At 34.6% G+C, this 65,777-nt stretch overlaps 1 protein-coding gene across 2 annotated transcripts; it reads left to right on the forward strand.

The window, feature by feature from the left end:
• The first annotated feature begins 19,606 nt into the window (after positions 1-19,606).
• On the forward strand, positions 19,607-57,297 carry SLC6A15 (solute carrier family 6 (neutral amino acid transporter), member 15). Of its 2 annotated transcripts, none has more exons than XM_004675842.2 (12): positions 19,607-19,889; positions 31,269-31,728; positions 36,109-36,266; positions 37,308-37,434; positions 38,470-38,651; positions 41,755-41,865; positions 44,817-45,058; positions 45,160-45,352; positions 46,216-46,408; positions 49,440-49,599; positions 54,672-54,834; positions 55,976-57,297. In XM_004675842.2, exons 2-12 carry the CDS (start codon positions 31,440-31,442, stop codon positions 56,345-56,347), a joined length of 2,190 nt encoding a protein of 729 aa, XP_004675899.1. In that variant the 5' UTR covers positions 19,607-19,889; positions 31,269-31,439; the 3' UTR covers positions 56,348-57,297. The 2 variants fall into 2 exon arrangements, with proteins under 2 accessions (XP_004675899.1, XP_012576045.1); XM_012720591.1 differs by having other exon boundaries at positions 36,151-36,266; positions 55,976-57,240.
• The last annotated feature ends 8,480 nt before the right edge of the window (positions 57,298-65,777 follow it).

Raw genomic sequence — 65,777 nt, forward strand, 5'->3', positions numbered from 1 at the left:
GCACTATTGCTGTATATGTCCTTTTAGAGAGTTAATGTAATGGTCTCTTATGCTATTATGTACTGATAAAAATTATTCTATAATGAAAGACAAACTTACTTAAATATTTTAATTCATCTTCCTTGAAATGAAAGTATCATTGCAATTAATTAAAAAAGCAATAGTTAACCTATGCATGCTAACATTTAGCCATGAGATTTAACAACAGGCCAGTCAGGGTACAGAACCATAAGCCTTAACTAAATTTGGGAAACTGTTTATCATAAGCACTGCAAGCAGAATAATACATTAAAATCTTTAGTGTATATTATGTCAAGCTGGGAAATACTATCTTGTACTGTAAAACCAAAACTTGTTAATAAAAAGTATTATTACTACTTCCATTTATTGAAAGGCTTCCATATTTCAAGTACTTGTACCAATACCTCAAAGCATTTTTGTCTGTCTTATTTAACTTTATAGCACTCCTGCAAGTTCACTATGTCACAGCTGGAAAAAAAGTGTGCTAAAAGAAGCAAAACAACTTATATACTGAAAAAGGAATAGTTGAAATGAAGCAAATATAAAATTTAAATCTGAGCTCAATTTCAAATAAAGAAAATACAGCTTTAAAAGTAATCAATTTGAAATGTAAACATCAGTTCCTTTTTAATTTATAGGTACTTCCTAAAGGAAAGACTTATTATACAAAAGGATGTTTTGTTGACTGTGAAAGTAAATCATCATTTTAGTCACAGCATAGTGTTGAGGCAGTATAATGTATTACAGTGGTTAGATGTACGTACTGGAGTCTGACAGGCTAAATTAAATCCTTAGCCTTATTGTTTACAGCTGTGTAACCTTGGGTACATGGCTGGTCTGCAGATGTTTCAGTTTCAATGTGAGATAGACATATTAAGAATAACAGTCCTCAGAGATACGGAGGAATAAGTGAGCTCTTGCATGTCAAGTCCAGGACCTATGGATAGTAGGTGGGGTAATCATGCGTATAGAGCAGTCACTTTCACAGAAGTGCAGAGTTGAGTGGAGGTTGCCAGAACTGGAGATGAAGTTGGGGCAGCAGTGAAACTGGGAGCTACAGTTTAAAGAGCATGAATATTCAGTTATACACCAATAAATTCTAAAGATGTGGTCTACAATGCTGTTTCACATAATCATACTGTATTGTGCAATGAAAATTTTAAGGATGTTGTTTAAATTCTACACTGAATGACTGAAATGATCATTGCAGAATTTTTATTTTACTGTTTTTATGTAATTTAGACAATTTAAATAATTGGGATAATTGATGTGGAAGCTTTCAAAAAAATTCTGCCTCAAACAGAAGTGAAAATTATGAAATGAATATTTTAAAAGTAGAGTTGATCACAGAAAAAATACTGTTAGTCAAAGCCCAATATCAAATTGAAAAGACAACATAAAGCATATTGAACAGAAATAATTTTGAAAATCTCAAATCTTAAAACCAGTCTCCATTTATATTTAAGAATGATGAAATTAGCATTTTGATTATATGTCAACAGTGGTTTCTAGTTATACAATGCAAATAATTTTATAGTTCATAATATAAAAATAAAACAACAGAAGATTTCACTGTTCTTGAAAAAGTCTTATTTTAAAGAATAGGTTTAATTTCAGGCTATGTGAAATTAAAATTTTTAGCGTAAGGTAAAATTGTCCTTTTTAAAAATTAGAACTTTACACTGTGTGCACCTGTGTGCATGAATCCTGTTTATTTATTTATGTTATCCCTCTGCCCTGGATCTACAAATGTTGAAAACAAAATGTCTCCCTATTTAGTTTTGTACTCACAACTTCCATCTGATAATCATTTAAGCCATATGAAAAATCAGAAGCAGCACACTTTTTAATAAAGTCCGAGACCACTATTTTCAAGATACATATCATACAGCACCAAAGCAGAGTCAGAACATAAAATATTTATGAAATGCATTATGCTAGTCTCAAAGAAAGCTATGTCTTGTAAAAAGCAACTAATTTGTTGTCTTATCTATATTTGTATAGATATATTTTAAGATTTATTTCTATATCCATACAGAAATGGGGTACAAGTCAGAGGTGCAGGAGCAGTGAGAGGATTCACCAGAGACAGAGCAAGGAGCAGAACAGGCAGATCGACGAAGTACACTGCTGAGGGGAGCAGCAGGAGGGACAGGAGAGGTCTGCAGCACCATGTGGGTCACCTCCAGGCAGGGGATCGAACTTTCACTGAAGCGGCTGTGACTAGCTGGCAGTGCTGCGTCCTTACCCTTTGCACCACCAGGGAGGGCCCTATTTATATAGATATAGATATAGATATTTTTTAAAGATTTATTTATTTATTCATACAGAACTGGGGTATAGGCCAGAGATGCAGAGGGTGAGAGGATTCATCAGAGACAGAGTGGGGTACAGAACAGGCAGATCTATGAAGTACACTGCTGAGGGGAGCAGCGGGCGGGTCAGGAGAGGTCTGCCGCGCCATGTGGATCTCCTCCGGGGAGGAGCTTCTTTGTGCTGTGCTTTAACCTCTGCACCACCAGAGAGGGCCCCTATTTTTATATTAATAGAATTAGGCTAATTTATAATATTTGGACTCTTGACATATCACAAGATTTAAAACCACCTCTCCACTTGTATCTGTACCACCTTTAGGCATTACCATCCTCTGTCATCTACAACTATAGTTATAACTGTAATTCTTAGCATTCTACTCATTACTGAAGAAAAGGGCCTAATTCTAGGATTCATTTGATTGTCACATAGTATATATTATGGCTCTTTGCACATTTTGTCTTCATCCCAGGCAGCTCCTCTCAGCTAACCAAAGCACTAACATCCATGAAGCTGACATTTCTCAAACAGGAAGAAGAAAAGAAGAGAGTGAGGGAGAGGGATATTTTTTTTCTCCCAGCATCAATATTAAACCTTATAAAGAACGTAGTTAACCCTGGTTGTATCATGGGCCCAGTCATGAACTAATTACTCATTTTGTAGAGGAGTGAAACTCTTTTTAGTTGTCCTTAGGCTGAATCATATGCTTACTCTTGTGGTCGGGAGGTAGGACTCCATAATGGTCAGCTCTACCAGAATCACATGGTGTAAGAAAGGGAATTTTCTAAAAGGAGCTGACTAGAGAAAAAAGATCATACAACCGAAATATAATATTCCTTAAAAACAATTCAATGAAAGGCATAAAGAAGGCAATGAGTAAATATGACCTTAATAGATGAATAAAGGAATTCATTTTCTTTATTATAAATGATTGCTTTGTAAGATCAAGCATACACTAAGCTGAAAACAAAGGCATGTGTTAGAATAAAGTAAACCATACCATGAGAATGTTTGAACTCTTTATTCCATTTAGAAATTTTAATTTTGTTTAACATAAGTGCCTTATAATAGGATATGGATATTAAACTCATTTTACCCAACTATGACTTTCTTAATCCTTTTTAACATTTGATTGAACTTTGTGAACTTGCACAAATTTGTCTGGAAGGCAGATTTATATTTTAAAAGAAATGTGTACCTGATTTGCTGGGTTGGGTTATAGCTTAATTAAATTTGAAAAGAAACTTATAAAATGAAAAATAAAGTATCAGCACAATCTGTTAAAACAAGTATTATGACATATTAAGTCTATATTATACTTACTAAGTGATAATTTTCTCTTCCCAATTGGCAATCCTCTCAAATGTTAGGTTATATAAATGGTATAAACATGTAAAATCACTATATATATTGAATTGCCTCATTTAATTTTCTATGAGCACATTTGATAAGTTTGCATTATCTGATTAGACAAATTATTTTAGAGGCATTAATTTCCTTAGCAATGGAGGTTAAAGTGAAAAGCAATGGAGGTTAAAGAGTGGCCTAATTTTCTAAATAAAAATGTAACTATATTTGTTAACCTTTGGAGATTATATCAAAAAAGATATTATACTTCACGGTATTTCCAAAGGCCTCCAGATACTTCCAATATCTGTATATTGACACAGCACATTTGGCTACTAAAAATGGACACTAGGTGAAGCCACCAACTGTGGGTCATTTAAAATAAGTCTACGGATCTTAGCTATAAGTGACTGGGGCACAAACAAATCAACACACACACATATGCACACAAACACTAGGTAGTACTGTTAATAAATGCATCCTTTTTAGGGATATTGGACTTGGAAACAAATTTGTAGCAATATTTCAACTGTATCTCTTGCCTCTGACCAGTGATCAATCACATAATATTTTTTTTTTTTATTTATTCGTACAGAACTGGGGTACAGGCCAGAGATGCAGAAGGTGAGAGGATTCACCAGAGACAGAGCGGGGAGCAGAACAGGCAGATCCACGAAGTACACTGCTGAGGGGAGCAGCGGGCGGGTCAGGAGAGGTCTGCCACGCCATGTGGTCACCTCCGGGGCAGGCGGGAATCGAACTCATGCAGAAGTGGCTTAAGCTTCTTTGTGCTGTGCTTTAACCCGCTGTGCCACCAGGGAGGGCCCACATAATATTTTTTTAAAGATTTATTTTATTTATGTATGCATGTCACATAATACTTTTTTAAAGATTTATGTAAGAATGGGGTGCAGCCAGGTGTGCTGGGGTGAAGATTCACCAGAGACAGAATGAGGAGCAGAGCAAGCAGATGGACTGAAAGACACTGCTGAGTATTTTTTTTTGGAGGGGGGGTAAGGGTGGGGGTACAAATCCCAAAGGCCTTTTTAAAAACCACTAAGATCTAGGTTGTGGCGGGGCAGGGGAAAGGACAGACTAGCAGGCCCCAGCCACAAAGTCGAAGTCCGATAAGGCCATTAGTTGGAAGGCTGTCAGGGGCCATGCATCCCGAGCTGGGTCAGCATTGCTTGTATTACTATTAGCTTACTATTTAGGAAAATTTCCCCCCAATTTTAAAATATGGGGGCTTAAGGAATTTTTTAAAAAACTTACTCTGGTAAGACCCACCCCAAGTCACTGAAATGACAACTCCAAACAAATCACTGTAATGACTGTCTAGAAATAAACTTTCAGTTTAACTATACATACACACACACACACACACACACACACATCTCTCTCTCTATATATATATATATATATGTAGATTTTATTTATTTATGCATACAGAACCAGGGTACAGGCTAGAGGTGCAGGGGCGGTGAGAGGATTCACCAGAGACAGAGTGGGGAGCAGAACAGGCTGACTGACGAAGTACATTGCTGAGGGGAGCAGCGGGCAGGTCAGGAGGTCAGGAGAGGTCTGCCACGCCCTGTGGGTCACCCCCTGGCTGAGGATCTAACTCATGCTGAAGTGGCAGCGGCCAGCTTCCCCCTAGTGCTGTGCTTTAACCTGTTGCGCCACCAGGGAGGGCCCATATTTTGCTAGTATGCTCTGATGAGTATAAAGACATTATGAAATACTTCTAATATTTTTTTAAATCAATATAGGATAACTTCTCAAGAGGTCAAGACATGTAAACCTGGACCAATATGTTAATTCAGTGAGATAACAAAAATGTGGTACCCAAACTAAATCAGCACACAGAGAGCTCTGGCATCAACTTTACTATAAAACTGACTGAGTTCTTTCTATCTAAAATAATAAGAATCTAGGCAATCCATGTACAACTGTTACTTTCTCATGAACTGAAAGATTATTCCTTATAAAGTGAGAGATTTTCTTTGCCAGATTGAATACTCCAGTATTCTATATATAAATTTGAATACTCCAGTATTTTATACACACACACACACACACACACACACACACACATATATACATATATATGTGTGTGTGTGTGTGTGTGTGTGTGTGTGTGTGTGTGTTTCATGTAGGAGTTATTTCACCTGGAAACCAAGATACATAGTATCTTATTTGGAATTGTGAAGGAAAGTTAGAGAAATACTAATTGTTTCAAAAATGTGGTTCCAAGGCCTCCTTGGTGGTGCAAGAGGTTAAGTCAGAGCACCGTGAAGCTGGCCCCAGCCACTGCGCTTGAGTTCTATTCCAGTCCAGTATGCTGACCCACATGGTGCAGCAGAAGTTTCCTGTCTAGCCACTGCTCCCTTCAACAGGGTATTTCAGTACATCTGCCTGCTCTGCTCTCCACTCTGTCTGGTGAATCCTCTCACCTGCCACACTCTGGCCTGTACCCCAGTTCTTCTATACATAAATAATAAATCTAAAAAAAAAAACTCACAGTTCCAGCTGACGATGTAATAAAAGAGATATAGCTATTTATAATACATTGCAATTTTATATGGGTGAAAAGTAAAATACACTGAGATCACATTCTCTAAGGTTTATTATATGTTTTAAAGAGTAACCTTAATCTATTTTTTTAAAGATTTATTTATTTATGAATACAGAACTGGGTTACAGGCCAGAGGTGCAGGAGGGTGAGAGGATTCACCAGAGACAGAGTAGGGAGCAGAACAAGCCGATCAACCAAAGCACACCGCTGAGGGGAGCACTGGAAAGACCAGAGGAGTTGCACCATGCCATGTGGGTCACCCCCCTGGCTGGGGATCGAACTTGTGCTGCAGTGGCTACAGATAGCTTCATAGTGCTGTTTTTTAACCTGCTGCACCACCAGAGAGAGCCCATAACCTTAATCTATTAAAGTATTTTTTTTTATGAGATTACTATAAAATCATTAATCTTTTTAGACTAAGAAAGTCTGGCAAACTATTTCTTAGTGAGAGGCAAGTGATAAACATAGATACTTAACACATTTCTATCAACAAAATACAGTGGCAAAACTAACTCAAAATGGTCAAATTAGAAGCATTTTGTTTAATTACCACTTATTTGTCTCTACTATATACCAATAGCATGAGAGATAATGAGAAAACAGATGAATGCTATGTCTCATTTTGAAGGCATCCTAGCCAGTTAGAAACAGAGAATAAGCAAACATTTAAAATACGATGTGATTAATGCAAAAGGAAAACTAGTAAATGCAAAGTCAGGGTATAAGTGGCTGTGAATGATTCTCTAGCCTCAGGGAAGCCTGACTATACACAGATATAAGGAAGAGAAAGAGAAAGAGAAAGCAGGCTACACTAGTGAAAAATGTATTCTAGTCATGGAAACAGTGTAAATAAGGATTCAGAACCATGAAAGAGCATGGTCCTTATATAATTTTAAGACAAGGATGTTATACAATCAAAATAAAATATTCAAAATATGGAACAGATTGGGATAAATTTTGGTGAACATTGACTCTAGTTTCAGACAAGTTAATTTTTCACTATAGTTCATCTATGAAATATTTACTTCAATTTGGCTCCTGGGGAATTTATATGTTGTACTTTAATTTTGTTTTTATCTCTCTCTTCCCTACTAGCTGATTATTTTAAAGACAATATATTGTCTTATTATTAAGATTCAATAATTATTGACCAAATGAATGAATAGATGAACAAATCAAAGTTCTAGTCAGATATTCTGAAAAACATGCTCAGAGTTTGGTCTAGCAGTGGTTCTTTACTCTTAGTCAAACTCTGCTTTTCCATCTGTTCTATATCACCACCTTGCATTTATAGGTAGGTAAAGAACCAATGTTTACAATTTTTAAACATTTTTATAAAAACAAATGAGATTATGTATATCAAATAATTACCTTACTAGATTTTGATATGCTTTTATATATGAAAAAGGAAAGAAGTAAAACTTTAGTTAATGTAGGGAGAATTGGCACAGAATTCAGTTTATCCTTAAGCATATATATGCAGTAGGTTTTCTGACAGGAAAAAAAAAAAATAGTGCCAGCACCAATGAAGGCAATGGGAAAAACTCAGTGAATGCAGGGGTCTGTTTTATGCATAGGGAAAAGCTAGTCTTATTCTTTCCATGTGCTCCCTGAACAAGGTAAATCCTCTGATGAGACACTATAGTGAGTGACAAAATGTAAATAAAAAGAAGTAAAAGATTAGTTTAAATCCAAATCCTCCCTAGGAAGGAAATAGCCATTGCTCTTGGTAACTGGACATAATATTCTTGAATAAAGTTCTGTTCATGAAAAACAGTGCAATAAATATAAGTATCTTTGTTTTTTTTTTTTTACAATGTTTGAAGTTTATGTTTAATTTACCTTTAGTGCAAAATGAACAGAGGTGTCTAACACCTGCCATAATTTTAGTTACATTGTAAGACAAATCAAACAATAGAGCTCTCAGATCTGACCAAAAGTAAGTACCCAGTTTTATGCTATAGAGGACAAAATTTTAGACTTGAACAGGAAATGTTCTAAAGCAAAAATTTTTTCAACACAATTTGAATTTTTACAATTCATTGACTTATTTAAGCCTAATTTTACTTTTTTGGTGTAAACTTGAAAATATTAATGGGTAAATAGTATAAGAAATTGAAAGGAATCAGATTTATTCAGGGAGCATTATGACATAATGTGTCTAGTGAACAGACAAGTGATGAATATATAAAAAGAGTAATGGTATAATTATACTTTGCATTTATAAATTCAACCTATTTGTTCCTTTAAAGTAATATTTAAATTTCAACGTGATAGAAACAGATTTTTTCTAATCAAAAGAGCATAGCATCTGTAAATATAAATGATTGATTGGAAATATTTTGGGCAGAGGACAAAATGATCCATGATAAATTTTTGTAGAACGTCATGTAATACAAGTAGTTCAGTTTAAAAATACTTTTGAAGCATCTGCTCTTTCAAAATATGAGTTCACTGGATAATATTGTAATTTTTTTTCTAGAAAATCACTTTTCATCTTTGACTATTTTACAAACTAGCAGACAATAATTCAGGTGGAGCTATTTTAAAATTCTTAACTCCCTAAGTAATAAGAGGCAAAGGAAAAACTGAAAAATATGTTGATTCCAAGTACTTAATGTGCTTAATATGAAAAGTACTTAATATATCTTTACAACTTGTAGTAAGCTAATTCATTAAACATAGATCTTGCATCCCTGTCTATAATAATACTTTTACTTGAGTATAGGTCAACTTTGTTGCAGGTAATGTTTCCTTATAACATCCCATTTTTACAGAGAATGAAAATGATCCACAGAGAAATCCCCAGGAACTTGGGTCTGTACTTCTCAATTTGCATAGAACATCTTTCATGCCTGCAGATATTTTTACATCTGAGACAGCCTGTGGTTCTGCTTGCCAACATGAAACTTGTTTCACAAATTTTTCAGCAGCTGGTATGATAATAAGCCAGTTTTTATGTAAATTAGTGATCTTCCTAATCAATTTTTAACTATATAATTAAAATTAAAATTTTTGAGTAAATTATTTTTAAATGGCAAAATGCTATATCAAATCTATTCATGTATCCTGCTTCCATTACATAAGTCTTTAATTAAAAAATATTTCTATAGAGTAGGAAAGGTTTTCTAATACAAGTATAAATTTTGCTTTTTTATCTAATATTATAACAAGTGCATTTTTACAATTTAAAAATATTGAGGTAGGCATATATTTGTAGAACCACTTTCAAAACAGTTTATTTACATCAATCACTTCTTTTGAAAGACAAAAAAACTATAAAATAAAAATGTTATATTTGATGCTACAGCTAATTATTGCTTTTAAATACCAGAATCAAGCTTTTTTCAAACCGTAAGCTAAGCCCCTTTTAAATGTATCCAGTTATTCACAGAGTGCAAGGTCTTGATTATTATTATCTGAAATGACCATTGTTTTGAGAATAATGTTGAATATTTATTAATCTTACTATCAAATTACTCTATCTACATGTATGTGGATTTCCTTTCCCAACTTTTTGCCCTAAAGAGTAGTTGTATTCTCAAAGATGAGAAGTTGTGTTCGATATTAGAAGGAAGAAGCTGATGTTATATTTTATGAAATTGTATGCATCTTTCTCTAAAACACAATTGGTTGTATCTATGAATTCAGTTATTTCCAAGGTAAACAGAGATAACATATGAGTTTAAGAATTCAAAGATAACGCAATAGTTTTCTAAGACTCAGTAATACAAATATTTCCAATATTCAGTGAACATATTGTGAAATGCCAATAATCTAACAATGTGTTTAACAACTAAATAAGTCCTTAATATTCAAGAATGAGGTTTCAAAAGAGATCATGGAGTTGACTAATATTTTCGCAGGTGTTGTTTTAAGAATCTGCACTTAAGACTTTGTAGACTTTTATATAGCTAGCTATATAGTCCAGCTGTGTTTGAGGTAAAGCCAATTTTTTTTTTTTAAGATTTATTTATTTATTCATACAGAACTGGGGTACAGGCCAGAGGCTCAGGGGCGGTGAGAGGCTTCACCAGAGACAGAGTGGGGAGCAGAACAGGCAGATCGACGAAGTACACCGCTGAGGGAAGCAGCGGGCGGGCCAGGAGAGGTCTGGCTCGCCATGTGGTCTCCTCCGGAGCAGGCAGCAGGCGGGAATCGAACTCATGAGGAAGTGGCTTCAGATTTTCAGTGCTGTGCTTTAGCCCGCTGCGCCACCAGGGAGGGCCCGCCAATTATTTTATTGACACTAATATTTATTTTTCCTTTTTCCCAAACTTTTTTTTATCAGTTCTATGAAATTTATAAGGTTAAAGAATGGCACACATAAGATTCTCAATACATTTTTCTATATATTTAAATTGAGGTAATATTATTTACAACATTCTATAGGTTCCAAGATCACACTTCCTCACCATGCTCACCACCAAATAGCTGATCACCATCCAATTAGTCCCTTCTACCCTTCAATTTCCTCTATTGTCAGCCTAATGGTTTATATGTATATGTGTGTGTGAGTGTGTGTGTATACATACATACATACATACATACATACATACACATTACATACATATACATGCATACATACATACATACACTGGAGGCAGTGAGGCCAGGTAAAAACAGAAGACAATAAATGAATATTTAAAATATGATGTGATCCTTTGTTTCTTTCCTTTCCTTCTGACTTATAACACTTAGCATATTCCCTTAAGATCTATTCATGTTGTCAGAAATAAAAGATTTCACCTTTTATGACTAAGTAGTATTCCATTGTGTGTATGCTTACACACACACACACACATACAATTAGACTTGCTATTTATTTCTGTTATTCTATGATTTCAAACTGTCACTACTATTTTAACTTTTATAATCAGACATTGACAAAACTGCACAAGTAGGTGGAGAAAGACCACTAAATGCTGGCTCACCGTAGAGAAAATAGAGGCTCAGAATATAATCTAAGTGATAAAAGAAAAAGCAAAATTTAATTTAATATAAGGATCTGCTTAACTGGATGGAAAATATAATATTCAAATAATATTCACCAGAGAAGCATGTGCAAATAACCAGAAGGCTGCAATATGAAAATCAGATGCCCAGTAAGGGTATGTATGTGGAGAATAATGGATGAAGAGAAAAACTGCTAGCAGAGCTTTTACAGGAGTACCTATTTCCTTTTGCCTCACTGAATTCCATGTTTTACACAGACCCCCTATCCTTTATAGGCCCAATGTTCAAGGAATTTATTAAATATAACTGCACACTGTTTTTCCTTGAAAGACATGATATTATAGCTCCCTCTGCCTTTAAATTCTGCAGTTAGTTTGACTTCAGTCCAAAAAATCATCACTATATGCATTATTAAATTTTAAAAGACCCGATCAGTTTTTGAATCCCTGAAAGCTGTAATTTCCAATTGAAATATGATCTTCTTGGTTTTATTTCCTACAACAAATACAACTATTCTAAGAAATTACTTGACAGATTCTTACAAATGTAACTAGACTATGGTGTACCAGCTTGGGATTAAAATAACCCTATGTTTTTTGCAGAGTAGTTTATACATATGTTTATGCATGTGTTTATGTATAAATTTAGGACAACCAAATTCTATTACATTTAGAATTTATTTTTACTGATATATAATTGACTTATACTAATTTGAGGTGTACTACATAGTGATTTGATATCGAAAATGCATCATCACAGTAAGTCTAGTTAATGGTAACTGCTCAATTACAAATGATTTCAAGTGATGAAAGCTTCTAGTATAAACAAGTAACAACTCTCATATATAAAATACAGTATTATTAACTATAATTATATACTGCAACACATACTATATATAACTAGAAGCTTGTAACTTTATATAACGAGAAGTTTGTAACTTTCAACTAGCTCTAGATAGCTTAGACCTAAGTTCTTTTGCTGCAAGCATTTTGATAATGCACATTTTACTACTTAATAACTTGCTAGAGTAGTTTTGCCATTAAATGATACAATAACTGTTTGACAGTTGGGTTTCAACTGACATAGTACCATATACATTCTTTATATAATATATACACAAAACACACATATATCTGAGCCTTCTTTGTGTTCTATGCAATGACAATAGGTGTAGTAATCTTAAATTAGTAGATAACAACTATATATAATGAATTGGCAGAAAATACAGCAGAGAAACTTATTGGAAGCATGAAATGTGAGATTGTAAACGCAGATTGAATACTATACTAAAAAATGATAACATATTAGCTTGCAAATTCTTCATGAGCACAGTCATCCCACCCACCTGCCAAAAATCAAGTTTGTTAAGCTTAGGAAAATATAAAAGTGGCAGCTAGTAACTTACAGTGGGCTTTGAGAGTATTAATTATCATTTTTAAGCTAATTTAGTCACAACAGCTTGTTCTCCAATTCCTCTTTCCCAAATTTATCACATAATATTGAAAGTTGAAGACAAAAGAAGAATCTGGTTCTATCTGCCACAGCCCTCCACACAATGAAATGCTTATGCGATTCCTGGTGAGTTTAAGTTTCTTAAAAAATGGTAAAAAGACTCATTTGAGAGTAGAAAATATATTTTCATTTTATTTAACTTAATTAATATTACTCTTATTTTTAGTAGAAAGATGAGATTATTAAAAAAGATGTGGTATATAAACTTTATTCATCCATAAAAATAGGACTTTTTGCCACTTTTGACAATATGAATAGAACTTGAGGGGATAATGCTAAGTGAAAAAAGCCTTAAGTAAAAAGACAAATACTGTGTGCTTTCACTTACATGTGGAATATAAAGAGCTAAAACAAAGGGTCAATAAAAATTAAATCAAAGCAAATTCTAGAAATCTGAGTTATGGCATCTACAGGAGTGGGTGGGGGTGGGGAGCAAAGTGGGAAAGAGACAGAATGGACTATGGTAGAGGACTATGGGTAACTTGGTAGTGGATATAATATGGTAACATACACCTGAAGATGTGTGAACCTATTCCTCTGAATCATATACAGTGTCATAAGCCAGTATTATTTCAGTTAAAAAACAAAATTCCAAAGAATCAAACAAACTAATAACAATGTTGTCTTATCTAGTCATCCATTGGTGAGTATATAGTTTCAATGTCGTGGCTTGTAGTGAAATATAGTGGGTATATATGTCTTTTTCAATTTAGAGCTTTTGATTTCTTTAGGTAAATATCCAGAATTGGAATTACCTGATTATATAATAGTCTTAGTTTAGATTTTGATTTAAGTCCAGTTTTGGATAAAATCTATTTAAGTCAATTTTATTTTTGAGTAATCTTCATACTGTTTTCCAAAGTGACTGAACCAATTTACATTCCTCCCAACAAAATGGCTCCCTCTTTCCCAAACTGTTGCCAACATCTATTGTTCCTTGTCCTTTTGATAAAAGCTATTCTAACAGGTATAAGATGATATCATGTTATGGCTTGATTTGGATTTCCCTGATGATTAACAACGCTGAGCACCTTTTAATTGATCTTGATTAAACTGGAGGCATCCAGTTACCTGATTTTTAAATATATCATAAAACAACAGTAACTGAAAAGCATAGCATTGAAATAAACATAGACACAGGGTTCAACTGGGAGACCAGAATAAATTATTACATATATTGACAATTTTTTTAAAGATTTATTTATTTATTCGTACAGAACTGGGGTACAGGCCAGAGATGCGGAGGGTGAGAGGATTCACCAGAGACAGAGTGGGGCACAGAACAGGCAGATGGATGAAGTACACTGCTGAGAGGAGCAGTGGGCGGGTCAGGAGAGGTCTGCCTCACCATTTGGATCTCCTCCCGTGCAGATGGGAATTGAATTCATACGGAAGTGGCTTTAGCTTCTTGGTGCTGTGCTTTAACCCGCTGCACCACCAGGGAGGGCCATATATTGACAACTTAATGACAAAGAAGCCAACACCATTCAAAGGAGAAAGGGAAATATTTTCAAAAATGCTGTTAGGGAAATTGAACAGCCAAATGTAAAGGAATGCAACTAGATTGCTCTCTAACTCCATACACAAAAATAAACTAAAAATGGATTGACTTCACTACGAGTTTGATCCCTGGCCAGTGATGTGACCCACACGGCACAGCTGACCTCTCTTGTATCCCCCGCTGCTCTTCTCAGAAGTATACTTCCTCAAAATGCTTGCACTGTTCCCCACTCTACCTCTGGTGAATCCTCTCACTGTCCCTGCACCTCTGGCCTGCATCCCAGTTCTGTATGCATCAATAAATAAATCTTTAAAAAAAATGGATTAAAGATCGGGATGCAACTCTCCTACCATAAAATAGATGGAAGAAACTCTAGGTGTGACATATACAATAGAGATGTCTTTGGGGACTCAACACAAAGACATTTCATCTGCAAGGGAAATTAAAATATAATAAATAATTAGGAATACATCAAAGAAAAAAATTCACATAGCAAAAGAAAATCAGCAGAATAAAAAAAAAAAAGTACTGAATGGGAGAAGATATTTCCAAATTAGATAAACAGTTAATAGCCAAGGTATGTAAAGATTTTTTTAAATTTATAAACAACAAAAAACAATCCAAGTAAAAAAAAACATATTTTTTTAATAAAACGATTAAACAGAGGCCCAACAGACATGAAAAAATGTTCATTCACATTTCTTATTAAGAAAATACAAATCAAAAGCACCATGAGATACCATCTCATCCCTATCAGACTGGTTTATATCAAAAAGACTGCTAGAAAGTGTTAAAAATATGAAAATGTGGAGAAAGAGGGCACTTAGGCACTATTGGTGGGGATGTAAATTGGTACAATGATTTTGAAAAGCAATATGGACCTTCTCAAACAATTGAAAGAAGAATTACAGCATGATCTAAAAATCCTACCTCTAGATATCTATCTGAAGGATATGAAACCATCAACTCAAGGATATATGTACCACGATGTCTATTGCAGTATTATTTACAATAGCTAAGATATGGAATGAACCTAAGTGAACACCAATACATGATTGGATAAACGCACACACACAAAGGAATTTTACTCAGTTATAAGGAAAATGAATATTGCCATTTGCAGCAAAATGGAAGGAACTCAAGGGGATGATGCAGAATTTGAATAAATTAGAAAGCTAAAAATACATATTGGATATTTCCATGTACGTGTGAAATATAAGAAACCAAAGTGTATGAAAAGACAAAACAAAACAAAAAAAAAATTGAGCTAGTGTACATTGATAACTGATCTGAGATTACCAGAAGTGAAGAGGATAGGGTGTCACAGCAAAGGTACAAGGTGGTGTTGGGTGGGGGCTTTGGTCTTTTCTTTGAGGACATCTGAAAAACGCATATCATGAAGTTAACAACTAGGTTGATGACTACTAGGTTGAGTAACAAACAGAAAGGCAGAGAACAGGAATACAGTCTAAGATTTCATCTTGTACATATTCCTTGACATTTACTATGCAGATATCACTTTTTCTGTCATTTTTACACTAGATCATGGAGCCTATAGACTGAGTAAATAAGTAAAGTGATTGCAAAGATATTCCAAGAAAAAGCAGGTCATGGAAGATGTGGCATGCAAAACAAATACCATGAGAGCATTTGTCATTAGATCTTTAAGTAGCTGGAGTCCTATGTTAATGCTGGCCATTCTACATATATATTTTAGAACTATAATCTGTTTCATAAAAATAAACTTATAATTAAAAGGTAACAAAAGTTTGATTATTATCTATTTATAGAATCAGGTGGTACATTTCCTGTGCCAACAAAGTTTGGTATTTTTTAATCTGTCATAGTCATTCTGACCTTTTTTTTTTTTTTTTTTACAAAATGGCAGCAATATTAGCAGAATTCAATCATGAATTACTGTCATGAATGCTTCACTAACTTAGACAATTGTTTAAAACCTTGATTTGATTGCTTTGACATTTCTCAACCCACTTACCCTATCCTCTACCTATAGAGAGTGCAGCTAACCTAGTTACTTGCTTTGCTTCTTTCTACTGTCAATCTTTCATCAGTCATGAAACTGTGGGAAGAAGAGTATTCACTAGATACTTTCAGATTTTACAGACTGGTTTCAAAGGATTTTGAGACTATATATCAAGTAACATTTAGTATGAAGGGTTAGTTTATTAAACTTTTTATAAGAATACAAAAACATAGCACATTATGCTGCATCTATAGCAATATAGAAAAAAAAATTAATATAATATGAAATAATTTAAATATTTCCTACTAGTATTGTGGTTTAAACTTTGGGAAAGGGTAAATCTTTAAATCACTTTTTAAAAATTTTCTTCAGGCCCTCCCTGGTGGCGCAGCGGGTTAAAGCACAGCACTGAGAATCTAAAGCCGCTTCCGCATGAGTTCGATTCCCGCCTGCCCCGGAGGTGACCACATGGTGTGGCAGACCTCTCCTGACCCGCCCGCTGCACCCCTCAGCAGTGTACTTCGTCGATCTGCCTGTTCTGTTCCCCACTCTGTCTCTGGTGAAGCCTCTCACCGTCCCTGAGCCTCTGGCCTATACCCCAGTTCTATATGAACAAATAAATAAATCTTTAAAAAAATTTTTTTCTTCAACTCCATTTGTGTTGGAGTTTTGTCATTACATTGTCATTTTGAGCAGCTGGTTTAAGAATTACTAGGGTAGAAAGGCAAGCCATGTCAGATTCCTCCTTCTCAATACCCCCTTGTTGAGAATATTCACTTCTCTCCATCAAGCTTTTCATCAAATATTTTTTTCAAATGAGAAGTATAATATGAATTGCTTAAAACTAAGTATCAATTTCAGAAACTGATTTAGATAAGGACAAGCATTTATTGTATCTAGAAGATGTTTCTGACTGTGAACTTGAACAGATTTTTCTCTGCTAGGTCTGCTTAATAAGTGTGCCTTGGTATAAAGATAATGAAAAATAAGGGATATAAATTACTCTGGACATTGCAGTCACATCCTTCACGCAGAATCAATGGCTAATACTACAAGACAAACGAACAAACAAAAAGACTAATCTCCTTTGATTTTTGGTGAAATCTTCCAGATTTTGCTCTCCCCATTCTGTGTTCAGCTTCCTATTCCCACGCCATCAACACTATATGGCCCTCTTTCCCAAGTGTGACAGAGAAAGTACTGAATACTCTTTAATTTAAAGATTTTTGTATTAAACCTTTGATCTTTGAGGGGTCTTTATTATTGAAATTTCCTAAAGACTATTCTATATCTCTGGAGTTTTGAGACTTTCATTTGGAATCTTTCCATTCTCCATTTCACTTATTTTGAAAGAACTCAGTCCAATGTGTTAACATATACCTTTTACTTGTCTTAAAGTCTATACTTTTACTAAAGACTTACAGTATTTAAAACAGCACACATTTGAGCCAGCCAGATCTAAACTTAAATCTAAACTTAAATCTGTCACCGAAAGAGTTTTTTGTGTCTTTTTTTTTTTTTTTTTGCCATTTCCCCCCCTGAGTTTCACTTATCTCTAAGCTCTAAATAAGGAGGGAGAAGAAGAAAAAAAAAACCTCATTAATTAATAAGAAATTAAATAAGTCATGTTAAAACCCCATATTCTTAGTAGGGAACACAGTATCTGTTTTCTCTTCTCTTCATAGGCATGGAAATAAATTAGCATCAATTATTATTGAGGAAATGGCTCCATAAATATTTTTTTGACTTGTAGCACTGTATGTGTATTTGAAACAGCAGTCAAATATCAATGAAAAAGTGTGAGGGCAAGTAGTAGACCTTCTCAGTATTACTGTAAATCATTCTTGCAAGCATACATAAGCTTAGTTTCCCATTATTTGATAAACTGAATACTAATTATGGAGGCTATTATAGCTCTACCCATTTTCTTAAATTATTTTCTGTTGTTATTGGTAATATTTTCTTTCCAAATCTATCTATTTATGTCTTTATATATACTTATGTATATAAGTATGTAAACATATACATACATAGAGATATACATATATGCATACATATTTACATATTGCTTGTCACCAATATGTGGAGCAAGAAGCAAGTTATGCAAGATGTTCTCTAAGAGGCTTATACTGTATTGCTTTTATTTTTTCCTGCAGGGCATCTGTGAGAGTATTTATTTACCCATGCTGGTAAAGGGAATCCAGGAGATCAAGCCTAATTTAATTTTTTTAAACAAATTTAAAGGTGGTATTGGAAGAGAGGCTAAGGAAAAGCTTTCTTGGCTGAGTTAAAAGCTACGGATTAGTAGCAATGTTCTGACCTGAAATTTAGGTCTTGTGATTTCTTTCCAGGAGATTTTTCACTGCATGAAAAACCCCAAGCAATGCCTTATTATTTAATTCAATCTTAATTGGATACAAACTGTCAAAGTCTAAAGGATTGTTGGAAGGCCTAGAAGTACAAAAAGGTATTTTTTAAAGGGTACTATTAATCATTTGGAAGAGAAAAATTTCCTTTATCTTACATTATAATATTTTAAAAATTTCTTTTGCATTTCTTCAAATCTCCAAATTTCAAGGACATAAAATTTTATCCCTAGAGTATACATTCTGTTTAGGGGAAGACTCAGCCGTTTTCAAAAGGTTAAGCTATGTGTACATAGATGTGTATTTTAGGAATATCTCATATGGTTAAATTATGACTACATCCTGATTGTCACAAGCAGTGAGTCTCAGTGTTACAGTGAGCCCTCTTGGAGAAGTCTCAGATGCTTAAGGGCCAACATAAGGTGAGGACCAGCTGCCTGAAAACAGTCTTTCATAACCTGGCCAGAATCACTGAGCTCTAGCTGACCATCCTTTGACAGCGAAGTAGATGCCCAGAGAGCTTGTCTTGTGTAAGAAATGTAAATGGCCGGCTTGGAGAGGAAGCTAAAGAAAAGGTTCTGAGAGATACCCACTCCCTCCAGTCCGGTTATCCACTCTTCAAGAATGTTGAGAGGGTGCAAGGAAGGACTACTTCCATTGTTATCCTCGAAGAGAAAAAGGGGGAGGGTGGACGGTGGGGTGAAATTGGGGGACCGGTGGGTGGGCAGGGGAGACTAGGGCCCATCCTTGACAGGATCGCAAGGGGTGATTTGTTTTGCTTTGCTTTGCAACGGGATTCCCCCTTCCGAGTCTATTCTGCCAGCGCCCAGCCGGGAGCTCAGAGACCTTGCGGGCAGCCGCAGCGGCCTCTGCGTCAAGGGACAGAGGGGCAGGGAGGTGCGGCGTCCAGCCTGGAGACCTGGCTCCCTGCCCCCTTCCACCCCCCGCCACCCGCAGCCTCCCTTTCTCCACGCAGCCTGTCGGCGGCCGCGACACGGGCGGGCCCGGCACGTGGGCGCCTCCGTCACACCCTCACTCTTACACACACTCACACACCCGCGCGCACGCACCCGCGCGCTGCATCTCGTGCTCCTTCCCTGGCCGACACCCAGGCGCTCGCGAGTCTCTCCCTGCCAACCCGCAGGGCAGCGACCCTCCCAAACCAGTCCCAGGACCCGCCCTTCTCTAGCAGCTGCTTGGTCCAGACTGCTCCGTCGCGGCCTCTGTCGCCGCCAGCTGGACCCGACTCTGGTGCCTGCAAATTCTGTCGGGACTTGGAAGCGGTGAGAAGCGTCGGGTCAAGACACACTAACGGTAAAGACAATCTGCAGAGCGCTGGGCACGGGTTGGGATAGGGTGGGGATCGTCGTTAGCTACCCGGGATCCCGGGAGCTGGGGACGCGAGCGGCTCTGATGGATGGACGCTGGCAAGGCGAGGGGAGGATGGCTTCACGGACAAGGGAGGGAGAAGCTGGGCTCTGCACGCGACTCTCGGGTTCTGCATCCTGTACTTGTAGGCACAACCGGGGGAAGAGGCGGCGTGCAGGAGAAGCACATGGGTCGAAACGTGCCGCCATCCTTCCTTCTTGTCTTGGAAATTGCCCGCAGCATCCCCGAAAGACTAGTCATTTCCTAGTCAAGTAGGGGTTGCTGAAGGGTGGGGCCCAGACTGGGGCAAGTCCGAGAGGAAAGTTGGAAGGGTCCGGGCGGCCAGGGGCGCCACGGAAATTCTAGATGAGCTGGGCACAGATCCTTCTGCTGGTGGGCGACCGGGAGGGGAGAGATGCCAGCCTCATTCTTCCGTTGCTTCTGGAGGCTTTGCAACTCCCGGAGGCGACTGCCGTAGTCAGAGTGTTTGCACGTGACCCCAGTTCCTTTTTGCTCGAGGTACCTGTGATAAAAGGTCCTAAGTGGGCCTGTGGCCGCGCACTAGGCACGTGGCTACGGAAGAAAGCCCAGCGAGTATAATTCTGCGCATCCAGGAATCTGAGTGTGTGGCAGGGAGGGTGGTGGTGCAGGGACTTTAAGTAGAGACTGGAGGCATCGGAAACCCAGGCCGTTTCTATGTTTCATCCACTTGGCTTGGCCTGGGCAGAGGACAGTTTTGCATATTGCAAGAGTCTGAGTCCAACAGGCAGGCAAAACAGCCCTAAAAATATGAATGACTGCAAACACCCCGGACTCCTGGAGATAGATGTGACCACTGGATCGTAGAATTCGCAGGGACGGGAAATCTTTTTCATTGGGATAGAGAGTGGCGCTTGCGGCGCGCTTGCGGCGCGATCGCGGACGGCGAAGCCCCCAGCCTCGCGTTCCCCGCAGCCTGGCTTCCCGGTTCCCATTACATCTTCCTCGCTCGCTGGCTGGCTAACGCTGGAGTAAGACCGGGCGGGGTCCGCACTCGAGCGCGGTGACGTCAGCAGTGTTTGGGTGCTTATGCAAATGAGACTGCGACCGTTTCTCTGTGTCCGACCGGATCCCTTCGAGGTCTTAAAGGTAGAACGAGTCTTACTCAGCATCCTTCGTGTGGTTCACTATCCAGAAACACGAGAGGAAGGAAGGGCTTGTTTTAGGTATTGCATTGAGGCTCCATGGCTCAATTTTAAAAGCTGTTTTATGCCTGTCAATGCCTGGGTATTTTCCCGAAGACCAGGAACAATTTGTTTTAGAAAATATATTCTGCAGAAGCAACCCCATGGAGCTCTTGACCCTATCTGGCCTCATTTCTGCAAGAATGGTGCTAAGATAATAGACTTGCTTTTGTCTTTGGCGCCTAGTATTGGGCTTACCTTGTAGTCACTCCTTAAATGTTTGATGGATTGAATTTTTCTTGAAGAATGTATTTCATTAAATTCGATGTATTTGACCATAGAGTTGTGCGAGTGCTTTTTCTGTCCACACGATCAGATATCCTTGTGTATGTTGGACTATAATATATTATCCCACCAAATTTAAAATTGAATTCATTTGACCATTTCTTCCAAGGGAAACTTTTTTCAAGAAGACAGGAATTCACACTATTTTGAAAGGAAGATAATCTCCTACTGTTTGTTGACATTACTCTTCTGTTGCATGGTTTTATACTGATTCAATTACTTTATACTTCCAAAATGTATGACTCAAGATACATTATTTTAATAGCATTAACAATGATATTGATACATGTATTTTTTTTAAGGAAATAAGTGCTGTTGGCCCAATAAATAAGAAATAGTGTCTTAAAGGGTTCAGGCTGCTATAACAAAACATCATACTGGGTGGCTTATAAATAACAAATTTATTTCTCACAGTCTGGAGACTGGGACTTTAAAGACGTCTTGGCAGAGGTGTCTGGTGAGAACCAGCTTCCTTGTACATAAGTTGGTGTTTTCTGACTGTGCCCTCACATGGTAAAAGGGGCTAGCTTTCTGTGGTCTCTTTTTATTACCCATCACCAAAAGCTCTACCTTGTAATATATCACCATCTTAGGAATAGTGTTTCAATATATAAATCTGGAGGTGAGTGGGACACAAACTTTGCTGACATAGTAAATAATGAAGTTTTAAATTTGGACAATAGCTATTTGGAATACAAATAATGAGATGCTATTTTACTTGTCAATGATTGAAATTTCAAAATAAGAATAAATGCTAGGCACAAGGGATTAAAGCACAGCACTATGAAGCTGTGCATAGCCACTGCAGAACGAGTTCGATTCTCTGCCAGGAAGGTGACCCACATGGTTTGGCAGACCTCTCCTATCTCACCCAATGCTCCCTTCAGCTGTGTATTTTTTACTGTTCTCCCCACTCTGTCTCCAGTGAATTCTCTTACCTCCTGCACCTCTGGCTTGTACCCCAGTTCTTGTATGTATACATAAATAAACCTTTAAAAAAAAAAAGCTAAAACCTAATTACTAATCCTTATAGCCAATGATCACATTTCAAATTTTACTATATGAAGCTTAGAAAATATGCCCATTCTAGGATAAAATAAATTTTGAGTGTGAGCAAGTAAGAAATTCACATTTTTAAGCTATAAGGTTCTTATCCAAGTAACTAAAAAAAATCAGATTTAGGATGATAGAACTAAAGGAGATCTTAGTGGTTATAAAGGGCTTCAAAAACCTTCACTTTCTGATTTACTTCTCATTTTCTTTTGGCAAGTATGTTAATTCTTTATTACTCTATACAATGCATGATTGAACGTGTTAACACATTCCTAAACAAAGTAGATTTTAAAAGTTTTTGAGCTGATGGCATTATTAACAAAAACTCACAGACATATGAATAAAAACATTAAAGATTACATGGCAAGAATCTTCAAATTTGTTTCCAGTTTGTCTTATAACTTAAAATGAAGTCCTGACTATTCTTCTCAAAATAATTGGTAAATAAATTTTGATAAATTTATCTGTTTAAATCTTAATTTTAACCATAATCACTCACTCTCTCTCTCTTTTTTGCAAATGACAAGTCCTTGGAGTTTAATGCTGTTTTAAATGTGTAGTATCAACTCTTATAGTGTATTAGTCCTGTATTTTATATGCTAGGGTGCTTTCACATCAGCTTAATTGCTTGTTGTCTATGAAAAAATTGCTTACCCTGGGATCTTCTTTATCTATCAGATAATTATACTGATGAAAACAGAAACAGTCTCATGCATTGCTTGTGGTAGTACATGTTGACACAACTTTTATAAAAGGTTATCTGGCAATATTTATAAAAATTATAAAAGCACATGACCTTTGATCAAGCAGTTCTACTTCAAGGAGTTTAGAGGTGTGCAAATGCCAGATATATACAGAAATGACCTAAATCTACAATAAGCTCATTCATACATTATAATATTTAAAAACAACAGAACACATTGAACTGGCAGCAAAAGTTTTTTAAGTGAGAAAATAAGATACAGAATTATGTAAGTGAGAAAATAAGGTATAGAATTATGTACATAGTACTAGTAGTGTGAAAACAGACAGGTTAAATAAATGTGGAGAAAATACATGTTAATTTGAAGATACACATTGACTTCACTATATACAAACTATCTATAGAGAATGGGGATAGAGCTCATTTACAGCAAGAAAAGAGTGGGGAGATATTTTATAATCTATGCCCTTAATACCATTCACTATTCAAAATAAAGACCAAAATTATTCTAAAGTGAAAACAATTTGCAGATAAGCACCCCTTGGAGCACAGTAATATAGGCACTAAATGCTCTCCAAGCAATGGGTTAAACATCAATGGGTATTTTATTTTCATGATTTTGTGGTGTCTGAACTTACATGCAACTTTCCCATTTTTAATATTCATAGTAATAAAATAAAAGCAACAGATGAGATTTAGTAAGTTCACTAAATTTAGCCAGCTATAGCAGCATAAAATGTATTTTTAAGGAAGCTTAGTTTTTTTTCTTTAATTTTTATTAGAATATTGATATTTAGACAGTGTCAATCTACAGAACAGTTCGATCACTCTCAGAATCACTATAGTGCCCTCAATTAATCACAAGCTCTTCATTCTTGCCACATGCTGACAACCATTAATCTGTTCTTCATGTTTATTATTTTGTAATTCCAAGAATATTATACTAAGCACAATTCTCTACAGGATGGTCCAAGATGTGTGGATCAGTAGTTTGTTTTTTATAGATGTGTAATAATCAAGGTTTGGACAACCCAAAATTTGTCGAACCACTCCACTGAAAGACATCTGGGTTTCCACTTTTGGGTTATTATGAGTAAAACTTCAATGAACATTCATATACATGCTTTCTACAATATAATTTTTTTCATTTTTAGGAAAATACTCAAGAGTACAATTGCCAAGTTAAAGGATAATTGCTTATTTCTTTTTCTACAAAGCTGCAATAATTTCTCTTCTTAAAGCCAGTGTATCCAGCTTCTTTGCACCTGTGCTAGATTTGGTTGTCACTATGTTCTGATAGCATGTAGTGACATCATATTGTAATTTTAATTGTCACCTTCCTAGTGACTAATAAGAGTTAACCTCATTTCATATGCTTATTTGCTAGCAAAGCATCATTTTTAGTGAAATGTCCTTTTTTGTCTTTTGCCCATTTTCTAAATTATTTTTTAACTATTGAGTTTTATAAATCCTGGATATATTTTAAATACTATTCTTCTGTCACATTGTGATCTGCAAGTATTTTTCTGGTGCTTTTTACTATGTTAATAGTAAAAATTTGCAACATAAATACTTTTAATTCAGAAATTTATGATTTGCCAGGTTCTGCTTTTGGTATGTAGGAACTCTGGTTAGCTTCAGTTTTCAAAGTTCTCTGGTGACTTATTCTAAAGTTTTATGTTTTTAAATTTAATTCATGATTCATTTTGAAGTATTTTTATAAGGTTTGAGGGAATAGCTTGAGGTTATATTTTTGCTGTGGATGGGTTTACAAACATGTTTAAAGGGGTAATCCTTTTACTTTTGGAATGGATTTTGCAACTTTGTCAGCAATCAGTTGGGCATATTTGTGTGGGTCTGTGTGTAGACGCTCTTCTGTTCCAGTGATCTGTGTGTCTATTCTGCTTATTTCACATACTCTTCTTACTGTGGCTATATAATAAGTTTTGAAATCAGGTAGAATTATGTTTGCAACTTCATCCTTCTGTTTCAATATCGTTTTTAATTTTCTGCCTTTTCTCATAAGAATAATCTTCTCCATGTCTACTAAATCTTTGCTGGGACTTAGATTGGGTTTGTATTAAATCTGCATATCAATTTAGAAAGATTGACATATTTACTATGTTGAGTTTTCTTATTCATGACATGATACATCTGTCCATATATTTATCAGCACTTTATAGTTGTCAGTATAAAAATACTTTTTATATTTTGTAGATTCCCTGAGGTTTACATGCCGACAATCAGAAAATCTACAAATGTAGAACATGTTCTTCATGACTTAATTTTTTCTTCTTGTCCTCTCGCATTCACTAAAATTGGAGTACCATGTTGAATAAAGTGTGATAATAGAAATTGTTACCTTTTTTCTGTGATTGAGGGAAAAACAGTCCATCACTGGCAAATACAATGTCAGTTACACATTTTTTGTAGGTGTTTATCAAGCTGAGAGATTTCCATTTTTCCCTAGTCTTTTTTTCTTTTTTTGACAGTTTTTAATCTGGAATGGATGTTGAATATTTTGTCAGTTGCCTTTCCTGAATCAATTACTATGGTCATGTGAATTTTTATGTTATATTACATTGAATTTTAAATGCAGACCAAATCTTGTATACCTAGAAGAAATAACACTGCGTCTTGGTATAAAATTCTCATTATTTATCATTGAATTCTATTTTTAATACTGTGTTAAATAAAGATTTCTGTGTTTATATTCATGAGGGATACAGATATAAAGGTTATCTGATACTGTCTTTGTATGGTTTTGGTGTCAGAGAAACACTAACTTCATGAAATGAATCGTGAAGTGTTCCATTATCTTCCATTGTCTGGAAAAGATTGTACAGAGTTGATGTTAATTAAACATATAGTAGGATTCCTTACTGAAATGTCTAGTCTTGACTTCTTTTGTGAGGATTTTAAAATGATGCATTTGAGTTTTTTTTTAACTAGGTATTAGGTTATTAAATAATTTGTTTTGTATTGGGCCAACTGTGGTAATTTGCATCTCAAAGAAATGGCTCATTTCATTCCTAGTTGTCAGTTTATGTATGCAGATATTTTGCTATATTCTCTTATCATTTTGATAATTTCTTTCATTTCTGATATGCAAAATGCCCTAAACATAACTCTGACCATATGGAACCTTATGTAAGACTTAACTAAATGTGTCTTTCAAGGTTAGTATTTTTTTCTTGTGGATAAAAGAAGTTTACTGTATGTATTTAAAAAGCTAATCTAATCCCTTCTACACAGGTTTATCTCCATCCTATTTAAAGATTTTCTTGAACATCTTTAATTTCAGTAAAGTTCAACTGATCCTTGAACAATACAAGTTCAAGGACACTGTAAGTTTTGAATCCCCCAGACTTAACTAGTAATTGCCTACTGTTGACTAGAAGCCTTACCAATAACAGTTGATTAACATATAATTTGTATATTAGTATATTATATACTATATTCTTATAAAAATGGTAGAGGAAAGAATATGTCATTAAGAAAATCAAAAGATAAAATACTTATATAATACTGTACCATTATTATCAGTAATACAAGTTTACATGGCTTGTTTACAAAAAATTCTCATGTAACTGAACTCACACAGTTCAAATCTGTGTGATTCAAGAATTTCTGTATTTATATTTTAGTTAACTTAAATAAATATTCAATTTATCTTCTTCATAGGGAAATGGTTTCAGTTGTCTATTGCTACACAGCAAGTCCTAATATATAGTGACTTAAGATACAGCAACTACTTATTATTATCTTATGTGTTAGTTAGTCTCAGCTGGGTGCATTATCTTGCCAGTTGATATTAAATAGAACTTAAACTAGGGACTAAAATAATAATGCTTTTGTTCTTATGACTGCAGTGTCATCTCAGATTGCTGAACTAATCAGTGGTTGAGTGAAACAATCAGTCTCTTTCTCTCAGATTCCTAGCAGGGCAGGGCAGGGCAGGGCAGGTAAACATTTTTACATTGTCTTTGGCTTCTAAAAAAGTAAAAACTGCCAGGGTTCTTCATCCTTACTCTTGGAACTTGCATTGTGTCACTTCTGCATTCTCTACTGGTTGGTCAAAGCAAATTCTAGTTCAGACTAGAATCAAGAAAAAGTTATATAGACTATATATCCTCATGAAAGATAGCAGGTGTATGTAGCATTAATATTTATTTTTGCAAATATCTACCACAGGGACTAACTAGAAAGGGTTATACTTCATATTTTACACTAAATGATAATAAATAAAATATAAGCATTTCAAATTCATTTTTCATAAGATACAATAATGCAAATGTATAAATAAGTGTAATGTAATAGTATATGCCTGTCGTAGGTTGCTAGCAGTTCATCTACCTCTTAATGACTGGTACTTGTGAATGTTATCTATTTGGAAAAAGTCTTTACTGTCATAATTTGAGGTGAAGAGATTATACTGGAATGTGCAGATGAACCCTACATACCATCGCAAATGTCATTAAATGAAAGAGATAGGAGAGGTTAGGTCACAAAGAAAAGAGAGGGTATTGTGAACATTGAGGTAGAGGTTGGAGTGATGTGGTTACAGAAGAAGGAATTCAGTCAGGCAGCTCCCAGAAGGTAGAAGCGGCAGCAAGAGAGTGTCCTGTGGAGCATTCCAAGATAGTGCACCTTGATCTTGGGTCACTGAAATTGATTTTAGACCTGTGGTTCCAGAGCTTTGAAAGATTCTTCTGCTGGTTGAAATCACCAAATTTGAAGTGATTCATTACCACAGCCTCAAAAAATGAACATAATATCTAAGTCTGAGGGGTTCTTAATATAGCCAGAACATTTTAAGAGTGTCAAAGATGTTTTAATTTATATTCTCCTTTGTTTCTCTTGTTGCTAGAGACAAATTCACAGAGACACTATGGAAGCCATTTCGTGGAATGTTTTGCCTATGTTTTGAAACTCTCTCTTTCCCCTCTCTCCAGAAAAGAAAGCTATCATTGGTTTATAGAAGTCAACAAAAAATACATTTCAATTTGTGGAAATTGCTTTATAATTAATTTTTAAGTAATTGCAAGCTCACAGGTAGGTGCAGAGGGAGACTTGGCACCCACCATCTTAGTCCCTTATGTTACATTCTTGACTGAAAATACAGCAGAGTATCAAAACCAGTATATTGATGGTGCTAAAATCCATAGAGCTTTTTCAAATAATGTATTCATTTTTCTCTGTGTATGTTTGTGTAAAATTCTTAGTAATTTTATCGAATGTACAGCTTCATGTAACCCTCACCACAATAAATATACTAAACAATGCCATCCATCTTACAAGATTCCCTTCAATACCCTTTTATAGCACACTCACATGCCAACTTCTCCTCATCTCTATCTTCCATTATGTTATTTCACAGATGTTATAAAAGAAAATGATTTCATGAAATATGTATCCTTTTGAAATGGGCTTTTCCCCCATTAAGCATTATTTCCTTGAGTTTCACCCAATTCATTGCAGGTGCCAAGAGTTAGTTCCTGTTAACTGCTGAGCTTGCACTTTGTGTATTTGTTTATTTAACCACATACCCACTGAAGGACATTTAGGTATTTCTGAGGTTTGACTATGAATAATAAAGCTGACATGAGCATTAATGTATAAATATCTGCTTAAAAATAAGTTTTTATTTCTATGGGCTATACACCTAAGAGTGTAAGTTGGTACTTTAGTGACAATATTAGTGTTAAAAGGAACAGCTAACTATTTTTTAGAGTGACTGTACTATTGGATATTAAAATATATTGCATCAGTTTTTGCGGTAACAATGATTTCCAACACATCTCTACCGGTGCATATCACAAGATCACACCCACCACCAAAACCCCTGTCATCTTCCACCATATTTCACTGGGTTTCCACTCCCCTTTGCCCCTCCCTCCACTTGCCCCTTCCTCAATCATTTCACATTTCTATCAGAAGTATGTGTTCCATCTTCATATTTGAGAATATTTGGTGTTTTTACTTTTGTTTTTAATTTTTTCCCTTTTGCACAAAACCGAAGATGTAAGTTATGACTTAACTCTTTGTAAAAATTGTTCCCTCTTTTAATGTGCTTTGTTATTTTTATCTTTTTCTTAATGCAAAATTTCATGTAAAAGGGGATATGATTTACAATGTTTAAATAGAATTCTATATTGTTGAACATATTTTGTATTTTTCAAGATTATAACTTCAGTATTTCATCAAAGGGTTTTTTTTTTCCTTTTTTTTCCTTTCCAGTTATTCCATAACTATAAATTTCTTAACGTTTGTCACTTTATATTTGGTGTTGGGATATAAATCAACACTTTTTATTCAGATAGTCTTTACTTATGACCCTGTCTATTAGAACTTGAAAATATATTTTATCTGAATCCATAATAAATTTCAAATTTAATGTTCAGCATTGGCTCACAGTTAAAAACATTAAGTAAAATTCGAACTTCCCAAGTCAGTGTGATAATTTATTATTGCTCCAGTATCTTGTTATAGAATATTAAGCTGGTGGCAAATGCCAGTATTTTGCCCGTGCAGGCATGTCTGTTTGAATCATCTCTCATCTCTAAGATGCAAGTGCCTGCCTGCTATTTTAGGTCTTTGCACAGTTTTGCTAGAAATGCTAATTAAAATTTAATAATGTAATTTCAAAAGAAGTATAACAAGAGTTTAGAAGCTAAAACACCTTGAAAGATGGAATGAAAGATGGAATGAGATACAGATAATACATTTGGTTAATTCCATTGTGAAAATATTAGCAAGACTAATAAATAGAAGAGAAAAACCTATTACCAGTACCAGTAATAAAAAAAAAAGGGATCTGATTACAAACATCCTACAGATATTTTAAAAGTACAGAATATTATGAGTCACTTTATGTCAATAAATTCTGCAACTCAGATGAAATGGTAAGAAAAAAATCTTAAGTAGCTGTTTATCAATGAAATAAATTGAATTGATAAATCATTATGTCATGTTAAAAACTCCCTTTTATCACTGTATTAACTAGTACCCTGTTTTATTTATGAAGATTATAAACTAGTTATGGTGGGTAGTTTCTCTGACTTTTCTATGAACATAAGCACAGTTACATTAAAGAATTCCTTGTTGGTAGCCATGAAGGGCAAAATTCTTGGCATAAAATGCCTAAAACCATTTCACTATACTTTGAAGAGAAGCACTCATGTGCATTTTTAAAATGGAAAAATCCTTGGTTTCCAGACCTGCCTTGTATACATGCTTGCTCTGGATCTGAATAGAGAAAAGAATTTGAGCTCTAACACATACACGCAAGTATAGAGACAGAGAAAAATGCCAAAGTGATGCAGGGTTTTTCTTGAATTGCTTGAGGGAATGTTCACACAAATATGAATTGTATCACTTCCTGTCTGTTTATGTTGTTTTTGTGATTGGTTGGGCCTCATTCCATTTCTCTTCAACTCTAAGGTCACTTTTATCTAACATATTTGATCTTTTCTATTGCAATGGTGTTGGGTCATTGAAATTATGCAATGTAATGTAGATTTTTAAGATGGTACCTTCCTCTCTATTACAGATTAGCACCTTAAAAGCAAATACTGTATGTTTCATTAATCCTTGTTTCAAGGTCACAAGATCAAATAATTGAAAGGATGTATGCATGAACAGAGGCTATTCTGTATAAGGCAATTCATAAGGGTTGGCATGCAGTTGTGAATGTACTTCTATAAGGGATACGAGAAGGTATGTACAGAGATGGGGAAAGGAAAAAAAATTATAAAGAAACATTCACAGAATTTTAGTTACTGATGAATAGAATTTACATTATGTATTGGAGTATACCTGAGATCAAAGTAAACTTTTGCAAGAAGGAAGAAGTTAACTAAAAGCAAATGCGTGTGAAGCTCATATGTACTTGCAATTCTTGTACAGCTGGAAATATTAAGCTCTAAGAGTCCAAGGACAATCGTGTGTTTTATGCTCTGTAGAAAGAGATTTTGCAATAAAAATTAATAAGAAAGGGTATTCTGCATCTTAAGTATTAACATATTTAAATATTATTATTTTTCAATTTAAAATTTACAGGTACCTACAGATTGGTGCATGTATGATCCAGGATCCCTAAGCAATTACCACTTCAAATCAAGGATTTATTTGATATTTTCTTTGGCCTTTACTTCATATCAAGTAACATATTTAAAAAGGAATTAGCACATTGGAACAACAACAACAACAAAATACCACTAATACTTTCCAATGCCTAAGAACAGCAAGGTGGTAAAAAGAGAATTAGATGATGAGGTTATTGAGTCTGTCAAAGACCTTCTTTCCAATGAAGACTCAGCTGATGATGCTTTTAAGAAAAGTGAACTAATTGTTGATGTCCAAGAAGAGAAAGATCTAGATGCTGAAGAAGAATCAGAAGTTGAAGATGAAAGGCCAGCTTGGAATAGTAAACTACAATACATCCTGGCCCAAGTGGGGTTCTCTGTAGGTTTAGGGAATGTGTGGCGATTCCCATACTTGTGTCAGAAGAATGGGGGAGGTAAGTTGGATTTGTTTTGTTTTTAAGTGATACAGTTCTGAGTAAATTGCAAATGATTATGTCAGATAGCTCACACTATTACTGTAGTCTCATCATTTTAGTAGCTAGGGATTCCATTGTCAAGCTAAGGAGACTCTTGGTGGGTGTGTGCCCACCTTTATTTCAGATTAGGTTTCCATAGCTGCAGATGGCTTCTCGCTGATACTCAGCTACTCGAGGACTATTAGGGATAATAGATTCTGGAATTCTTTCTGAGGATGCTCTAAACAGCTTAAAATTACGACATTTCTAACAAATGTTTCATCACTTGTGCCTGTCAGTTATTCTCCCTGGAGAAAAAACAAAACTGTGTGATATAAAACAATACTGGAATTTTTTCTCTATGACTTATTAACTCTGGATTTTAAGTTGTCTCACTTCAAATAAGCAAAAATTATATATAATTTAGAATGATTATAGTCTTCAAATGCTGACCAGAACTTTTCTAGGAGAAGGGAGGTTACCAGATAATTAATATAATGCCAGACATTCTTCACCCCATACATATTTCATTCCTAATTCTGTAACATTTGGAAATGGAGCTCAATTTAAAGAACATTTTAAAGAAATCAACATCCTTCATTTTAAACAAACATATCTGCATCCCCATGATATTCTAGCTTTTTAAATTTGTGCATATAACTACCAAGAATTATTCAACAAAAATTACCTAAAAAAAGTAGGAGAATTAAAAAAAAAAAAGACTTGAACAAAGGAATAGATCATGCAGGTGGGACAAAGTGTACATGTATACATGTATATATACATGCATGGAAGCTGTTAAAATAATTGTGGCTCGGGCCCTCCCTGGTGGCGCAGCGGGTTAAAGCACTGCACTGAGAATCTAAAGCCGCTTCTGCATGAGTTCAATTCCCGCCTGCCCCGGAGGTGACCACATGGTGTGGCAGACCTCTCCTGACCCGCCCGCTGCTCCCCTCAGCAGTGTACTTCGTCGATCTGCCTGTTCTGTTCCCCACTCTGTCTCTGGTGAAGCCTCTCACCGCCCCTGAGCCTCTGGTCTGTACCCCAGTTCTGTATGCACAAATAAATAAATCTTAAAAAAAAAAAAATAATTGTGGCTAAGAACCAAATAATCTACAATCTACCTTTTAGTCCATAAAGGATAGGAAGAATGTATTGGTATTTGTGGCAGTTTGTGATAACTGCTGACTGGACAAACATAATGGTTCTATTTTTTGTGTAGTTGTATACTACATACACATCCACTGAAGTAACATAAATATTCACATGTGAAAGTTCTTAGTCATTAAGAGATGAAATGATAAGGTGTTGCAGTGACAAAATACATTGAAATCTTTAGTTAATTCAACCAAGCATGAGACAAGAGCTTTAGAAAAAGGGGTGTTTGACGAATCGCCTGAGTAGAATCAATGCATTAAGTCAGTGCAGTGCTATCTGTAACTCCACTGAAGTTGTAGACTCCTTATGAATAATAATATATATCAATTACTTATCCAACCAGGTATACACTACGTACCTTTTTGACTTTTTCTTTGGAAAGAAAACAATGTGGTCCAAAATGGAGTTCCTATATTAAGCCCATAGAGTCTTACTACCTAATCTGCGGTCTCACCTTCCCTAGGAATGTAGTCTTAACTGGTCAGTGTGGAATTTTTTGGTCAGCACCAGAGAAGTAACTTTTTCCAATTCCAAAGGAAGATCAGGTAGTCTCCCACACAGTCCTTTCCATGCCACGTTCTTTTGTTACCTAAGGCTGAAGTAATTTCCTCTTTCCTTTTCTTGCCCTCTTCCAATTCATAAAATCTTTTAATTTTGTGCAAATTCTTGGATCTGTCTCTTACTTGCTAGATGGCCTACTGCCCATTTCATGAATCTTTTGATAAATCCTGAATTTACTTGGTTGGATTTTTGAATTTAACATCACAGATCTTCCATTTGCCACGACTGGCAGAAGATAAATTCTAAGTTTCAGACCTTTTCCCATAGAAGTTTACTGGTTATACTGTTATGGGGGGAGGCTAACTTGGGTGCAACATGTCAGGTTGCTTTCCACTTGGTAGAATCTCTTTCTTGGTGGAGAACTTTCAAAGATTTCATATTTAGTAATTAGTTGTTAGCAAAAATAGCTCCTCATTTTCATTTGTAATAAGAATCAAAAATGCCCATTCAGGTTTTGTTTCCTCTCTTCCATGATGAGTACTGGTGAATGATACTGTGTTGATTATAAAATTTCACTGAGCTTTCTTATTTCATTATGACTGTCAAGAGCGCAAAGGGCTGAACTCAACTTGCAGTACAGTGTCAGCCTTCTGGGTATCTGAGTTAAATACCCAGCCAAACAGCTCAGGCTGCCTGCATTGTATTCATCACTGAAAGCATGCTATGAATAATAAAACTAAATCTAATATAGCCAAGTAAGTTATTTGTCTAGTGCTTACAGCACAATGGTTAAACTTAATAAGTGGTATAACATAGATATTACTAGCCTAGGGTTTGAAGTTATTTGACTGTTAAGCCTGGCTCATTCCCACACTAGCCATGTGATCCTTCACAAATTTATTTATTTATTTATTTTGGCTTAGTCCCCACACCTGCAAAATGAAGGTAATGATGATACTTACCCCACTGGATTTTGGTACGAATAAATGAGTAACTGTAAGTAACGTATTTAGAAAGGTGCCTGTCAAGTAGTCAATGATCAATTATATTTTAGTTATGACTATTTTAATATGTATTTTGTATTTTTGTTATATATACATTAGTATTTTTGGTACTCTAGTGTTAGAATAATGGAATTAGAAAATAACACTAAATTTCTGATAGAAATTTAGAAAGGTGCCTGTCAAGTAGTCAATGCTCAATTATATTTATTTATGACTATTTTAATATGTATTTTGTATTTTTGTTATATATACATTAGTATTTTTGGTACTCTAGTGTTAGAATAATGGAATTAGAAAATAACACTAAATTTCTGATAGCATACCATGAGCATATAACTAAAGAGAGACTCTTAACAAGTCCTGTCTTAATTCATTCTCTTTTTTCCAGTCATTCTCACACTTAATCCATTCATACTCTAGGATTTGATACAGGTATTAAAATGAACTTTTAAGCTTTTGGGAAACATTTTCAAGTGATTAGTGCTTGAATATTATTAATCATATTAGAATTTTGATAATACTGTTGTATAAGCTCAGTTACAAACACTTTTGTAAAACTAACTCAAGTACGAAAAACTGAAACTCAATTATAAGAAAGCAGAGATTTTCTAAGACCATTACATTACAATAAATTCTTATACATATTAATATTATAGATCTATAAATAATGAGATAAAAAAGATTATTGATATTTACTTTTCCAGCAGAATAACTTTCAGAACAATTTGAATAGCTTTCAAAACCTATCCAATATCATTAAGAAGTTTTAACATGGAAAAAGTAAATAAAAAGGGAATTACTGTTAAAAAGTGAATTATTGTCATCAGTTACATGACCGGCTTGACCATTTGGCTAGATAAAACTTCAGGAAATAAATTCGAATGCAGCAAGTCAATCTTAGAAGTTACTTAATGACTTCTCAGATCTGAATACAGTTTCACATTTGAACTTTTTTTAATGAAGTAATAGAATATTATAAAATTATTCACAGTGCTTTAAAATCACTGGTCATGTCTTAATTTAAGAGTTAGCTATGAAATAATAAAGTATGGAAATTTTACTGCAAGTATAATAGCACAGATACATTTGAAATTGAGCTAAATATTTTAGTATTTCAACAAATCTCACCATCTTGCCTTAGAATTAAAAATAATTTCCTTAAGTGTACTTTTTTATATGAATTATATATGGGAAAAATAATCTTTCTCTGTGGTAGTTATTTTTCTTTGTTAGTTTAGGATGCCACTTCTTCCTTTGTTATTTTATTTAGGAAAAAAAGTCATTTTAAAATGCCGTATCATCTCACTCATTCTAATTGATCAGATTTGGAAAGCACAAGATGAGACTTGTTAAAATTTAATAAAGGATTGTTTAAATAAGACTTGCAGGAGTTTGAAATCTGTTTGACAATTAGTTTTAAGGATCAAATATTTTTATATAAAGTGAAGCTGTCTTGCCTTTCAACAAAATGAAACTGAAACTATTCATTAATAACATTTATAATAACAGATATTTCTTTAAGCAGAAATTCTTTGTAACAATCAAATTTCAAGTCTAGAAAGTTTAAATAATGAAATTTCAATTTATTTAAAGGCTGCTATATTTATACTATATAGAAGTTATATTTCATGAAATAATAAGAATTAGCATACTCTACTGAAAATTTAAGATATTTTATTTGTTCTTGTCTTTTTAGGTGCATATCTTTTGCCATATTTAATACTGCTTCTGGTAATAGGTATTCCCCTTTTTTTCCTGGAACTTTCGGTGGGTCAAAGAATTCGGCGAGGAAGCATTGGTGTGTGGAATTACATAAGCCCTAAACTGGGTGGGATTGGATTTGCAAGTTGTGTAGTAAGTTTTCCAGTATAGTACATGCTATAATTTTGACAGACTTTCTAATTATATAGTTTGCATTTATAACAAAATCTTTATGTGTGTACTTCTACTTAAATATTTAATCATGTTTTGAAAAACACTATTGGCTCATGCACTAATAAGTGAAATTATAAATATTAATAAAGTCCACTCTTGTTAATGAATGCTCTTATGGCCTACAAGAGACATTAGCTTTTTTTTGAAAAGACAATGTGTTTTAAATAAAAATAAAATGAGGATTTTTAAAATATTAAGTGGGCAATGGCACACATTAAAGAAACAGGTAACAACAAATGGTGGAGAGGATGTGGAGAAAAAGGAACTCTCCTACACTTCTGGCGGGAGTGCAAACTGGTCCAACCACTATGGAAGTCCATATAGAGGTTTCTGAGTCTACTATAACTGGAATTACAATATGACCCAGCAATTTCATTCCTAGGAACTTACAAAAGGACACAAAAATATTAGTTCAAAAAGATACCTGCCACACCCTGATGTTTGTTGTAGCATTATTTATAATAGGTAAGATATAGAAACAACTCAAATGCCCCCAGATAGATAACTGGATCAAGAAGATGTGGTATGTATACACAGTGGAATACTATTCAGCAATCAAAAAAGATAAGCTCATGCCATTTGCAGCAACTTGTATGGAGCGAGAAGGGATCATGTTCAGAAGGAAAAGGATATATATCAAATGGATTCACTTATAGGAGGTCTATAGGGGAATCAATTAAGTGGTCAGAAAAATAATAATAATGATATAAAGCTAACAGGCAACTGCAGATAGGAGATATTATGCAAAGGAAGAGGAGGAAAAGTGATCAGGGCAGAGTTGAGAAGAGCACAAATGACGATGGTGATGGTTCATGGGTGAACTGGTGGTGGGGATTTTATGAGGAGTACACAATGATGTAAAAGATATAGATTATAAAATAAAAATAGTGTAAAGTGGGGTTTTACACATTTCATCTTAGTTTCAAAGATGTCATATAATCACACCATTTTGTTTTGCAGGTGTGCTTTTTCGTGGCTCTCTACTACAATGTCATCATTGGATGGAGTCTGTTTTATTTTTCTCAGTCTTTTCAACAACCCCTGCCTTGGGATCAGTGTCCTTTGGTGAAAAATGCTTCACACACTTGTAAGACATGTACCATGTAGTGTTCTGTGTTTAAAGATAATACAGTTGATAAAGGCAGCTTTCAAAAATCATAAAAATTTGGAAAAGATTTCCATATATGGAAGAATATTTGAACATTAGTGTAATAAACATTCCTCAGCATAGGTTTAGCATACTTAGAGAGTTAGGCTTAAGATACTATCTAACTTTCTAGCTCTTCCCACATTATTTATTTTGTGCACCATGGTATTACGTAAACTATTATAGCTTTCAGTTGTCAATTGGATAATTTCGTCCTTTGTACATTTTTCTTAGTACATTACATTTTTTCTAAAATCAAAAAGTGGAAAATGAGAACTTGGGTTACAGTAATTGCAATTACATCATCAGTTCTGTTGTTTTAGTATTCCTTTCACTTATTTTTATGCCCCCAAATATAAAGAACAATTCCTTAGAGTAGCAACATTCATAAATAAAGAATGCAACTCACATATGTGGTATAAAATTTACGAGCAACCGTAGTTTAAAAAAAGATTAGCGAAATACGTTATTGAATCCAATATATCCAAAGTATCATTGCCATGTAGACATATAATTCATCTGAAATTATTAACATGATTATTTGCATTATTTTTCTCCTATGCAGTCTCCAAAATCTGGTTAATATTTTATATATATTACAAGTGGCACTTTAGACTAGCTCCACTTCAAAGGCACACATGGCCAGTAGTTAGCATATTTGACATTTCTGCCCTAGGAAGTCATTCAGATAGCTCTGGAGGAAGGATGGGCAAAAGCCTGATTTGCTTTCATTACACTGATGAAAAGCTCAGTATTCTTGTTTCAAATGTATAATTAGAATAACAAAGAGGATGCATGTCTGTTATTTTTTCACATTTTTACACAGTTGAGTTTCATTATGAATTTAAATGCTTCTGTAGAGTGGTAGTGCTTTTCTAGGAAGTGTTAAGAATTGATTTACAGGCTGTCGGGAAACAATAATAGTCTCATTATTCTTTATAGTCTGAAATAATTGTGTTATTTTGCTTTTTACAGTTGTAGAGCCAGAATGTGAAAAAAGTTCCGCCACCACCTATTACTGGTACAGAGAAGCACTGAATATTTCCAGTTCCATTTCTGAAAGTGGAGGCCTAAACTGGAAAATGACTGTCTGCTTACTTGCTGCCTGGGTTGTGGTTTGCTTGGCTATGATCAAAGGCATTCAGTCTTCTGGAAAAGTTAGTATATTAGAGATCCTCTTGATTCTGTTCATCGCTATTCCTGGGTACTGTGTTCACCACATGCTCTACTGTACATTTCTTTTTTCTAAAGATTTATTTTTATTTATTTACACATATAAGAAATGGGATGTAGGCCAGAGGTGCAGGGGTGGACTGGGGCGGGGGTGAGAGGATTTAACAGAGACAGAGTGGGGAGCAGAACAGGCAGGTCTATTAAAATATACTGCTGAGGCCCTCCCTGGTGGCGCAGCGGGTTAAAGCACAGCCCTGAGAAGCTAAAGCCACTTTCGCATGAGTTCGATTCCCACCTGCTCCGGAGGTGACCACATGGGTAGCAGACCTCTCCTGGCACGTCCGCTGCTCCCCTCAGCAGTGTACTTCGTAGATCTGCCTGTTCTGCTCCCCACTCTGTCTCTGGTGAAGCCTCTCACCGCCCCTAAGCCTCTGGCCTGTACCCCAGTTCTGTATGTACAAATAAATAAATCTTAAAAAAAAAACACAAAAAACAAAAACACTGCTGAGGGGAGCAGCAGGTGAACTAGGGGAGGTTCGCTGGGCCATGTGAGTCAGTTTCCTGAATACAGCTGAAATCATGCTGCAATGGCAAACTACAAGTAGCATCATTCTAGGTATTTCATTAAATACTGATAAGAAATGGCACTTTTTCAAATGTGTTTAAATTAAGTAAAGGGCATAAAGTTTTACAATGTCATCTAAAATAGTGATAATCTTTTCCTTGATGTATCAAGATCTCTTTGGAATTTTTTGTCAACACCCAAAAGTTTTTTTCCCCTGACATTTGACCCTATTGTTTCAGTTGTCTGATTACCAATTATTTCCAATCACAGAAATTGGGGAATATGTGCAAACAAGGACTGTGTTTTATATTATTCATTTCTTCCTACTGTAGGTGTTCTAAAATATAGTTGCATAACAGATTTTACAATAGTTTAATGTGACGTGTCTCATAAGGATTTGAACATCATTAGGTTATTAGATAATCTCAAAAAGGAACTCAGACCAAAGGGGATGCCCGCCTGCCAGGGCAAATGGAAGATTTTAAAATCCTGTGGTTGAAAAAGACTTTAAATGAATTCTAAATATCTTGATTTTTCAAAACAATGCACTAGAAAAATAATTGCTATTCATGATATTGCTTTTCATCTTGCATTTCCCTCCATTTTTACTGTTACTGTGTTAAAGCTCTTTTCTATCTAGCTTGGCTACAGCAAGAATTTGTTGGTGGTTCATTTTCTTACCTGCCCATCTCTAACTTTGTTTCTACAAAGCATAAAGCTGATCATATAACCTTACAGACTAATTCACTACGGTCACCTTCATATATTAGTAAAAATAAAAAAATCAAACAAAAAGTTCCAAACTTCCACCTAATTCTGAGTCTATATTTTCTGCTAGAACCTTTTCTATTATTATTCTTGCTACTATATTTAATAATACTAATAATTATTATTATTCCTGCTATTATTATTATTACTGTGCTAAGTACTTTGTATACATGAACTTAATATTTCTACTAGCCAGATAATTGTGTTTTTCTTCCCATTTTACTTCAAAGTTAACAGCCTTAGGAAGAATAAAAGTGGGTCAGAATTAAGCAATTGATGAATGGTAAAGCTGTTACTAGGTTATAGTAAGTGCCAATTATTTTATTATCTTCTGTGTTCTTTGTTTATAGCGATTCCTGGATTCTCTAAAACTGGCCTGAGCCATGCTCCTGCTGTGGCAATTTCTCCTCTTTCTCCCCACCCTCCACCTTCTCCTTCCTCCCAGATACACATCATATACCCAACTCTATACCAGAACTGTGGTGTTTGGGATATGGTGGTAAACTAGAAAGAAAATGTCTTTGCTCTCATAGAACTATATCCCTGTAGGGGAGACTGACAGCTGACAAGTAAACTCAGAAATAAGATAATTTCATCAGTGCTAAGTGCTGTCAGAAAACACATCCACACACCCGCACACTAACAAGAAGCTATCATTAAGGGTTCATGAGACATGGGGAGTGCAAATGGAGGGGACATTGGGGTTGAAGAAAAGTGTAGCCATAGTTTGGGTGTTCTGATAGGAAGACTTGAGAAGATGAAAATAATAGTTGCATCATAAAGAGGAGAAAGAAAACCATCTCACAGGTCCCAAGGCGGGAAAGCTTGGTGTACTCACAGCGAAAGTCTATGGAACTAGGAAGGGAGAAATGTTGAGAGGTGGAGGGGTGAAGGTAGGGGGGCACTCCAGTGTAAGGCTTTGCAGGTCAGGGGGAGGCATTCATGTTTTGCATTTGTATTGGAATGTGTGAGCTGGGGAATGAGACAGCAGTTAGGAGAATATACATATAATAGTCTAACAGTCCAGGACCATTTCTGGGTACTTGACTTGAACAGCTGGAGAAATGGTGGGGCCATTATAGAAATGGGTGGGGATACCTTTAGGGTATTCAATACCTTTAGGGACTATTCAATAGTCCCTTTGGAACTGAAATTTTTCCAAATATATTAGCCTTCTATATGGAGGTGTTAAGGAGGGAGTAAATCTCTGGCTAGGACAACATTTGGTTAACTTTAAAGGTGAAATCTCTGACGCAGAATGTAAAACCTTTGTCCGGTTAATTATTGAGATTCCATAGGGTACTTATCACAGAGACCACCCTATTCCACAAATTTTACAGATTTACAATGGAACTGTGGATGATGGAAAGAAAAGCCTTCCCCCCTTTTCACAGTCTAAAAATTAGTAAGTTGTTAAAGTGGTAGTGGCTATTCATTTCTTTTAAATATTGCTTGTTCTATGAACTATAAGGAATCAACACTATTTTAGTTACACCAGACCTATGGCCTATTTTATTAGAATTGAATAAAAAAAGCTTTCTTAGTTTCTCATTTATATACCAAATAGGATCCTAAACATACATTGAATCATGAATAATAAGCCATTCTAATAAGATAGCTATACAACTTATTAATAGTAATCATATAAAAAAAAGGTGACTGTCAAAAGTCTAGAACATAGCACAATCTTAACTTAAAAAAACACTATAGCTAGTGTGTGAGTCTCATTTATTTTTATTATTCTTTCTTGACAGATCATGTATTTTAGTTCTCTGTTCCCATACCTGGTACTTATATGCTTCCTAATCAGAGCTCTCCTGTTAAATGGTTCAATTGATGGCATCCGCCACATGTTTACCCCTAAGGTATGTACTGGATTTCTGTTTAAGGCTGATGATCACAGACACATTATGTTTATTGTTGCAATGTTCCCACAGTTGGATAGAAGGCACAATTGTTCTAACATATGCACACTAGACTTTCATATTATAGTCCTTATGTTAGCCCATCTAGAGAAGCTAAAGCTTCTTATACAGATCTATAATTATATCCATCTACCCCCCAATTTTAAATGGCCCATTTTATTCTTATCCTATCAATTGCCTTGCATATTTTGAGAAATAGCTGTACAAATAGCTTTCATTTGTGGCACAGTGGGTGGCACTGGAGGAGAAAGGAGTCTGTGATTGTTGAGGTGCATTTTTATAAATGTAGAGAAGATAAAATACTAAACACTTTTATAAAAGACTATCACTATTTAAGCTTCAATATTCCTTTTTTTACAAGAATTGAGCCTTCAATTCTACAGTGGGTAATTTAGACCCTTTTAGTCTTTACTTTTCCTTTCCCTGTCTCAGTGATTCTTAACCTTTTGAAAAAAAATTAGTAGGATCTTCTAACCAAAAAAAAAAAAAAAAAAAAAGTGTGGAAGGGGGCTATTAATTTGCTTAGTGTATCAATAGGTTGACAGATTACTTTAATCCATGGATAAGAACCCCCTACTGTATATTAAATCCTCTCTTTCAGAAAATCAGTGTTTTCTTGTTTTATTTTGTTTTGAATGTTTCTACCTAAGAGAATCTGTACAGTGGTGAGTTTAGGAAGTAATTTTTATAAGTGCAGACATACTTCAGGCATGTTCTCCCTACATTTCACAAAGTCTCAGGATGAATGCTTACTATTCAGCTTAGAATTAGACATAATGTTGGACATATTGAACTTTAATCAGTCTTTGTGTTGTACTGATTTGTCAGAGAACAAAAAATAAGTTTTGAGATGTATATATTTTCTGTTTCCCCCCTCCGCAAATGGCGTACTTCCCTATTCATTGCTACCCTTAGTCTAGGCATTGTGAGAGTTGGACAGAAGATTCTGGTGTGCAAGAAAAGCACACCTGCTTTTCTTGAATAGTTCAAGTCTTATTGACCATTCAGAGTTGTGCAAACTCCTCAGTGGAGCTCTAGCAAAAATATTTCAGCTATAATATAATTTGAATTAGTTTCAAATAAGCCATATTCAAAGACCAAACATTTTTGTCTTTGTAACATTCAAGAAAAGTTTTCTGAATTTAACAGAATTAGCTTCATTGTGAATTTGAGGTATGTCATTTTTTTAAGTTGGCAATTGCTTATGACAAAATTCTACGTATTTGATTTGAATGTATGTTTTACAATTTAATTCCTTTCATAGGATGCTTTTAGAAGACTCTGTATCTTTAAAACTGCAGCATTAAAATTTTAAAACCAGGACTATTAAAATGAAGTTATTTATTCTAAAGCTTACTTTATACTATTGATTAGATTGAGTATTAAGTCACTGTAGAATGTCATAGTTAGTAAAAATAAGAAGTAAGAGGTGTCAGTTATGTTTCACTTACATATGTTATAAGGATAAAAATATCCAAACCCTAAAAATACACCTGAAGCAAGGAATGCAGATTTAGTTCCCAAATTGGAAGTATTCGAAAATGTTTTTAAATCGTTAAAATGTTGTTAGTAAATAGGCGCTTTCTGCCATCTAGTGGCAAAGTAGTGATAGACAGTTGAGTGTAAATCAACATAAACCAAAGGGCGGAAATATAGTGAGCAATGGCCAATATGTAACACATTTACCTTAACTTACTGTACATAAACTATACATCTAATCATGATTATTTTTAATGAGAACATTTCATAAAATTTAATAGTAATAGAAAAAAATAATCGAGCAATAAGCTCCTCATGCTTGAGATGAAGATTTTGGAACCTGTGTCATATATCAGCTGCAACCCAGGACTACTGTATAAATTTAGGCAGGTCATTTTACCTTTATAAGATTCAGATAAAAGTAGCATATAGTATTAGCAACAGTTTTGGATACTGTTGTGAAAATTAAGTGAAATAATCCACATAACATGACTATCAGTGTTCCTAGCACTGAAGTTCAGAGATGTCAGCAACTACTGAATAAAATTACTGTGTGTGGTAGGCAGTGTGATAAGCACTCCATGAATTGGCCCTCCATCTTTCATCTGAGGAAGCTGAAACTCAGGTAGGGCAGGCCACTTACCCCAGCCTGCAGTTTTTAGATTACTGAAAGGCAGAATCAGTATCTGAAACTTTGTGTGGAACTGTTTTTAAACACGTTCAACATTTCTTCCAATAAAAAAGCATGTTCATTGCAACAATAAAAAGATACACACAAATTTAAATGTGATTGTTACTGAACCAGACTCGACTGTTCCTTGATATCTTGTTATTTGCAGCTGTGTCATTTACAGCTAATAATAATTTACAGTTGCATTTAAAAGGTTTGAGTAGATTCCATGATACTGGTCTAAGCAGCAAAGCAAAGTATATGATCAATGTAGATTCAGAACTTTAGAGCTATGGATCTAAAAAGGTCTTTGAGATGATACAGGTGTATTTTTCAGTTTTCACAGAAAAGGCTTTCAGGAAGCCACCAAGGGAATAAATTACACATACATGAATGTGCAAAGTACAAATGGTTCAATTCTGTCATGTTTATAATTATTCCCTGCTTTGACTATTAGACTTCCAACACAAAACTTAGGATATTAGCTAAGCATTTCTTAACTTTTATTGATAATTGAGTTTTTTTATTTTTGGAAAGAAAGGCATAACTGAAGATAGTTTCTCATTCAAATAATCCCTTGATGATTTGTCTGAAAGTGTTAGAAAATCTTCATCTAAGTAAAAATCTTTGAGTCCAAAAATAATGCTATGATTTAATATATTTAAACAATAGGACTAATTCCATGTAGTTTATTCTGAACTATTATATTGCTGCTGATTCTATTGTGTTTAATTTTAAACAGCTTGAGATCATGCTGGAACCCAAGGTCTGGAGAGAAGCTGCTACTCAGGTGTTCTTTGCCTTAGGTCTGGGGTTTGGTGGTGTCATTGCCTTTTCAAGCTACAACAAGAGAGACAACAACTGCCACTTTGATGCTGTCCTGGTGTCCTTCATCAATTTCTTCACTTCTGTCCTGGCAACCTTGGTGGTGTTTGCAGTTCTGGGCTTCAAAGCAAATGTCATAAGTGAGAAATGCATTGCCGAGTATGGATATTCATTTTTTTTAGGTTTTGATGGCATGATTATATACAAAGTTTGTTCCGTAGGTTCATGAGTGTTCATTCATATGTTGTTCTATTTTTCAGAAATTCGGAAATGATCATGAAATTTTTGAAACTAGGAAACATTAGTCAGGATATTATTCCCCATCATATTAACTTTTCAGCTATTACTGCAGAAGATTATCATTTAGTTTATGACATTCTTCAAAAAGTGAAAGAAGAAGAGTTTCCTGCACTTCATCTCAATTCCTGTCAAATTGAAGATGAGCTAAATAAAGTTAGTAGGATATTTTTAAGTAATAAAATAACTATCATTAGGTTTAAATATGCATTATCTTGCAGACTGCTTTTGGGAAAAAGACATTTAAAATGCCTGTGGAAGATTATGCTGTTTCAAAATTCACATTCTTTTCTTTAGCGGCTGTATTTTCTTAAGTTATAAAGGCTTGCTGTATTTTAAAATGCAGTTTTTATTGATTAAGCCACAGTTATTTAAAATATGAATGTAATTAAGTTCTTTTATGATAGAACATGATTAGTCTTGACGCCATTCTTGGCATAATATATAAGGCAAAATTTGAATCATGACTATCACACATTACATTCTTGTTTTGACACATGATCATTTGGTAACTTTTAATTTAATAATTGTGTTCATGATTAAGTTCTCCTTTTTAGCTATTGCCATATATATCAATAAACACAAAATAGGTGAAGATTAATATTGGTTGTCACCTCCTCCCTGTATTGTCAAGAGGAAAATATAAGGGAGAAATTAACCATTAATCACTTGCTTTTAAATAGACAACTATAACTGAGGTTCAATATAAAAAATGATGTGAGGGAATTCTGGATGAAAGCATTTGTTAGAAAAATGTAGCTAATTATTAACTTACTCTAAATTTTGTTTTAATTTCTCCCGTATCTGTTTTCTCTGTGGGATAACACAAACCCCTTGAAATTTAGAGATACAGTTCCTTAGAAGGCCACATGATCAGCAAGTCGATTTCCAACAGCTCCTGGACTTTAGTATTGTTTCTCCTGTGTTCCTAACTGATGACCCCATTGCCTGATCGTAACTGATGACCCCATTGCCCGGTATTGCTCAGTATTAATGTTGCCATTTTGTCTCTTTTACAGGCTGTTCAGGGGACAGGTTTAGCTTTTATTGCCTTTACAGAGGCAATGACTCATTTCCCTGCTTCTCCCTTCTGGTCAGTGATGTTCTTCCTTATGCTGGTAAATCTGGGGCTGGGCAGCATGTTTGGAACCATTGAAGGGATCATCACGCCGATTGTGGACACTTTCAAAGTGAGGAAAGAAATTCTTACTGGTGAGTTTTTGTGTGTTTGACTTTTCACTGAACCATTTTACTCTTGCTGGGAGATTAGAGATGGAAACAGGATATTGTGATGTCTTGGGTTGTCTTAATGTCCATTTACAGATAAGCCTCACTATCATTTATTTCATGTACATATTTACTTATATAAAATGTTAGGTTTAGTTTAGATTATATCAATTATTTATTAATGACTTTTTATTACTTAACATAATGTCATCATCATGAGTTACCGGGACTAGATAAACTCATAGAATGTTCACGTATAATTTTACAGACACATCAAATAATAAATAAACTAGGATAAAGGGGTCATAGTTTCTACTTCTTATCCAAAAATTGCATATCTCAAGTTGACCAGTGTAAGTCCAATTTTCATATACAATAGCAATGTGGACTACTAGTATTTAATGTCTCTAGTTAGGAAAGCAAATAAAACAACTTATTGACATTGGTGGTTGTTAATAAGCCCAGCCAGCAAGTGGTTATTAAAGTACTTGGTTTGTATGGCATCATTCTTCCATTTGAGTGTTATAAAGGATTTGAAAAATTACAATAGTTATGAGAGACAGAATAGTCTCCTCTCTAAAGTGATAGTGCTGATAATTAAAATAAAATTGGATAGGTAAAACCTGTGTCAGGTAATATTCTGATAGCATCATGGAAACTTCATATAAGAATTTAAAAGAAGCAAAATCATCTAAATATATGATGAAATGGCCAGAGAAAGAGATGGTAGATGAACTGGCAAAGGGAATGTTCTTCTTAGGGGGAAAGTTTAGGTTTAGTAAACATATATAAGTGCATTTGAAAGAACTATTAAGGAAACTAGCTAGACCAGAATGCAGAACCAATGTTGGTAAGAGAAGCAAAAAAAAAGATTGGAAAAATACATACTGAATAGGTATAGGTGATCTTGAATGTTTGGCAATGGTGCACAGGCACCCTGTGGCTCTGATTTAAACCCTAAAAGATTTAGCAGTGACTTCTGTGTGAGCCACTGTAGGGTATATACCTGAATCACTTAACTGCTCTGCTAAGTATATGTGGATAATGGTTAAAATAATTATACAGATTGTTAAATATACTTAAATATTTTCAACTCAGCTGGACAAAGGCGTCTTTGTCCTTCTGAAGCTTCTGAAGCTTTGTTTCATTCAAGGTTATCAGTATCTTGCCTGGCATGTGAGATGTATCAGTCATTTTTGCTGCTTTCCTCATCTTGCCTTGTTCTAAACCATTCCCTCCTGTGATAAGAGGGCTTGCAAGATTAAGGGAGAAACAATAATTAAAGAGAAAAACACACAAGATAATATTTGCTGACTCCTACTGGAAGACTTATTTGATCAGAGCAAAGGGAATATATCGTCCTCTCCCATCATCTGTCCTTGGAGATCATACCTGTAATTGAGGTCATTGTTTTACCCTGGTGAAATTTTCTCATCAATTTGTCGGCTGTGTTTTTGTTTGCTCTGATAATACAGTAAGACTCAGATAAGTTCACTGTTATCTATGCCTCTCATGTCTCTAGCAGATTTCTCACTGTCTCTATCACCTAGCATACGCTTTCTTCATGTTTCACTTACACTGTGGTATAACTAGGAGAAAGTAAATGTGACACAGTGGTTCAAATCCAAGCTTTGCTACTTCCAGCCTGAGACTTTAAATAAAATATGTGACAAACATTTAACTATTCTAATGTGCAGTAGACTCCAGGGAAATAGCACTTCTTCTTTTCTACCTTGTAAGTTTACATATATTTTACCAGTATTATTTCTTTATGTATGTATGATAGAGTTCCTGCCCCCAGCACAGTGGAGGTAGTGGTAATTTAATCCTTAGTTACTAAGATTGCTAGGGACTCCCGATGTCGTTGAATCTACGGATGCCTGTTTTCTCCTTTCCTGAACTGCCCTTCCCTCCGGCCCTCCCTTTGTTTTCCTATCCTCCACGAAATGGTGCTTGATCAATAAAATGTGGTTATTGTTTTGAGAGCTTCTCTATTAATGTGTTTGTGAAAATGGTCTAACAAAAATATGGAGATATTATAAGGACTCCAAAATTCTAAGTTTTTAATATCATTGGTGGTTGAGCAGAAATTTCTGTATTTTCTTTTTAAAGACAATTAGAGAAATTCCTCTCAAAATACCCTTCTAAGTTGTTACTGGCATGACCCAATCACCCAACCTTGGATGTCCAAATAATATGTTTGGGTAACATAAAGTTATAGACTGGTTTGGTGCTAAAGTTAGTCCTGATCATATTTCAAACAATATAAAAATATGCAAACACACTTGAATTACAAGTCACATTAGTCTCATTGTTCAATAATTAAATGTGACAATACTTTAATCACTAACAATAACAATAAAACATTATGAAAAGTAGAGATGCTCTAGGAATATGAACTGGCTAAAAAAAGATCACTTTGGCCCTCCCTGGTGGCGCAGCGGGTTAAAGCACTGCACTGAGAAGCTAAAAGCCACTTCCACAGGAGTTCGATTCCCGCCTGCCCTGGAGGAGACCACATGGTGTGGCAGACCTCTCCTGACCCGCCCGCTGCTCCCCTCAGCAGTGTACTTTGTGATTCTGCCTGTTCTGCTCCCCACTCTGACTCTGGTGAAGACTCTCACCACCCCTGAGCCTCTGGCCTATACCCCAGTTCTGTATGTACAAATAAATAAATCTTAAAAAAAAAAAAAAAAAAAAAAAAAGAAGATCACTTTGGTTTTAATGGAGAATGGTAGTGAGATTTATAGTTACCTCTCAGTTTTCCCTCATTTTGATGTGTGCTTGATATGTTACCATACTCAGAGAGATGAGTTGAGCTACTGTCTATAAAGCATTCCTAACCTGAAATAGGTTACCCTCCACAGTATAAGAAAGATATTACCTATCTATATCATTGGCAAATGTTAAGAATGATACAAAATTATTTTTGATATAATAATTCATAATAAAGTTTCAAAGACATGACTTTGAATACAGGCTTATATTTTTCATTTCATTTATTCCTTTTATGCAGTTATCTGTTGTCTTTTGGCATTTTGTATTGGCCTGGTATTTGTGCAACGCTCTGGAAATTACTTTGTTACAATGTTTGATGATTATTCTGCTACCCTGCCTCTGCTGATTGTGGTAGTTTTGGAGAATATTGCTGTATCCTTTGTTTATGGCATAGATAAGTAAGTATATTTTCTTATAAGCCTTCATTTTCATCTCTATTTTGGAAAGAACAATTGTTAATACGTATTTTTTTTTTTCATTCAAAATAGGAGGGACGTGACTAGTGGGAAAAATTCCTTGCCACAAAGTTAAATCTTTTGCAGGCTCTTCTTCAATCAACAATTTTAATTATCCACTAGGAGATTAGACTGATTGGGTAGATGGTAATGTAGTTAGGATTTTGGAGCTTAGATTTAATTCTTGTTATCCAGTGCATAGCAACTTCCAAGATCTTGTAAGTTATAACTGTGTTCCAAATACCTTGTTAAGCTATTTTGAGTTAATATCATCTACATTCAATAAGTGAAATTTAAACTCTCTAAATGTGAGCTTAAAGAGAGAATTACTTGCTCATCATACATTTGGACAGTGAGTCTTGGGATTCACATTCATTACTGTTTAATGCTCCTAATACTTTGCTAACCTGTTTTATAGGGGTAGGTGCTGTCATAAAGCCTTGTGTTATGTGACAATTTAGGGAAATGCTCTATTCACTTTGAGACACATATGCACTTGCTAAACATAGCATATATATATATATATATTTATATCAAGGCTATGTTTATATATATATATATATATATATATATATATATATATATAGTTATTTTTTTAACTCATGGTGTATCCTGACTTGTGAGTTCCATGCTCATTGATATGAAAATACATATACAAGTTGTTAACTGAGACATTCAAATAACCTCTGAAGATCTTGTCCAGTATTTTTAAGACACTGTCTCTAATTAACACATATGGACTAATGCAGTAAGATCATCAAATATATCAAAGCTCTTTGCAAAATAGGAATTAATGCATTGAAGGAGAACCAGAGTTGTTTAGTGAATGAGTTTGTGACAAAACACGGAAAATGTTTTTGATGATAACAAAAGCTCTAAGGATGGAAGAACATAATATTACAGGACACTATACAACAGTAGCAGTAATAGCTATCTGACATGCATAAATCTTAACCCGTGATCACCCGTATCAGAGATAAAATTAGTCCTCATAAAACCATAATATGTTCAATGTGAGCCAACCATTTGTTTAACTTATACTTTTATTTCAAAGCCAAGTTTCTCATGCTATCTCCACATCAGAACCTGAACTATGTTGATATTTGATGTTATCGGATTGATCTGTAAATCAATACAATCATAGTTTATAGCTTGTTGCAGTAGGTGTATTAAATAATATCTGTTTCACTAACCAGTTTTTATAAATAACAGTAGTTATAACAATGGAATTAAGTAATACTACTAATAATAGATACTTCTATCAAATACCAATTGTATATTGGGTAGTATGCTCGACATTCATCATCTACAAGTTAATGGTAACCCCCCAATGTAGGTTTCATAAAATTTTTGAAAATGCCTAAAATGAAGCTCAGAGAGACTGTTTATACATTAAAAGATGACTGAGATATGATTCCAATGCAGACCAAAAACATGAGCGAGTATAGAATTCTCATGTTTATGACGGCCTGATCTATTTACTTTTCCTGTCCTTGCACTTTATTTCCAGAGAAAGGATTGAGAGAACTCACTAAAAACTTGAACAGCAACTCAAATGCCAAAAAAAGAAAAAAAAATACTTGAACATAGAAGTTTAGGGATTAGGAAGAAATATGAATGAAAGAGAGGAAGGAGATTCTATAAAGCTATATGTGATGCATATTGTTTTTTTTTATTTCTCCCAGTGTCTTAAAAAAAGATAGATCACTGAGAAGTTAACCATATTATCACCCCTTGGGAATTTGTTTCCATATTTTGGCCATTATATATAGTGCTGCTACTTATATGGAATAGTAATGGGAATGGAAATTATGGGAATGCACGTTACCCTTTAAATTAGTATTTTGTGATTTTTGATTAGATATTTAAGAGTGGGACGGCTGGGTGATAAGGCAGACACATTTTTTATCTTTTGAGGATTCTCCATCCTGTTTTTCATAAGGCCTGAACCGGTCTACAGTATTAAACTTTTCCTTTTTCTCCATATTCTTGCCACCATGTGTTGTTTCTGGTCTTTCTGATAAGGACCATTCTCACAGCAATGAGGTCATTTCTCATTGTGGTTTTGATTTGCATTTCCCTAATGATAAGTGATGATGAACATTTTTCCATGATCCAGTTGGCCATCTGTATGTACTCTTTGGAGAAGTGTCTTGTTAGTTTTCTACTGAATTTTTTGATTGGGTTACTATTTATCTTTTGTTGAGTTGTATGAGCTTTTTATAGATCTTTGATATGAGTCTATTGTCAGATGTATGGTGTGTAAACCTTTTCTCCCATTTAGTAGGGCGTTTCTTTGTTTTGTTTAGCTTTAGTGCTTTTTTTTGTTTGTTTTTGATTTTTTTCATTTTTTCTGTGCAGAAGCTTTTCAGTCTGGTGTAGTCCAATTTATTTATATTCTCTTTTACCTTCCTTGCTGTTGAGAATGAACTCTCAAAGACAGTCTATGTCATGAAGTCTTTTGCCTACATTTTCTTCTGCATACTTTTATGGGTTGAGGTTTACCTCCAAGTCTTTTAGCCATTTTTAATTGATCTTTTTATAGTCATTACAGGCAACATGTAGAAGCTGAAAGGGATTATACAAAGTCAGAAGAAGAAAGAAAAATGGTGTCTCTGTATGTGCAGAGAACTTAATTAAAGGAACAGATAAAGCCAAACTTAACCCTGAAAAGTAATTACAGAACTGAGGAATCCAGAAGAGGAGGGGGGAGACAGCGTGAATGCAATTTGGGAGGAAACATAATGAATAAAGAGTTGGGTCATGGGTGCTTTCGTAGTGGATGCATTATGGGTAATAACACTCCAAGGGAGGGTTTCTGTACTCCCAAAATACAAGCAATGATGAAAACAGTATTACCTTATTATTATTTTTTTAAAAGAGAGAGAAAAGGACTACTAGAATATCAGAACCAAATGCCCATGAACACTGGCAAGAAGATATTCCCTTAAACCCTCTAAAGTAAGATGTAGGAACAAACCACACTCAGCTGCACAACCTGTGTGGCATCATATCTGTGTAGAAAGGCAGAACATGTGTAGTTGAGTGGCTGACAGCTCCTTAATCATCCCCAGACCCTCCCAGAAAAGACCTAAGTCAGGAGAAATGTTGTATGAGCCTTGCCCTCATTTAAAGAAAGGCAGAGGGAATACAATATGATAAGATCATCAGTGCTGATCAATTTTGGTCTCTACAAGTGACTGAAACTAACAAAGCAAATTGCCCTTCTAAGATGAAGCTCTAAAACGTGGAGAAAATGATGGGAGCAAAATCTAATTTTAGCAAATGAAAGACAGTATGGACAATGGAAAAAGAAAGGCCAGATAAATGAGGAAAAGAATAAAAGAGGCAAAGCAGAGAAATGATGAGGTCCATTTTTGATTAATCCAGAAAAAAAAAGAGAAAAGTACCCATCTGACCCATCTATCCCCCTAAAAATAATGGAAAGTTTATTTAAGTGCAGTCAAAACCTAAATTGCTTTGTTAAAACAAAGGAGGAAAAAAATGAAATAAGATCTTTGTGGACAAAAAGAAAAAAAAAAAGCACACAAGCAAAATAAATGAAAAACTACCAATATTTTGAAGTGAATTTAAATACATTTCAAAAATTACTGAAGCCAAATAGAACAGCCAATTCTAGTTATTTTAATAATTAGAGATAAAGGAAATTTGAAAACAGAGGCATTGGACCCAGAAAATAATAGCAAATTAAGGAGAAAGACTTAAGACATGATCAAATTGAAAGGAACAAAAAAAAATAGTGGGCACAATGACTAATTTCATAAACACATGGGATGAAAAAAGAAACTGTTTTTTTTTTAATCAAGACTAAATAATGAAGGACTTTAGAAAAGGTATAGAAAAAGGAGTTAGGCAGAGATGTCATGTGCAATGGGTGGACCATTGAGAGTACTAGTTAGAACAAGTTCTGAAAATCACAGTTCTATAAACTTACATCAAGGAAGTTAATTTGAGAGACACAAAATATATTAAGAAAAACAGACAGGGACATAGGCTAGATATTACTTCAAGAGAGAAAAAAGAAAGTGGGGGTAGGTGAGCATTGTGCATTGAGGAAGAACAATACAAAATCTAAGAAAAAATGTGATAGTATTATAAACTTTTGAAAAAGTTTTAAAAGTTAGACAGTTTACAGTATTCAAGGAAAGAAAGCAAGCCACAGATTTAAACAGAAATTCAAATATAGGAACCACAAACAAGCAAAATTGATCCCTCTTTGAAGAATCAACTAGAAACTAGCTTTAGAAGAACAAAAAATTCACAATGAACCATACAAGGATGGGAGGGCAGTAAATATCTGTAAATATTAAAGGAGCTAGACAAGCCTGGAATGGATACATGCTCTGACAGTGTTAACATCAGACCGCTGAAAGGGTAGATTTTCTTGTGAACATAACAGCTGAATAAACTATCTTAAAACTGGCAGAAGTCTGATTACACTAGGTCTCCATACCAATTAACAGGAATTAAAACTATCAGGTTACTTGTGAAGGGACACTGAGCAAATAAGCAGCAGAACCCAGATGATGTGAAACTACAAAACAAGACTCCCCAGTCAACAATAAATGAGAGGAGGCAAAGAGAGATAAGTCTGAACCTAGAGAAGAAAAATGAACTTAAACAGCAGTTTCAATGTATGGGTCTACTTTTAATTTAAACAGACTGTAAATGGAAGTGAAAGTTCAAAGGCAGAAATGCTATTGGGTATTGGATGATATTAATTATTGCTAAGTATTGCAAGTATTTTATTCCTAGAGTAGAAAGACATCAGTAGGAAGTAACATTTCAATAACTGTCTTTAGAGGGCTTTGGCTAAATGAAAATTACTATACTTGCTCCTATTTTGGAAAGATTAATCATTGTCCAATATGACTTTTATTCAGTATAAAATGTCATAGTATATCTTGACTAAACACTTGGCCAAATCAATAGTTCATATACATTTTAAGGTATATTCTCTAGAGGAATAATTAAATGTTTTCTTTTTTATTTAGGTTTATGGAAGACCTAAAAGATATGCTGGGCTTTGCTCCCAACAAGTATTATTACTATATGTGGAAATATATTTCTCCTCTAATACTCTTATCATTGCTAATAGCTAGTATTGTGAATATGGGATTAAGTCCTCCTGGCTATAATGCATGGATTGAAGATAAGGTAAATATAAATTAAGGAAGCTAAATGCATGCCCACACACACATATATAAATTTTAGAGGTTTATTTCTTTGGCTTTTTTCATAGTATATTTTGTTGTTTAATAAACAATGCTGTTTTTCTGTGAGAATTTTGAAATTTATATATTGCGTGGCCCCAAGTGATATATATAGAGATACAGAGATATAGATATGGTGTGTAAATTTTAATACATGATAAAACTTTTATTATTAAAGTAACTTTATTCAAGAGTTTAAGGTAACCTTTGTTATTATAGATAAATCAATCATTGAGTCTTTGAAAATATATCCACCCTAAATAAATCAAAATGTCAAACTCCTATTAAATTTTATTAAATTCTATTCCAAGAATTATGTAATAATGAAATTATGCACTAGCCACATAGACATCATTTAAATAACTAAATATTGAAGTAAAGTTTTATTATAACTTTTATATTAGCAGTCACTATTTTAATTTGTTTTCCAGTTGTGTTAGTCACATAACCATTCAACCATAAGATATATGTCAGCTGTGATAAAATTGGTATTTATTTTTCAAAGTTATTACTGACCTTTAACTATTCTGTAGTTAATAGTTCTGTATAATAATAACTAAAGTCACCACTGGGAACAGTGGGACATAAACACGCATATTATCCCTTCTCAAAACCCTTGGGGCCAGATTTCTAAAATTTTTAAATTTTAGACAGATAATGTGGCATATGTAACAGTTATCTACTGCTCATGACAAATTGCCCAGAAATTTAAGGACCTAAAGCAATGATGCTTTATTATTTCTTAGAGTTCAGTGGGTCAACTGTGCAGTTCTTCCAGTGGGCTGACCTGAGCTAACTTATGCCTTGTGCAATTGATCTTGGCAGTTCTTGTCTTCCACGAATTATGGAGTCAGTGTAGCAAGCTAATAAGACAGAAGCAGATATTACAAGGTTTTGAAGGACTAGCCTTGGAAGTTGCTTGATATCATTCTACAATAATCTATTTGTTACAGCCAGTCGTAGGAACAGCATAGATTCCTGGCTAACCAACCCGAGTCAAATATCCTTACTTTCCTGTACTTACAGAGTAAGATAAATGGCTAAAGTATTTTGGTGATTTTCTCTCTCTCTTTTTTTTTTAACAGGCGTCTGAAGAATTTCTGAGCTATCCAACATGGGGAATGGTTGTCTGTATCTCTCTGATAGTGCTAGCAGTGCTACCAGTTCCAGCAGTGTTCATCATTCGACACTGCAACCTCATAGATGATAGTTCTGGGAATTTAGCATCTGTGACTTACAAGAGAGGAAGGGTCCTAAAGGAACCTGTAAACTTAGAGGGAGATGATGCCAGCCTCATCCATGGGAAGCTATCAAGCGAGATGTCATCTCCAAATTTTGGTAAAAATATTTACCGAAAACAGAGTGGATCACCGAGTCTGGATACTGCTCCCAATGGACGGTATGGGATAGGGTACCTGATGGCAGATATGCCCGATATGCCCGAATCTGACTTGTAGCTGTGAGAAAAATCAATGGATTTTTATTTGGTTCATTTTTATCAATGGACATTGGCTCGACTAAGAGAAGCATTAGGCTTCACTTATCAGAGGATGATCTCAGGTGTGCCATGGCTGTGATCTCTAATCCTAACAGTATAAGTAAATTCAACTAGACCATTCCTTAGGATTCTTTGGTTTACATTTGCACAGAAGGAGTGATGGACAAAGCTTACAATAACTGAGGTCCATTTTTGTCTAAATTTTTAAAACTACTTTTGGTGTTTTTTCAAGTATTTCTATCTCTAAAGAAAAAAAATTACCTCAGTTTCTAATAATTTCTGGATATAGTATTGACATTTCAAAAATGTATAATTTAAAATTTGTAAAAGTTTGCCTTCAGGGTAAGAGTGAACACTTCTATCAGTTGGTGCTTCTCAGCACATTTCCATAAATGCATTGTGTAGATAAGCTGTACTTATTTTGGTAGCATTGATACCTTCTCTTAGGCAACTAGTTGAAGAAAACTGCAAAATATTTTCTTATGTAATAGCTGTATAGAGCAATAGTATCAAAGATTAGGAAGGCACTAATGCTGGGATGAAAGGTGACTGGGATCATGTGTGATGGCTGTTTATTTTGTGTAAAATATATGTGTGAAAATGATCTAAGAATGAGTCACTCAGCACTCTCAAGAATTATGCAGATTCTGCATTTTTCGATGCCGTGTGCCTAAAACTTACTTGATATTTATTGTGGTTTCAAGATTACTTATAGTATATTTATATAATATACTTGCAATGTATATAGATGTATATTAGTACACTTAAGTACTCATTTGAAACTTGAAGCAAGATGGCATTTTATTTCATATATTTCTGTTTTGCTTCTGTTTTATGCATATATAAATCCTTTTTTAAGTGATTGTTAAAATTGTATGGCATTACATTTTAAGCAACAAATAAACAAAGGTAAAAAATAATGTTTTACATGTTGTTTTTTTTTCTATATCATCTAAATTGGATTATTTCATGTTGGTTAGCATTAGGAATTTTGTAATGATTAATCATCACATTCCAAACAGAGTCATCCCTTCCACACTAAAAACAAAAGAATAATCAGAGTATTATGGTAAAATGTTATGTAATCTTGAGAAAATACAGTTTCCTGGGAAACCATATATATATATATATATATATATATATATATATATATAGTGATTGTTTATTGACTGAGTATTATGTCTGAAGTGTAAAAAGTTATTTTTATGAAACTGTGACATATATATGACCGTATGAAACAGAAAAACTTCATTATGTGTCATATAGTTAAAAAAAAGCTTTTTATTTATCACTGTTCTACACTGTATCAGTCACATTTTAAAAATAATGATGGATGCACTAGCAAAAAAGGGGAGGTACTAAATATAACATATTCATTGATTTATTTTGGCCCAATCTTGGTCTAAATTTGTTTTTAATTAAAGCATATTATATATATATATATATATATATATATATATATTGCAAATAACATATTATATATATATATATATATATATATTGCATTTAAAAGCACTTTAAAAAATAAATAACTCAAATGTTATAGCAAGTATAAAGCAAATTTCCATCCCAACATTTCTCCTACTGTTACTAGTTTCTTTTGTATTTTTGTGGAGATAATCTCTATGTACATTATCTCTATGACACAGTCATGCTCTGTATTCTGTCTTTAGAGTGTTAGTTATTTGAATAATTTATTTTTGATATTTCCTATGATGGCACATACCTGACTCATTATTCCTGAAATTGAAGTAATATAAATTTTATTTTTGTGTTGAAGCAATATTTTCTTTATTTAACTACCCCAACATAAAAGTTGGTAGTGAATATTTACTCTGTCTGGTAGCCTTTAGCTTATCATAATAATACTCTGCCCAAGAGTACCAGCCTTCTTTGCTCCCTCTTTTGCCATGAGAACTCTTAATCCATGCTTTCCACACCTAGCTTCCACTATGGAATAGTTCTCCTATCTTGTGTTCAGAGTAATAGGAAAAACACAGGAATCATATTATTTTTGAGATGGAAGAGAAACAAATTTGCTTCTATAACTCTCATTTGGCAGACAAAACTGAGACATAGATGGCAAACTGAACTGAATGAACAAGGTCTCTTTCTTTGATTCGATCAGTTATTGAATCATTTATTCATCCTTTCAGCATCTACTTAACCAAGAATCTACCTTATTATTATTTTTTTTAAAGATTATTTATTTATACAGAACTGGGGTACAGGCCAGAGATGCGGAGGGTGAGAGGCTTCAGAGACAGAGCGGGGAGCAGAACAGACAGATCGACTAAGTACACTGCTGAGGGAAGCAGCGGGTGGGTCAGGAGAGGTCTGCCACGCCATGTGGTCACCTCCGGGGCAGGCAGGGATCGAACTCATGCGGAAATGGCTTTAGCTTCTTAGTGCAGCGCTTTAACCCGCTGCGCCACCAGGGAAGGCCCAAATCTACCTTATTCTTACTACTAAGGTAAGGTATACCTTACTACCAAGATACCACTGCAGTGACAATATACATCCTTCATCATTTTATCATAATCCCCCTCACCCAAGAAACTCCTTACTTGCCTTGGCCCAGGCAATATAGTATTTAATCAATAAATAATAGCATAATATATCCTACTCTGTTTTCAAAAATTTTAAATTGTTTGCTTTTTATTACTTTCCACTGCCTGTATAAATTCGGGCATAAATTTACACATAAAGTAACATAGCCAAATACTGTTTATTTTTAAATGGAAAGGAGGTCAGGGAGTGACGAAGTCTGATAGAGTGTTCAGACTGGAATACAGGAGTGGAAAATGTGCCCAAGTGCTAGGGATGTAATGATAAGTAGGGTGTCTAATACTTGGGCAACAAAGTCTAGGATGTAATTCTATGAAAGCGTGTTTACATTTCCATGTGCTTTCTGTTCATGCATGTTTTAGGCAGAAGTTACTTTTGCATTGAAACTCCAATTGTGCATGTCATCTCAGAATGCTTAAGATTGAGACTTATATAGTACTTCATAACTGTAATTTTGCTTTTGTGTCATTTATACTTTTTATATATATATAAGGTATTTCCAATGTACAATCATGAATCCTTTTGAGATTGGCTGCAGGACATGGTATTTTTAAGAAATCTAAATTTCATTATTGGTTATAAACCATGGGGTGAAGAAGAAAAGGAGGACAAATAAAATATGAATCCTTATTATTTTCAACCAAACAGAACGAAAAAGTGCTATAACCATGAGAAAAATAATTTGGGTGGATAGAGTTAGAATTCATAATAAAATTCTTTTGAAAAATAAAATGTCTTTTTCCTTTTGAGCTTATTTTGTGACCACTGTTTCCTGAATATTCCCAAAAGAGAATCATATCTATGTTGATTGACTATGAGTAAAATCAGTACCAACTATAGCAATTACATAGATTTTTCCATAAATTCTAGTTATAAATTTTTTGAGCCATAAAATTTTGACCAAAAGGGAAAAACCATAAAATTTTAGAAAACTATTGAAAATATTAAAGATACACTTTCCATAAGCTATCCATTACCGAGGATAGCATATTTTTTACCTTTATAACTTAGCACTGAAGTAAAATGTTCCATATGTTATTTTGCCTCAACTGGCTGACTACAAAATTGGCTGATCTTCTAGTTACTCTGATATGCATTTCCATCTAAAACATTGCCTTAAGAATGTTTTATTCTTAAGAACGAACGCCCATCATGTGGAGACAAAATGAGAAAAGGGGACTGGGTTATTATCCTCTCTTAAATTCTTACAATCAATACCCTTTGGATCCTATTTCACACCACAATTATTCTTAACATTGCTGTCAGCAAGCACACACACACACACACAGAGACACCGTCATCAAAAACAAAAACAAAAACATGAGACTTATATGAACAACAAGAAACCTGCCATGTGGTGCCTGTGTGAGACCATATGTGGTGTCATGTAAATAACAGAAACCTTGTCCTGTGGCTCAATGGTGATATCCCAACTGCCATTCTTTTCCGTTGATTGCCTTTTTAAGGTATATGCATTTGCACAGAAAGGATGATAAAGGTTCTTTATAAGAGATTGACATTTATATTTCTGAGACTATGCTTTCCCAGGAAAATGCCATTAAAAGAGCTGCAAAAATGTGTTTCCCTGTTCTTTAAAGGAATGCTTATGAAAAGCAAAAAAGCAGAACATTATACCCCAGTGTACCCCAATTCAAGCATATTGAATAACCTTAAAGTTTTAAAGCCCAGCAGAAATGTGATATTCGTTTGATCTTCCCATCACTAGCATTTATTCACATTATTGACAAGCTCAAAAGACCAAGCAGATGCCTGGCCTATCCTCATTTCCCCCTAGGAAAAAATATGCCCACCTCGCCCTTCATTGTAGAGCTTTGCACTAATTTATAAAATGTGAAAAGGAATAATATGGAAAGACTTGATCAGTTAACTCAGTACCTGACCAAAATGAATAATGAAAAATTAGCCTCTCTGAGCAAGAGGTGATCTGGATTGCCCCCCTTTCCTCTAAACAAGAAAAACAGAAGTTTTTTTAAAACTATGTTCTTCCATAACACACTTTTAGATGGAATCATTTCAAGTCAGCCTTTCCGTAAAAACCCATCAGAGATTTAATCATCTCAATCCTTTTGTCTGAGTAACAATGAAGTAATGCATTATCAAGGTAGTCAAGCTACCAAGCAAACAGCCATTCCAAGTAGGAAACATGTACTTTCTATTTCTTTAGTCACTGTATGTCACCAACAATCTGGTTCTAGAAACTTACTGTAAGGAACCATGTCTACTATCTTAAGCAGTTTGAAATTGATCCCGACGTAATACAGAGCCTGAGAAGATTTTTTAAAGAAAATGATCCCAACAGCATTAGAATTATAATGTTCCATTTATCTTTGTTTTTCTCTAGAAATACAGACAGAAGTAGCGAAATTTATACTTTACTATGATGCTTAAAACAGTAGGTCTATTTCACCAGCAAAGCTGAGCACAAATGGATTCAGCTTCACCATCCTTCATTCTGGGTTGAATTGTGTCCTCCCAAAGATATGTTGATTCATCATAGCAACTTTCTGCCTTGCCTGGTCTTTTTGGATCTTTTTTCTTAAGTTCACTCTACAGCCAATCCATACATACACAAGTGTTGTGTTTACACTTTGATCTAAATTTCTTCTAATTCAATTCTTTTTCTGGCACCATCTCATGAGTAAACATTCTTCTCTATTCTTCCCCATTCTTCCCTTTATTTTTGGGTAGATCAACATAACTTCTAGTGCTAAGTTAGATGATATTTTTCTTTGTGAGGTTGGTTGCCCCCTTTTAATGTTCTGTTTACCTCAGAACAGAGTTTGCTATCATATTCAAATTCTCTGTTTCCCATATTAGCCTATAAATTCCCAAAGGTTTCATGTTTTGCTGAATTCAGAATTGTATTTCTAGGACTTGTATTTTACCTGACAGAGAAGAGACATGCAACTTCCTCCTTTTCATATCCTTTTCCTCCTTTTTTTTTCTTCTCCTTTGAAAAAAATAGTGAATGGAGAAGCATTAGAGAATAAAGATACCACATGTGAAAGCTCATATTCTTATGAGATAGAATTAAATTTGTCTGCAAGTTCAATTTGTTAGAACTTATGAAAATAGGGCCCTCCCTGGTGGCGCAGCGGGTTAAAGCACTGCACTAAGAAACTAAAGAGCCGCTTCCGCATGAGTTCGATTCCCGCCCGCCCCGGAGGTGACCACATGGCGTGGCAGACCTCTCCTGACCCGCCCGCTGCTCCCCTCAGCAGTGTGCTTAGTCGATCTGCCTGTTCTGCTTCCCGCTCTGTCTCTGGTGAATCCTCTCACCCTCCACATCTCTGGCCTGTACCCCAGTTCTGTACGAATAAATAAATAAATCTTTAAAAAAAAAAAACTTATGAAAATAATTTAATTAGAAGTGAGCTGAGAATTTCTTAATTATCTTCAAAGATATTGGAAAAATATCACTTTATTTTGGTGCAAATTACTTCTCCATGCCTCCCTTTTCCTTATCTGTAAATGATAATGATATCTAACACATAAGGTTATATGAAACTACAGTGGGTTAATAAATGTGGACTGCATTGTACCTAACAGTATTTCCTCTACTATGTCACAGACATCTTTCATATCATTACTATTATTTTTAACATTTTTATATAGTTTTTCTATGACTAATCAGTCATGTTAACAGCAATGGTAAAGTAACTATTAGAATATTTTTACTCATTTTCAACATCAAAAAACAACAGTTGTATTTTAGCTTTCCAAATTTTTTCAAATTTATTTATTTATGCAGTCAGAACTGGGGTGTAAGCCAGCGGCGCAGGGGCAGATAGAGATTACACCACAGAGAGAGCGACAGCAGTGGGCGAGACATGAGAGGTCTGCTGCGCCAGGTGGATCACCTCCACCTCTGGGGATCGGACTCTCACTGAAGCGGCTGTGGCTAGCTTTCAGTGCGGCGTCCCATCCCGTTGGGCCACGAGGGAGGGCCTTCACAAATTTTTACTATATAATTCTAACATAAAATCAAAGGACAGTAAGAAAGTTATAGAAATTCTAAATTAGCTTATGGGGTAAAGACAATAATGCAAAACATTCAGTATACCTCTGGAACTAGCTAACAAAAGAAGTAAAACAATAAATAAATAGACTAGAGAAATATCAGTTTTCATTATATTTAAATCTTGTATTTCCTCTACTTCAAAAGGGATTTACAAAATCACTGGGTGATTTCAATATCTCCCATAAGAGGGCAGTAGCACATCTCTATATCAATAAAAGACTTTCAAATATATTCATTTACATCACATCCAAGTAAATTGACAGCGATAAGTGGTATTTTGAAAGGTGTATATTTATGTAAAATCTTGTTTTCATGGCTTAAAGCTTTATGTTTTACACCGTTAGTATATGGTAAATTTTAGAGAAAAATAGCTTTATTTCCCTATAGAAATAAAATCTATATAGAAATATTGAAGATCAAAATAAGTGATTCATAAAAATTATATACAGACAATCATTAAAAAACATGTTTGCTTAAATGAAAGTAACCATTAAGAAAATTAACATAATGTATTGATGTTTCAGTAACAATTTTGGACTTTAGTAAATTATTTTGATAACTTTTATTAAAATAAAAGCAATTAAAATATATTAGATATTTTTCCATAATTGTGTAGACATTTATTATATCTGTTAGTCTGTGTAGAAATACCATGAATTATCTTTGAAAATAAATAATACCTCTAGCAAAATTAACTATTCTTATTACATGGTTAAAGTGCTCAAAAGCATGCAGTATTTTTCATTGCTCTAAATTTATGCTTCTTTAAAAAATCTGTGTAAATTTAGTACTACTGTAAAATATATGATTATGATTTTGTGGATACATACATTTTTTTAAGAACATATACCATAAGAGTTCTAATGCTAACATTAGCATGAATTTAATTTGCTATCAATAAAAATAATACTACCCAAAACTTATTTCAATAGCAACTAATGTTCTGTAACTAAGTGCTTACTATATTCCAGATAAAGCTCATGGGAAGAACTTTATAGTTCTAATTTCATTTATGCTTCACAACATCCACGTGAGCTAGCAACCTCTTTCCTAGAAGCTCCTTCTTATACTTGAGGGTTAAAATCTGCTACCCAAATTTACGATGTAAATATGTAAGTGGTAGAATCAGTTTTCAACAAAATTGAGATCTTAACAATTTTGCTGGAATGAACATAAAAAATTGACAGTTCTTTTAAAATAAGAGATTATGGGTAGTTGATCTTATATTTTCAATTCTGATGTTCGAGTCTTAGTGTGAAAGGTTTTATTTGAAAGGATGGTTTCACTGGAACTAAAACCTCAAGAATGAGATTGAACTGGTTAAAAGATACAGGCAGGTCCCTCGTTCCTCTTTTTCTTCTTTTGCCTTTATAGATAGCGAGCTTTTGCCAAGACTACTGGAAAATTGGTACATACAATCCAGGGAAAGGCAGAAAATAAGGAAATAAATTGAGGGTAATAGAAATCAAGTTTTTTTATTGTTAAAAATTATATTTATAACATAGAAAAGGCAGGCTAGAATTTGAAGTAGCAGCAAGAAATCATGATTTTAACATAAATTGCAAATATTAGATATATGCATAGCTAAAAAAGATTACGTGCATGTGCCATAATATGTACATATATGTCAATTCTCTCCATTGACCTACCAATAAATAATGATTTTGTTTGAAAGAAACATAAAACATAGCCAGTTTATAATATTATTTGTAATTTCCATTCTACAACAAAACCAACCAGGACTCCTGGAAGAGGCAACTAACTCTAACTCTAAGACTTGTGCAGGGAAAATGCAAGATGAACTCAGGACAAGTTACTAGGCCAGTGCAAAGAGTGGTGTAGAAGTATCCAAAGAAAACAGCAACAACCCTGAAGGACTTCCACTGAGCAAATATGGGGGATTTGAGCATCAAAATAAAATAATAGTAACAACTGCAACACATCGAGGAATACAAAAATCCACAATCCATATAAGTAAATAAATATGTATAAAAGTGGGGGGACAGCAAGATCTACTTTAAATAGAATGCCAACTACTATGTGTAAAAATAATTATGGAGCTGGAAGTCAACATTTGACAACTATCCTAGAAATAATTAATTCATTAAAGAGTTACAAATGGATATAAAAATTGATGAGGAATTGAATAACTCCACTCTCAACATGTATTTCTGCAATGTACTTATTACCTATTAATGAATATTTTAGTTAATGCACAGCAAGGAAACAATGCTATCTTAACTGAGATAAAAGTTAACATCTCCAGTAACAGTACTCCATGGAGTACTTTCTGATGTAATGTATTGAGGAGAACACAAATCAATATAAAACATTGTATGAAGTACTTATCCTGTATTCTTTAAACCTGTCACAGACATGAAAGACAAGGACAAGCTGAGGAAATTTCCAGAATTAAAAGAGCTCTTGAGATATGACAATGAAGTGTATCATAAAATTCTAGACTGAATTTTAGTCCTTTGCAGAACATTATTGGGGCAACCAATGACATCTGAATGAGAATTATGGGTTCGATGTAAATTAGACTTAATCAATCTAAGACTTTATTAAGAAGAGAAGTGGGAAGAGAAGACAGTGGGAAAGGGGTGTGGCATAAACATGACAAGGTTTGAGAAATCTCCTGTAGCCCTAAAGTGCAGGGCTTTGCTTACCACAGGCATCTGGGCTTTATAATAAAAGAAAGAAAAAGCCCTGTGAGTTGTATAGTATGTAACTAGCATATCACCTGTGTTTTTTTTTTTTTTTAAAGATTTATTTATTT

This window comes from Condylura cristata, unplaced genomic scaffold, assembly GCF_000260355.1.
Source record: "Condylura cristata isolate star-nosed mole 26May11 unplaced genomic scaffold, ConCri1.0 scaffold00004, whole genome shotgun sequence".
NCBI lineage: Eukaryota > Metazoa > Chordata > Mammalia > Eulipotyphla > Talpidae > Condylura > Condylura cristata.

Excerpts from the sequence above, each read along its gene's own strand:
- SLC6A15 (XM_004675842.2), top strand. The coding sequence starts at position 31,440 with ATGCCTAAGAACAGCAAGGTGGTAAAAAGAGAATTAGATGATGAGGTT. Across the intron at positions 46,409-49,439 it reads GAGGAAAGAAATTCTTACTG|TTATCTGTTGTCTTTTGGCA; the intron begins GTGAGTTTTTGT and ends CCTTTTATGCAG. Across the intron at positions 49,600-54,671 it reads TTTGTTTATGGCATAGATAA|GTTTATGGAAGACCTAAAAG; the intron begins GTAAGTATATTT and ends TTTTTTATTTAG.